Below are 72,089 nucleotides of genomic sequence, written 5' to 3'. Positions count from 1 at the left end.
AGCTTTTTAAAAGCTGGTTGCATCAAAATTTGTCATAGATCGCATTTTTACGTCACGCTAATATATTTCATTGTAGGAATATGAGGTGCAGTGGTGTAAATACCGGGGTAGCAGCAGTAACCGCTGCCACAGGGCCCAGGACATTAGGGGGCCCAGGGGGCCCCTGATGCTTTTTTTCTTTTTTTTTTTTAATAGGCCATTATCTGCTGGAGTAACCCCAGCAGGTAACAGTGTCTATTTATTTACTGATCCCCGCTCCTGCTCACAAACGCCTCCACTTCCCGTGGATTGGTAAGTGAGGCTGTGGCCTGTTAACCCCAACAAACACTGCTATCATTATACTCCGGGGTCTTTTCAGAGGCCCAAGGGAGGTGAGGGAACATAAAAAACACTGTAATTTAACTTTCCTACGTTCCGGCAGGCTTTGGGCCTATTTAGTGTAGTCCCAGACGTCACGTGGGCCAGGCCAGCTTCATTATGTGTCGCAACGCTGTCATGGCTCACGTGACGTCTGGTCCAACATTGAAGAGGGCCAAAAACAGCAGGGAGTGTGCCAGAGCCCGGGAGAGGTAAGTACCATTGTTGTTCATGTCACTTCCCCAATTTCCAATCATTATACTCTGGGGTCTGAAAAGAATTATAATTGATCATGGGTGGTCCACTATGGGCATAATACCTTGTGCAGAGGCCACTATGGAGCATTTAGTAGGATGGAGAGTGTCTTTGAACAGCAATTTTCCTATCTTGACACAGATGCTCAATGGGATTTAGGTCTGGACATTGAATATAACACATGAATATTCTTTGATCTCATCCATTCCATTAAAGATCTGGCTGTATGTTTAGAGTCATTGTCTTGCTGGAAGATGAATTTCCTTCCCAGTCTCAAGTCTTTTTCAGCCTCCAACGGGTTTTCTTCCACGATTGCCCTGAATTTAGCTCCATCCATCTTCCTATCAACTCTGACCAGTTTCCCTGTCTCTGCTGAAGAACAGCATCCCCACAGCATGATACTTGCACCACCATGTTTCACAGTGGGGATAGTGTGTTCAGGGTGATGAGCAGTGTTACTTTTGGACCACACATAGCACTTTGCATTTATGCCAAAAAGTTCTGCTTTGGTCTCATCTGACCAGAGCACCTTCTTCCACATGTTTGCTTTGTCCCCTAGATGGCTTGTAGCAAACTGCAAACAGTACTTCTTATGTCTGTCTTTCAACAATAGTCTTCTTCTTGCCACTCTTCCATAAAAGCCAGATTTCTCCAATCTGAGCTGAGGATTTTTGCAGCTCCTCCAGAGTGACCATGGGCCTCTTGGCTGCTTCTCTGACAGGTGCTCTCCTTGCTCGATCTGTCAATTTAGATGGATGACCATGTCTTGGTAGGTTTGTAATTGTAGAACACTTTTTCCATTTTTGGATAATGCATTGAACAGTAGTCTTTGGGATGCTCAAAGCTTGGGATATGTTTTTATAACCTAACCCTGCTTTATAAACATCTCCATAACTTTATCTCTGACCTGTCTGGTGACTTCTTTGGTCTTCATGATGCTGTTTGTTCACTAGTGTTCTCTAACAAACCACTGAGGCCTTCACACAACAGGTGTATTTATACTGAGACTAAATTGCACACAGATGAACTCTATTAACTAATTATGTGACTTCTGAAGGCAATGGATTTCACTGGGTTGTATTTAGGGGTATCAGAGTACAGGGGACTGAATACTTTTGCATGTCACACTGTTCAGGTTTTTATTTGATTAAAAACTTGAAAACCATGTATCATTTTTCTTCCACTTCACAATTATCTGCTACTTTGTGTTGGTCCATCACCTGAAATCTCAATAAAATACATTTAAGTTTGAGGATGTAAGGTGACAAAATGTGAAAAAGTTCAAGGGGTATGAATACTTTTGCAAGCCCCTGTACATAAAATTTCAAGCTCTATGTCCTAATATCAAATACCCATTAGAGGTTCCATTGATCATGTAAGGTACCTAAGGACTTGAGCCGTGCCTTTATAGTTATGATTTTTTAGCAGCGACTGCCAAATTCAGAAACCAGAGGGAAGTATTGTGGACTGGGGTGAAATATACAAGCTCTAACTCAGTACCTAGCGTGGCAAGGGCTAGATTAAGCTGGATCTATTGCTTTATCTTAACAACACTATACTATGTTTGAACATCTGGCAGGCCAAATTTCCCAATTTTCTTTTTCTTCATGACTAACCTGTCATGGGCTAATCTAGATTTGTTCCCTTTCCACAGGGAAGCGCCAAAGAGTGAGCATATTTGAGTAAAAATGCTCTTTGGAAGGGCTTGTGGACCATTTGAAGTAGGTAGAGTATTTCAGGCATGATAAATGATTTCAGGAGGTTCTTCCTATCCATCCATGAAACACATGGCATAGCAAGCATATTTAATTATATGATTTGGATTAGAATGGGCATATCATTCGTCCAGAATGGTAGTTTAGGATCATATGTAAACTGGATTCTAAGACTGATAAATTGTGTAGTTCTCCATTTGAAGGGAGAAGATCTCATAATTGAGTTAACTATTTCAGCCTGAGGAGCCGAGATGTTAGCATAATTTATTTTAAAATTTGAAAGCACAGCAAATCTATCAAAAACTACATGGGGAAATGTCTGCAAGGGATTTGTGATTAGTATTAAGAAGTCATCCGTAAATGCTGCACTGTCACAGACTCTATCACCAATTTTCAAGCCTTACACATGTGGATGCTCTGTAACTGCCTGGGGCAGCATCTCTATCACTAGGATGAAAGGGAATGGGGAGAAGGGCATCCCTATTTGGTACCATACCCATACCTGTTTTGGGACGGGGTCTGTTGTATAATGAGTGTATTGTTTTTGTAAATAGACTTTGAATGCAAAATCTTTCTAATACGCTATTTTGGTGTAAGTACACAAAGTAAGACAAGAGACTTGACAAGAGTCAAGAGACAAGAGTTAAATCTACTTGTAACCCATTTAGGATAATGCAAAATCTGGTTGAGGCTGTGTTCACAAGTTGAAGTCACACAATTGATCCAATGATGTAGCTGTTCCGACATATAGATATGCGAGAGTCTTGAACTGACTGCAGGTAACATAATTTTCAATGTAAATGGCAGAAAGGTAAACTGCTGTGTAGCTGCAGAACAATGCTACCATAAACAACAAAACTGCTTTTAGCTGCTGTCAATTTCTAAAAGCAATGTGGTGTAGCTACAACATGTCAGCCTCAGGGGCTTATACACTAATATGAAATGATATTAAAACCACTAAAAAGTGCATGAAAACATTGATTATATCTTGACAATGGCAACTGTCAAGGAATGTGATATATTAGGCAAGTGAACAGTCTCTGTTATTGAAGTTGATGGCTGTAAAAAAAGGTAAAATGGGCAAGCATAAAGATGTGAATGATTTTATTAAGGGTCATACTGTAATGGATAAATTAATGTATCTGAGTATCTCCAAAACAGAATGTATCATTTGGAGTTAAAAACTTTCAAAGGTGTGGTCCAAATACAGACAACTGCCAACAACAGGGTCATGGACACCCATGATTTATTGCTGTGTAGGAAGTGAAGGCCTGCTTGTGTCACAAATTGCAAAAAAGTTAAATAGTCACTAACCTTTCAACAAACTTTGCATAAATCAATAAAGTGAATATAAAAAGATTAGTAATTTGTCTTACCAGAGAAAGATACTTTTCTCTACTCAGACTCATTTTCCTCCTACTTTCTGAACAGATTTTAAAGCTAAGGCCCCAAGTAGCAGGCTGCAGCAAAAAGGTGCTGCAGGAAAAAACACACTTTTCACAAAAAGTCCGTAGAGGTTTCCTACTAGGTTCACAATCTACATTATAAAAAAAATAGTCACTAACTTTTCAGACAACTTAATCTCATTTCATCAAGCGTGTAATTGTGGACCAAAATGTAATGAACTTTAACCTCTTAATGACGTCATTGACCACGAGCTGAGCCCTCTCCATAAATGGTGGATGCTGGTTGTATAATATAGCCAGCAGCCATCGCTAACAACTGCAATCAGTGCTGACACTGAAGTTAAGCAAGGTCCATCCATAGAGACATTAGATAAGCGAGATGTCTTTTCAGTTAGAGATGGGTTGGTTCTGTTCTGTCTCTGCACAGAAAATGAAGAGGGGTGGGGTTCAGAGGAGACAATGGAGGAGGAGATTTCTAAGATAAATATTAAAACACATGATAGACAGAGGCAGACAACTTGCTAGTGCGAATCTCATCAGGCTCAGACTGGCTCATAGGTGAATCCTTTGGTGAGACCCTGCATCAGGGTGGGTCTCAAGCTTACCCTGGCATGACACTGTACTTCATACAGATATTCATTGTACAGCAAACTATCTGGTTAATTTTCATACACTGTAGACACATTGGGCAGCTGAGACGACATCTAGGTAAAGAGTCAGGCAAACCAGTAACCTTCCTCCCTGAGCTCCATCTTCCCAATTCATACTCATGCATTGTTTAGGCATTGCGATACCAGATCACTATACTTTCTCTTTTCTGAATCTTGTTCCTCTCACATTTATAACTGTGCTGAACATATGGTAATGAAGGCAAAATGTGCCTAGTTAGCGGCTAAGTCCAAATGTTTCTCAAGAGTGCATGTGTGAAGGTATGCGTAGTAAAGTAACCCGCTTCAGGTGTGCGCATGCCTGCAGTTGGGAGCATGCACACTCTTTGACTGATGTTTTGGGACTAAGGCCCGATTCACATCAGCATTCAGGTTTCCTTTCGGGGCGTCCGCTTGTGGCACGCTGGGCAACTTTCTGCTGGTAAACTCTCTCAGCACAATACTGTACCTTACCACACTGCAAAATTGTACAGCAATATGACAAAGAGTTCAAGGTACAGCGATGGCCTCCGAATTTGTCTGATCTCAAACCAATAAATCAGGCAGTTTGATCCTTGAAGGCTCCATCCTACAGCTTATAGCTTCCAGCATTAGGATACGTTTTAGATGTTGTAGAGTCTATGCTGTTTTGGTGGCATGAGTGGGGCCTACACAATATTAAACAGGTTGTTTTAATGTAACAGCAGATCAGTGTGTATATATAGCTATATCAGGTCAAGTTAACATTTGCTTCATCTGTACATTCAATTGAATTTCTCAACCAGAATAAAAAGTGAAAGGTAATTTTTAGATTTGTGATTATGTTGCGGTCTTAAATTTCATTAATCCTAAGTACAAATAATATCTAAAACGCAATGAATGGTTACTGTTTGATTATATTTAGATCCAGTTAGTACAAAGTGAGTAAAATGTAACATTTCCAAATGTTTAACCAAGCACAGCTGGTCCACTGACTTTGAGCATGTAAAATATATGAAAGTGAGACTTATTTAACTAGGTGCAAGGTTTATTTTTCTTTCTGAATTCTTTCTCTTCAGGCGGAAAGGAATAATAATTAAGCTGCACTTGACAAAGACCACTGTCACAGCACGAAGATTGTTTATCTTAGGGCTGAAAAATCTAATGTTCTAATCAAGCTCCAGCTCGGCATTCATCTGAGCAAGACTAGTTGGTAATTAGCTCGGGTGATTACTAAAAACACCGGCAGATTTTAGGACTAACACTCAAGCATGTTTGACTAATCAATGTCAGTAACCTAAAAAGCTGAATCCTAATGTAGGCCACACATGCTGTAATACTATGAATGGCTGAATGGTATAAGATGACTGGTCTGATGGCAAACCATGTGTGGTCACTAAAGAAATAATATACACAAATATATATTGTTCTCTGTGTACAGTCATTTAAAGTGTAAAGTCAACCATCTGGTACCAAATGTCAAAATCTCAACTAGAACATAGCCAAACTATATACAATAATGTCTTCAGATACGTAAATTGGCTAAATGTCTAGTCGGCATTTGAGAGAGTTTGGAAGTTTCATTATACCGTTCGGTGATGTATAGCCAGAGCTTTACAAGATTCGGTCAGCATTATAAATTGCGCTAAATGTAAGTCCTCAAATTTTAGATTCTCATCCATATACAGTATGCAATTCCTCAACGTTAGATATGTGGAATTAGTGGAGTTGGCAGGGAACATAATTTGTTATGTGAATGTTTTTCAAATAGAAAAGAAAGAAATATCAATAGCATTAGTATATTATATTGATAGAATGGAGGTTTGATTATAAAAACTACAGAAATTTACTGACTTTAGACACCCCCCCCCCCCACTCCAACCAGAAGGGAGTATACTACTCTGCTTTGTGCCAGAGATGTGTTTGAAATGGATTGTCTGCCTGATGCAATTGCTAAACTAGGCCACAGCTCTATCATAGCTGATAAAGAGGCAGAGAAGAGGCTTAGCTTAAAAACTGAGGCAGATACACAGAGAGAAGGAACATGTTCTCTACCTGTGTCAGAACCTGAAAGTGAAGGTTCAAGGACCAGGAGAAAGGACCTTAAATTGTGACATCGGTGAAGATTTCATAAATTTGAGTTGAGGTACAACTATTTAAACCTGCCAGGTTGTTCTCCTACCCTAAACTGGTTCTAGAATGAAGTAACAATGTTTTCTATGCTGCCAGTCACTAACCTTTTTGCTGCCAGAAGGTATAGTTATAAGATTTTAACCCCTTCCTGCTGGAGGAATTTTAAATTTTTTGTTTTTGACTCCCTACCTTCCAAACCCCATAACTTTTAAAATGTCACACCTAGCGCTGACACTGCTCTCTCCATTGTGCCAATGCAAACACTATGAAGCAGTTAAGAATGGCTACTGAAACAGCGGTATGCATTTTTAAATGCCTAAGAATACTCAACAGACAAATTGAAAAATGACTTATTAATATTTTTATTACAGATCCTCTTTAAATAAAAAGAGCAGCTATATTTAAAATGCTATTGAATAGCTATTCACCTCCACAGCTCTGCGTTTCTACAGGAAGGCTTAGCAAATAATGTTAATGAATCATGCTAAACATATGCCACTTTTTACAAATTAAAAAGTGCAATAGTTCTAAATTAATTTTGAAACCTAATTTTAAGCTTGTAATGTGCTTTCTTTGGTTTTAGTACAATTTCATGTCATTTTTGGTGGCACTTGTTGAATAATTTATTTGACTGAACCTAATTAATTCAATAGCCTGTGCTTAATAATCTTGCCTTATAAATGTCTGATATCAGAAATTCTCCTCTACTAAAAGTGGGTTTTAGGCTTAGTTTGTAAATTGTGCCAGTCGTAAATTTACTAGGTGAACCAATTATTTTCCCTTTACAATTTATTTATGCAGATCAAAAGGTGTAAATAATTAATGATGAATTAAATGTCACTTAGTCCTAGAGGAATATTGAATAGCTGGAAATTTATAGGAAAAAATATTATTTCGTCTTTTTATTTGCCATACAGTATGTAATTTCTTTGGATGGAGAACTGACACTACCACATCGTTTCTTGTATTTTTATTACTAAAATCTGAGCAAGGGATTGGATGGTCATTCTTAATAGTCACATGGATGTCATATGAATCAAGATAAAGAGCCATTTTAGTGGCCACAGCCTATCCATACTTTACACAAATTGCCATTCCTTTGATTGATTGCTTTGCAATGCTGCAGCTGAAATAAAAGGCCAGACGCAGTGGTTCCCAGGTAACCACAAAATATTCTTAAATTACATAAATAACAAGAAGTATTACAAGTGAAACTAGAAGCTCTCTCAAAAATAATTTGGGAGTAATGGTGGAGAAGGATGAGGACAAGGCTCATCTAATTCATGCATTCTATATTGCATTTACACTGGAAAAAGCAATGACAGGTGACATAACTAGAACTAATGTAAATTCTCTATTAAATATCACCTGCTTAAAAGGGTTGCCCAGGATAACTATTTTTTTGTTAGGAATCTGGGGACGTTAAAAGAAAAACAAAAAAAAAAACCCAAAACACTCAACTAGCCCCTGGTGTCTCCCACCGCAGTCCAGTACAGATGCTCCAGGTCTTGTTTTGGTGGAAGTGACCACTGAGGTCAATTAAAGGCCTGAGTAAAGGAACCGGGCTGTTATGTTCTGTCTTCTTTCCTTGGGCCACTGATTGGAGATACAGGTGAATATGGACTTTTTTTTCCCCTTCCCAGGTCTTCTTGAAAAAATATGGCTATCCTAGACCTATTTAACACAAGAGGAAGTGCAGAGGCATCTTAAAAACACTATAATAGGCAAATCTCTGGGTCCTGATGGTGTTATCCCCCGGGTTCTGAAGTAATTAAACACAGTGAAAGGCAGACTTGTATATCTAATATTTAAAGGGATTCTACCATTAAACTACCTTTTTTTCTAATGAACACGTCGGAATAGCCTTAAGAAAGGCTATTCGTCTCCTACCTTTAGACGTGGTCTCCGCCACGCTGTTCCGTAGAAATACCGGTTTTAACCGGTATGCAAATGAGCTCTCCGCAGCAATGAGGGCAGGCTCCAGCGCTGAAACACCGATGAGCGCGTCCCCATTGCTGCCTAGAGCTCTTTCCTGCGCCGCCTCCTTCTTCTGCAGCAACTCCGCCTCTTCTGGCTTCTCTTGCTCTTGTAGTTCTATACAGGAGCATAGAGAGGCCACCCCAAAATGGTGGCCATTTTTGGGTAGCCGCTCTTGCAGTTCAATACAGGAGCCGGCGGCCATTTTGGGGTGGCCTCTCTATGGTCCCTGGCATACGCCACAGATGCATTTTCTTCAGGTCTAGGTGTGCTGAACATGAGCAGACTTCTTCCACTTCAAATTTATGCTTAAAACCTATGATTCTGCCCTTCACCTTGCCAAACAAGCCTATTTCACTGCTCTCATCTCTTCTTTCTCATGTAACCCTAAAAGGCTCTTTGAAACTTTTCACTCCTTACTTACTCCCAAGGTGCAGGCTCCATTTACAGACCTTAGTGCAAAAGACCTGGCCACTTACTTCCATTACAAAATTGACAAGATCCGTCAGGAAATAACTGCCCAATCCCCAGGTGGCATTGATCCCCTCACTTACCTGACTTTAGACTGTTCATTCTCATCATTTGAACCTGCTACAGAAGAGGAAGTATCCCAGCTACTTTCTTCTTCTTGCCTTATGACCCTTTCCCCTCACACCTTCTCCAGTCTCTCTTGCCTACTGTCACGACTTACCTTACTAAAATATTTAACCACTCTCTCTCTTCTGGAATTTTTCCATCCTCTATCAAACATGCTGTCATAACCCCGCTACTGAAAAAATTCTTCCCTGACCCATCTTGTGCTGCTAACCATCAACCAGTCTCTAACCTCCCCTTCATCTCCAAAATCTTGGAATGCTTGGCCTACTCTCGTTTGCTCCTCTCTCTTTCTGCTAACTCTCTTCTTGACCCCTTACAATCTGGCTTCTGCACTCTGCAGAAACGGCCCTCACAAAAGTCTCCAAAGATCTCCTGACAGCTAAATCCAATGGTGACTTCTCTCTTCTTATTCTTCTGGATTTCTCAGCAGCATTTGAAACTGTTGACCATCAAATCCTCCTCACTATACTTTGCTCAGTCAGCCTCAAGAACACCACGCTCTCCTGGTTCTCCTCTTATCTCTCAGATCGTATTTTCAGTGTCTCATTTGCAGGCTGTTTCTTTTCCTTACTGCTGGGTTCCTTAGGGCTCGGTCCTAGGCTCTTCTCTCTCTAGACAGCCCCATTGGACAAGCCAATACCAGAATTGGCTTCCTTTACCATCTTTATGCTGATGACACCTAATTATATACATCTTCCCATGTCATCACCCCTGCACTAATACAGAACACCAATGGTTGACTCTCTGTTGTCTCAAATGTCTTCGCTCTATCTGAAACTGAATCTCTCAAAGACTGAACAGCAGTTTTCACCATCTAATAGACCTGTCACTGATATTTCTGTTGCAGTCTTCAGCCTTACTATAATTCCTAGGCAGCTATCTCCGTTGTAGTCTTTGACCTTACTATAATTCCTAGGAAGCATGCCCGCTGCTTAGGCATATTCAATCACTCGCACACTCATGCCATCTCCACCTCAAAAACATCCCCAGAATTCACCCTTTCCTTACCACAAATATATTAAAGACACTTATTGTTGCCCTGATTCAATCTCGCCTTGACTACTGTAACTCCTTACTAATTGGTCTTCCCATTACTAAACTCTCCCCTCTACAATGTATTATGAATGCAGCAGCAAGGCTCAGAGCCGACTGCACATACCCACCTGGTGTAAGCGGCCATTTTCTTGTGGCGGGCATGCGCAGTCAGCTCTGCCCAAGGCCTGACGGCAGAGCCAACTTGCGCATGCGTAGAAGTTTCAAGCCAATGCCGGAAGAAGACGCGTGAAGAGGCCGTTCCAGATGAAGATGGAGATGTCGCTGGAGAGTTCTCTTGCAGCAGATTATTACTACATGTTAGTCACAAAAAATTGCATTTTAATGATAGAATCCCTTTAAAGCAAACTTGTCACACTGACAATGCACTGCAATCTGCAGGCAGTATAAAGCAGAAGAAGCTGAACAAAAATGACAGTTTTATGGGAAACTATTCATTTTAACATAATTTTTTTGGGGGGGCTTGGGATTTTACAGTTTTATCTTTATGCATAGAGGAAAGGCTGTCAGTCACAGATAGTACCACCTATATAACTACTACAACCAGAACTGGCTGGCAGAAATAAAGTTAAATAAATGGAATTTATATTGAATCTGCACCATAACAGTGGAAGGATAAACTTTTACTGCTACCGATTGGCCATAGTGGTCACGTGCGGTGAGGACTTCTGCCAGAATAATCCCCCGAATGCCACTAGCCCAGACAGCGTCAGAGTACACAAGTTTTTACTTACCCAGGTCTCCTGGCAGAAATCTGTACTTCCTGGACAACCCCTTTAACCCCTTCCTGCTGGAGACATTTTACGATTTTGACTCCCCGCCATCAAAAGCCAATGTTTTTTTTAGTTTTCTGTTCTCAGCATCATATGAGGACTTAATGTTTTCGGGATGAATTGTTCTTCAAAATGGTACCATTTATTGGTTGGCACCATGTACTGGGAAGTTGAAAAAAAAATTCTGAATTGAGTGGAATTGGAGAAAAACTACATTTGTGTGATTATTCTTATGGGATTCATTTTTACCGTGTTCACTCTGCAGTCAAAATGACATATCACCAGTATTCAAAGTTTCGACAATTCCAGGCATACCAAATTTGTACAGTTTTATCTACATTTTAACCGCTTAACAAAAATATAAAATTTTGCAAAAAAAAAATAAAAAATTTTCACTAAAAGTCGCTACATTCTGCCACGCACAACTTTTTTATGTTGCAATTACGGTTATGCATGGGGCTTCTTTTTTATTGGGTATAATATTTAGTGATACCATTTTGGGGAATGTCTATTGCTTTGATCACTTTTATCAAGAGGCAAAACAGGAAAGAAAAAACGGCGGTTGGGACCTTTCAATTTTTTTTCCCCTCTACAGCGTTCACCAGACAGGAAAAATATTTTTATCAGTTTGTAGACTGGGCATTTATGGACACAGGGATACCAAATGTGTATTTTTCACAGTATTTTTAAAGAGTATCTTTCATGTCCTCTTGCATATATGGTTTTATATACCGCTAGAAAGCTGACAGTGCGCTGAATTCAGTTAGCTTGGGCAACGATCTCCCCACTGTCAAAAGGGCATTCCTGACATTCTAGCTGGCCTGGGGGGCATTCTTCACAATTCAGCAAGGAACGCCCCCTCTCAATACAGGGCTACGGATGAGCTAGACTGTGAGGAATGCTCATCTGATAGTGGGCAGAGATCGGTGCCAAAACCGATATCTCCAGCCCTGGAGCACAAAGTGAGAAAGTCAACAGTGTGCTGAATTCAGTGCACTATTGGTTTTCTAACTGTATATAAATCTGCATGTGCTTGATGACAAGAAAAGTCCTCTTTAACTTTTATTTGTATTGTAGAGAAAGGGGGGTGATTTGACTTTTTAGCTCTTTTTATATTGCAGTTATTAGACCCCCTAGGGGTCTTGAACACCAAGGGGTCTGATCAAGCAGTCTGTCATACAAACTAATGTCAGATAAAGAGGATACGTATCCACAGCCCGGCTTCCTTAAAATTTAACTTTTATTGCATAACAAAAACTTTAAAAATACAGGCAGTGTACAAAAGGTAGAAAAACACGCATAGTGAAAAAAAGTGATTAAAAAGACGCAACTGACGCCTTTCGGGATACTTGATGAGCATTATTTAAACCATGGTATGTGTGGAATAGCCTTTCTAAAGGCTGTGCAAGTATGTGCTTAGATAAAAATGTGTTTTCCCAATGATAGAGCCCCTTTAAATACCCGACATCCACAGTACTATTACAGCAAATGTTGGGAAGGGGTTAGTGTCCATTACTATCATTCATGATACGATGACAGCATTAAAAGGAGTCTCTCAGCAGTATACTAAGCAGTATCAGATTAATGACAGTGTCTTCTTGTGCGGCTTCTACATGTTCCAAAGATGTCTTTCTTATGCTAGGTTCACACCTGCGCCTAGTATCAGCATGCTTGCAAATTGTTAAATAAAAAAAAAAGTTTAGTACAAAAAGGATTCCAAACGGATCCACAGCGGATACTCGAATCAGTCTTTTTAGACGTATTAGTAAATGAGTGTTTGTTAAAAAGAAACAAAAACTGCTAGTTTGTGTCCATTTGCGATCTGGTTTTGGCCAATCTGTTTTTTTGTGCCCCCCCTCTTCATTCTGAGTATGTGCAGAGAGAAAAACAGATTGCAGAACAGACACAAACTGATCACTTTGCACTGTGCTTTCCATAGTCCTCAATGTGTAAAAAAAAAAAAAAAAAAAGGATTGTTTGTTGTCAGTCTGGTATCCTGCAAGTCCAACTTTTTCTCTGCACAAAACAGTGGATACAAGACGGAAATGCTCCAAACGCACTCCTGCAGATGGTTTTTGCAACCCATTGAAATTAATGGGTTTTAAAAAGAACCATTTGAAATCAGTTTTTGAGGATTTTGAAAGTTTTTCCAAAACTGCATTTTGCACGGAGAGCCAAAATTTTCATGAAAATCAGCAACGGAGCCTCAGCCTTAAACCACTTCTCAGAGGGAGAATAAATCCCATCCCATGTATGAGACCTTGACAGCACTGTAAGTGACCGACTGCTTCACCCCAAGTATGAGAAGGAACACTATTGGAGGTCCTTCCTCCCAACCGCAATCAGGCTACATAATGTACATCAGACCAAGTGAAGATCACTCCGCACAGAGAACTAAATGATCCTGAAGTCTTCTTTCTTTTGTCTCTTCCATAGCTGCTGTGGACTCCATAGTATATCTTTTTTTCTCAGCATATGTGTGTCTACTTCTGTATTATATTACTGTGTATTATCCTGTATCTGTATTACTATGCTGCTGTAACATACTGAAATTTCCCCACTGTGGGACTATTAAAGGATTATCTTTTCTAAATTTGCATAATAAAATGCTGATAAAAATGGAGTTGCATGGCAGAATAAGAAAGGTCCCACAAGGTACTCTCCATTAGTCTGATACTGCATTTCCTGCTGACAGACTCCTTTCACCTGCAGAAGAGTAAGGCTGAGTGGACACCAGCGCTTGGATTTGGTTTGGTGCACGGCTTTTCTCTCCACATTTTTCAGGTGGAAATCGCGCAGACCCCATAGTCCAAGAACGGAAAACCAAGCGCAGGTGTGAACCTAGAGAACAGAACTGATGAAGCCCTTGCTGTCTGTGTCCGTTCCCATTGACTTATGTAAACAATATGATGGTGATGTCTTCTGTCAGATTTGTTCACCTTTATTTAAAAAAAAAAAAAGTGAACTTTTTGAAAAACATGATGGAAGAAAGTTCTGTCATATTTTTATTTTTTACAATGAGGACATGCAAGCGGACAACAGGGGGAACAAGGTCCAGGAAAGCCCACCCGCCCACACACACCACCAGGAAGCCTGTGGTAATGTTTCACTTCAGGGCCAGCTTCACCAAATAGTAGATCACTGTTGACACTGCATTGTGTAGATGATCTAGCTGCTGGTTGTCTGGAGCGCCCCCCTGTACATACCCAGTAAATCGGGCACTACAGGGAAGTCTTCTGGAAAGTCCATGATGGTGTAACACTTTATACGTATGTTTATGAGGTGTAACACTTTATACGTATATCTGCAAAAGACAATATATATATATATATATATATATATATATATATATATATATATATATATATTTTTACATCGTTCAAAGACACACAAAGCAGCACAGAGAGGCAGTCTGGCATGTCCTCAAACAGAAGGGTCACAAAATGAGCTCACATATCTCCCTGACTGATTCATATACTGCCTCGTCACCCTCAGAGTCTGCCTGCAGATGACTCTCTACAGACTGTCCTCATATCTTCACACTCACATACTTCTTTATGGCAGAGTGACTGCTTTCCCTCCTCAGTCTACATCTTACATTCCTCCATAGTGACAGACCGCGTACTACTCGCAGCAGTGTCTTCCCGTATCTCCTCCCCGTCCGGTCATGTGACGTCCATGAGCTTCCATCCTCCAGCATGGCCGCTGTGTGCCTTAGACCGGGGCTGGCTGTGGTGCTGCGAGCGGGGACAGCGAGTCCCTGGAAGCCCGTAGTGATATCTGCAGCAAGCAGTGAGGTAGGTAATGCGGCAACACCTGCACTGTACTAACTCACTAAGCAGTGAAAGACATCGAGCTGCGGCCTATTGCCTAATGAGCTGCCCCCTTCAAGTGTCATTCATCTGACCTGGCATGTACCGGCAGGTGTGTAAGTGGGGGGATGAGCAAACCTCTGGCTGTTGTAGTGCAATGACTGTTCTGCACCACATGACGCATATAGTCAGTATAATAGCACATGGTAATATGGGGTGAGACTTCTGGCTGCTTATGTCTCATTTTACCTGCACACTTTCCAGTTCTCTTTTCTTATATCTTATCTATCTATATAAATGAGTTTCTGGCTGTCCTTTTTGCATGACCAAATGGCTGGACTGATATTCGCCAAATTTGGCACACACCTCAGGTGTCCGGGAAAGTTTTAGACCGGGCCTCAACTCTCTTGGACATACTGTTCCTGAGATATAGTATTCCCAAAATAATGACCTGTATTAGCCAATACAAACCTGCAAGTCTTTCACTCATATTCCAACTGCCTTACACACAGTCACTCCACATGCACACTGCATAACTCCAGGTGTATCCAACATTGATATCCAAACTGAGATACACACATCAGAGGATTAGATACATAGCTCAGGACAATTATCAAACATCAGAGGATTAGATACACAGCATCGGCATTCCGTCGCGGCTAGCCACGCGGTATGTTCACACGCACAATCCATTTTCTGCCATGTGTACATACCTTAAGGGCTAGTTTGCATGTATTTTTCTGGTCTGGATTTTGACGCGGAATCCGAGTCAAAAGACCGCCTCCCATTGAATTCAGTGGGAGCCGGTCATTTCCTTTTTCCACAAGCGGTATTTTACCGCTTGCGGAAAAAAGAAGCAACCTGCCTTATCTTGCTGCAGATTCCGCGGCAAGACAATCCCTCCGGACTATGCTCATTCATTTGGGCCTAATCCGGATCAGAAAGGCGCGACTGTCGGAAGCCGTGACAGATGTGGCTAGCCACGACAGGTGCATTTTGTTCCGGGTTGTGACGTGGCTTCCCAGATAAATATCCGCAAGAAAAAACTAATGTAAACGAACCCTTAGGCCGGGGCCCCATGGGACGTAAACTCCGCGATTAGCCCATGCCCACTTTGCGGAAGAAATCGCACCGCGGACACACTGCGATTTGCAAAGCTGTTGCGGCTTTGCAAATCGCAGCATGTCAATTATATCTACGGAAACGCCGGCGTCTTTCCCAGAGATATAATGTTAAGAGAAAGTCCGCAGAGGAAAACTCTGTGAACTTTCTCTTAAAAGTACTGCGGAAAGAACCGCAATACGCTCACGCCGCGGTTCTTTCCGCAGTGCTTTAGTGCTGCGATTACGGCCCGTGGGGCTTTAGCCTCAGATGGTTAGAGAAAATCTTTAAAACTGCAATTTTTTAAATTTTTTAATTACTTTCCTCTCCATATATTTTAAGTGGAATGGGGGATAGACTCTGCAAACGCTAGTGTGAACTTAGTGTTCCGTATAGTTGCAAAAATGTTTAACTATTAGTTCTCTACAAATGTAAATATGGTTATGTTCATAGGAAACCCCTTCTCAGGTTGAGGCTGCACTTTGCAGAACAGCTGCTTTTTTGTGGTGCTGTTGTTGCAAACTCCTTTTATTTGAGCCAAAGCCAAGAGTGGCTTCAGAGGGAATGGGAACTTGTTATACTTATCCTCTCTGCTCAATCCATTCCTGGCTTTAGCACAAAAACGTCAGCAAAATCTGCAACAAAGAAACTTTAACGCAAAGTGTGTTTTCATACTAAAGAGGGTTTCCAACCAAATACGGTTATCTTTCACAGGATAAGTGGCAAATGTAGGGTCATTGGGGGCGCTTTACTGTTTTACATGTGTTTACGTATATGTATCTAATCTCAATTCCAGACACACTGCATACCACCATTGGTGAAGAACAGGTACAGGTCCACCGTTCTAGTGATTGTGGGGACCACAGCAAAAAATGGATCCCATATGAGAAAACTTAGAAATATCGACATTTACTTTACTCACCCTCACCTACTGTCTCTGTCTGCCTTTCCTCAGCCAGGGCACTCCATCCCACTGTACCAGTTGGTCACTTTTAGAGTCACCGCTGGTGACCGTCAACAGTGTCCATTGCTGTTGTCTGTTACAAAATTTTAGCAACTGACACTAGCAGAACCATCACACATCTGTTAAAATTTCCATTAAGGGCTGGTTCACACCAGCGCCCGATCTCCATTTTCAGGTTTCCGTCTTCTGCCGACAGAAGACGGAAACCTGTTAAACAGTGTCCAGCCGTGAGCATTTTGTGCTCTCCGCGGTGAAACCGTTTTTTTTTAACCGGACACAAAGTCCCGCATGTCCGACTTTGTGCCAGGTTAAAAAAAAAAAAAACGGTTTCGCTGTGGAGAGCACTAAACGCTCACAGGCGCTCACGGCCAGACACTTTACAAACCCATTCAAATGAAAGGTTTGAAAAATGACTGCAGGTTTCCGTCTCCTGTCCAGTTTCTCGGGCAGGAAACGGAAACCTGCAAAACGGAGATGCTGGTGTGAACCCGCCCTAATTTCAATGGGATTTGATCTAGTGTCCATTTTACACCAAACCCATCACATGTCCGTTATTTTTCGCAGAAAAATAATCTGACATGCAGAACTTTTGTGTCCACGGAAAAAAACGATTTCATGACAGACGTCAAGTGTCTGTTATTTTTTTTTAAGATTAAAGTGTATGGGTAATGGACACGTGTCCGTTATACTGTCCATTATTACTGTACATTTTTTTTCTGCACATGCTCACGAAGCAGAAACAAAAAAACAGATGGCATAAAACCAGACTCTTACGGACAATAGTTGATGCTAATGTATCTGTTTTTTTAACTGTATGGATCAGTTAAAAAAAAACGAACACGTTAACACTAGAGATGAGCGAGTTGTGAAATATTGGAGATTCAATATTCGTTTCGAGTAGAGCCTCAATATTCGACTACTCGATCGAATATCGAATCCCATTATAGTCTATGGGAAAAAATGCTTGTTTCAGGGGAAACCACTATTAGGGTGAATTCACACTGAGTAAACGCTAGCTTATTCTGAACGTAAAACACGTTCAGAATAAGCGGCGTCTAAAGCAGCTCCATTCATTTCTATGGGAGCGGGGATACGAGCGCTCCCCATAGAAATGAATGGGCTGCTTCTTTCACTCCGTGCAGTCCCATTGAAGTGAATGGGGAGTGCCGGCGTATACGGCAAGCTCTGCTCATGCCGGAGCGTACACGCCGGCACTCCCCATTCACTTCAATGGGACTGCACGGAGTGAAAGAAGCAGCCCATTCATTTCTATGGGGAGCGCTCGTATCCCCGCTCCCATAGAAATGAATGGAGCTGCTTTAGACGCCGCTTATTCTGAACGTGTTTTACGTTCAGAATAAGCTAGCGTTTACTCAGTGTGAATGCACCCTTAGACTAAAGGAGAGTCACCAAGTCCACGAGTAGCAGGATGAGAGTGTTTAGGAGGAGCACTGTGCAGTTAAAGCGCACGGACCCCATTATAGTCTTTGGGGTCCATGCGCTTTAACTGCACAGTGCTTGCAGTTGCGCTGATAAAAAGTAATCTCCCTCGTAACCGCAAGCTGCCAGCTATCCCGACTAGCAAAGACGAGCCTGTGGCAAATCAACACTGTGGCCGCATTGTGGCCTTTTTATGTGGATTCTGGTGCTAGAAAAGCACCAAGAAAAAAAAAAGGCAAACAATTCAGTGTGAACAAACTTTAAAAGGACCTTTAGGAGACATTGATGTTCTGGCCAGGGGATTTGGCCAGCTTGTAGCTGAACTATTTGTTGATTTGGAAAGCTTCAGGTGACATGGATGCTGGATTACCAGAATTTGCTCACTGGCAGAGGTAGAATTCCTTTCAGTAGACTCCTGCTGGGCGCACCTTGTGGGGCTGATCACAGCATTACACACCATTACACACACAGAGGGAGATTTCTGGATGAACTGCTTATTATTTCATTGGAATCCTTTTCAGGTGAAGAAATGGTTGTGAATTCTTAAGGTTGTAATTTTTCTCTTGCTTATAAATGGTATGAAGTAGGAAAGAGTGTTTCTTGCTACGTGGCTCTTTGAATGGCTTCCTGGATTGTTACCAATGACAGAACCAGGTATAAGTCAGACATTGGGATTCTGTTAATTTCTGTGTTGTCATGGTCTTGTTGTTGTCGCAGCCTGAGAAACTGCCATGAAGCAGGATTTGGTACCTAATAATTCACCTGGCTTTTTTTTGTTTTGTATCACCAGAGTTTATTTCCCTCCCCTATGTCATGTTTGCTAAATTGGTTTTCTGGAGCTAGTCAAAATGATGTCTTATATGTGTATATAGAGCAGATGCACATGAAGTGACAGTATAGCAGTGAGTGTTAGTGGTGTTGTTACGTTTCAGAATGTTTATCTTGCACACAATATACTATAATATATGAGCTATAATGTGTTTATATTCCAGCTGAATTGTGCGTGGAAGTGCAGTGTAAGAGGGATCCAGTTCGTATGGATTACATAATGGATGATGTTTTGATTTTTAATTAGGGAGCTTTCACACTTACGCTTGTTCTCCGGTTTGTGCATTCCGACAGGTTTCTTTTTCAGCACTGGCGAAACTGGACAGGAGATGGAAACCCGGCGGTCAGCTTTAAAACCCATTCATCGCATCAGTATAATTGACATGTTGCGATTTCTAAAACCGCAACAGTTTTGGAAATTGCAGCGTTACCACTACAGAAATTTTCAGTGACTGTAAAACGCCACAGCCAAACGTGACATGTATGCCACGTGGGGCCCCAACCTAATACTTACATAGAGTAAACTTACATCAGGCAGTCTAAAAATGTACCAAATAAAATGCAGTGTGGGAATTAATGGAGCCAGGAGCAGATAGCTTAGTTCTTTGCGTAGTTGCCAAGACGGGTCACTGCAGGTCAGTTCCTATTCAAGTGCATAAGGATAGGTTTGCAGTAACCTGGTCTGGCAACTACGAAAACCGTTCTAATCTTCTTGGTTGTATCTGTGAATCATAAAGGACCACTTTCACTGAGTTCTACTTTAATGTGTACGTTTGTATAAAGAAGTATAAAAAAAAGCAATACCTGTTTCTGTCTCACTAGCAGCACTTCAAAGACAAAGGGTTATCTGCCATGTGGAGGAAAAAGCATTTATTACTCCAGTAGGGTCAATGGAAAGCACATGCTCCCTGCACAGTAAATCCAGGCATCTTGAATGCTGCCCTCCTAGCCAATAGCTGCATAATGAGAAGAGGCTCGTGGGTCACTACCTGGTTACTGTCCTAGGGTCTTTGCTGCTTTAATTACATTGGGCATAATATTACCAATTACTATCCCTGGAAATGGTTATAAGGGTTATATGTGTGTATTTTATAAATATATATAGACATGGGCTGCATTGCTTTTAAAAACGCCTCAAGAATGAATCTGTTTTTACGCTTGTTTAGCAGTATTGGTCAGGCTACAACTACTTCATAGTGTTGCCTACATTTACTAAGACCATGTAAGCCTGAGCTGGCAGACTGAAACTGCACCAGATTTATCACAGTGGCTGGTGCAAAATGATGAATTTGAAGCATCTCTAGACTGTCTAGTCTAAATCTACACCACTTGTTATTGGTTAACTTTGGGATAGGATTTCAGGCCCAAAATTCTGTTGTATTTTGTAATCAGGACTTTTCTATTCTATCCAGGGGTCTCCACAGGTGATCGGGTTTTAAGTGGATAGTTTTTCCAATTTTCAGGTCCCCAAGCAGACCTGAAAGGTTGGAAATTTGAATGCTAGTGTGAATTTATGGTTAGCGAGACCGAAAAAGTTAAATCTCCAACTGGATGTGCCATATTTTTTAAAATTTCACGTAGAACTGGGCAGTCAGTCACAAAATACCCTAAACTTAAGGACAACCGAATTAATCGCTGTGAACTTTCATTGGATTTTGCACCAAAGCCATCCTGTTTCACACTGCCATTGACTAAAAGATTGCCAATATGTGAATAACAGAAACCAAAATTCAGTGGCATGGCTTAAGAATAGGGGGCCTGGCATATGAAAAGAGGAGTGTCATAAAATAATTGTTCATTAAGCATAATCCTACGCAAAATGTAGGCCCATGTAATATAAGATGAAGATTGCCCAGGTGCAGAATACTGACGATGCAACCACTCACACTCCCACAATCCATGAGATGATTGGACGCCAGCATTTGAAATGCACGGATAAAGCTTGTATATAAGGTGCCAGTCACATGATAATATAAAGTGTACAGTGCCAAAAAACAGCCAATTAATGACACTCATACATCCATATCTATACCCAACTTGTACCAACACCTAAACCTATCAGGGCATGGCTTTATCATACAAAAATGTCAATAACCATGAGGTATTAGTTAATATTCCAGCCAAAATACACAAGCTTGCAAACCATCATCAAGGTTCCCTATATCTTGTGAGTCCCTATATAATATACATCAGTGTCACGGAAAAATCTGGAGGCGCTGGACAGCCCGCCTAATCTAACAGTATGGGTTTGATCAGTAGGTTGTTTCTTGATGCTGTGCACCACATATTGCCATGTGACTGGCACCTTATACAAGCCTTATCTTTGTGTATTTGAAATGCCAGCATTTATCCCCCATTGTACTGTAATGTGTGAGTGGCATCATACTCCTGTGCTGTCTTCATTAGATGGGCCTGCCTGTATCCTGCACAGGACCATGGTTTCATCTGGCACCAGGTAAAGGTGGCCTCTCAGTGATAGGTTTTTAGATGAGGTCCATTTTCAGTGATGTGCAGAGTAGAGGCTCAACCACAACGGTTAATTGTTTCCTATGTGTCTCCTTTGTGCCTGGTAATGGCTCAGAAAAACAACTTTATGCTAAAGCTGGCTTTACATAGTCAGCTGTCACGCTGTGTGACCCCAGTTCTGCATTCAGGTTGCAGGATCCTTTCGAGAATTTTAATGATTCTCAATGGACAAATGTCCCTGCTATTGCAAATCGTATGTGCGTTTCTGACCACATATTTTCTCGTGGAGACTTCCAGTTGATATTGTGGGCCTTATAGCCAGGCAAGAGATTTATCAGTAATGACAAAAAAAAAAAAAGTAGTTAAAGGGAGTCTGTCTACTGTGACCATCACCTGCTGGATTTTGGAGAGTGCAATGCTCCTTTCATTCCTTATAACAGCTGACAAGTACTGTAATTGCCATGTTTTGTTATTACAGTCACTGTACTGCAGATACTGTCAGCAGAATACAGGACAGTGCTTCTCTCTTTATTTTATGGAGCATTTGCTTATGTGGTGGATTGCATGTGACAATATTACTATTTGCCACTAATGCATTATTTCTGTAATTGGTTAATATTTAAATTTGTATTATAATATTTGTATTTTTTTATATTTTCGTTATGTTTCACCTTTTGAGTTACTATTTCCTATCAATCTCCACAGGGAAGCACTGATGCTATGTAGTGAACATCACATTACAGAACACTGCCTTACCTGTGTTTTATGCATTCTACTATATCATTTATTTAGTGTTTAGTGATCTTTGATTAAATTGTTTTTTTTCCCCCTCCTTTCCCCCTCTTGTTTTGGCTCAGGCTTCTCGACTAATACATACCAGTTCTGCAGCTCAGAGGAAAAATGTTGCAGCCTCGGGACCTGAAAAGTACACAGAGGCTTTTATTAAAAAACAGATTGAAGAGTTCAACATTGGAAAGAGACATTTAGCCAACATGATGGGAGAGGATCCAGAGACGTTTACCCAAGAGGATATTGATGTAAGTAGAGTTGCTCAGTTGGAGAAGTAATTTAGTGCAGAGTTTCATATTGAAAACTCTTTAAGTCTGGTGAAAGTGTCCCAACTCCCTGTGAATTTTAATCAAACTGTCTGGATAATGCTGGGTGCATTTCTGGAGAAAGCCTGGGTGTTTGTTCTGCTGTCTTGTGCCGGAATAGTCACATCAAATAATACACTACAGTGCTTTCATAGTTCTGCTGTGGCGTCCTTGTGTTGTAAAGAATTGTTACTGCTGCTGTGGGGTCATGTTGTCGCTGTATAACACAGGAGGCTGCTGGTGTGATTTCCATTGTGCTGTAATTCTGCCATTTACCCAGGAAATTCTTCATCTCCTAGAATTGTTGTATGTTCAGCGCTTTAAGTATGGTTTACCTGTGTTGGAATAGTTACCATGAGAACACTAGGCATTAAATAGTTTGACATTTAGTCCATTCATCCAGGTCACTAGAATGTATGACTATAGAACCTAATGCCGCATTGAAGTATTCCACTCAAGCCATTATAGTGGCAATTCTATATTGTATCAGTCTGGTCCACACTACAAATCCCTGTTTTTCTAGCAATCTCTATTTTGCAAAAGTAAGTAACAAGTTAGAAGTGTAACTTATGAGGATACGTCCGTACAGTAGATATAGAGTGATGATTTTTCACCACAGCTTCGGTAGGAAAATCTCCATTTACAGTAGGAGCAATGTAGATAAAAATCCGCAAAATATTTGCATCGCTAAGTTGGCCTGTGGGAAATCAATAAAATGACCAATCTGGTGTGTGTATATATATATATATATATATATATATATATATATATATATATATATATATATATTTAGTTGCTGTAGCTATGGTTCAGATTTCCCATGCCAGAAAATGCACTTATGGGTTCTATGTGGATACACTTTAAGGTAGGGCTGCATAATTAATCAGATTATTTCACACAATGGGGGGAGCTGACAGATCTGCTTTTTAACAGAATTGTTAAATTTATATTTTTAATACCTCAAAATGGCAGCCTCGTGTGAAAATATAAGGTGAAGACGTCCCTGCAGTCCATGAAGGCCGATGGGTCTGCCCTGTCAGCATAGTGACACTACTTCAAGCATCCTCCCTAGAAGCAGTGGTGTAGTGTTAAGTCAGGCTTCCACACCCTTATTGATTCCACCTTCCTGACTACCATGATATTCACCACCACATCTCGTAGGTGTCCACCTCTCTGAACTGTGACTCATCTAATATTGTAGGCCACAGCAAGGTGCTGTCCATAGAGGGCAGCTGCAACCCGGGCTCAGTAGCTATACATTAAAGTGCAGAAAGGCAGTGAGAAGTTCAGGGGATATCTCCCGGTCCTTGATCGTCGCTCCTAGGAGTAGAGCTGTAGTTACAGTTCCGTCCCCTAATTTCCTGCAATTGCCCCATAGTTCACTGAATTTAGGAATGCACATTGCTTGGTTTTAAAACAGTCCGTCGGTTAGTCACAGTGCAGGACAGCTGATTATTTGTAGTGGCAGGTACAGTCTGTAGGGGCACAGGGGTCTGGAGGCAATGACAACTATCTGTAGTATATTCTCTATGTGACATACATTTCCATCAATCTATCTAGTTGCATGAAAATAGTTTTCTCATATGTGTTCTAAAGTATCCTCCTGCCCTTATAAATCACAGCAGAATGTGACCTTATGTCAGCTTTATCTTAAAGCAAACCTAGTTTTTCCACCATAAACTGCCCACATATGCATCTATTGATGTCCTCTGTAATCTTTCTGCTGCAGTGAAATGAAGTTAAAAATGTTTGAAAGCATTAAAATTCAGATGTAAATGTGGGGGCAGCTTCAACCTAGTCAAATTGTTCACACCGCTTGGGAATGATTAGTATACCCTTCCCAGTTGACTCCCTCGCTGATGTCACAAGGGAGGTGTCAATCATGTCCAGGAGGCATAATTAGCAAGGGAACAGTATGACTAGGCTGAAGTTGAGCCCTGTCCTGCTCCCTGTTTTAACTTTAAGTTGAATTGCTCTGTTTGCTGTGGCTTCATAGTGTAAACACAGGCCCAAAGGGTTAAAGGTCAGAGAAGACCCAGCATTTATGGCGTCTGCTGAGTTTCTGAGCTGTTCCAAAAGTGCTAAGTGCCCTAATGAGCATGAGACATTTTTCAAGGCGCGATGATGCTTTTATACGTGTCTCTGATTCCTATACAGGCGTTAATATGACCTCTGTTTATAAGGATAAATAGTATCTCATATATAGGAAACCCCAAATCTTAGTGGAGATACAATCCATTTCCAAATGCCAGTGCATCATTCTAACAACTGCAATGCAAGCAGATTGATAAATAATGCTGCCAAGTCCTCTTCAATTGCTTTTTAATTGTTATCTCATCTCTCGCTCGGAAACCTGCATGTTCTCCTCCTGCTAGGAGAGAAAATTCTGCAGGAAATTTCTCTAATTGATTTGCTGTGTCCATTCTATTTGCCGTATCATTTTTCACAATATTTCATAATTTGTGCTCATTTCTAATGAACAGAGTCATTAGAAGAGGCATGACTAAGTACAACTGACAGCTAACATTAGGTGCCAGATGCAGTTTCTAATGCTACGTACAAGTGAAGAGAACGGCTTAAATAAATTAGCACCTGTACATTAGTCTCACTTGCTGGTAATTTATAAGCGAATCAGTTGAGATGACATTTAGGTAAGTCATTGATCACGTTAACAGCTGCCTACCCACTGCCCAGCTGGGATGGCTAATTAATAGAGATAGCAGGCCTGACCTCGCGCTTCTCCCAGACCATGCAACGCTCTTCTTCTTTCTGATTGAAGCTCATCTCAACGCTTTCTGCTTGCAAAGCCTGTAGCAATGTGTTGTAATACCTTACCTTAGACTAGGTAAAGCCTCGTTCATACTAGGCACTTGGTGCAGGGGTGGACACACACAACAGAGGGCCCCCTCATAAGAGCACTGTATGGTCCCCTTGTGCTCCATTAGCATATTATGTCTCTTTCACAATCTGATTTTCCCCAGATAGCAACTTGGTGAAGCTTGTACGCTACATTCAAATACCGTAGTGCTATGGAAGATAACCAAGTGCTGTACATGGCTTTCTTTGTTAGTCCCATAGACTTTGAGCAGAAGTGTGCATGCTCATCTGCTGCTCCATTTAAAGGGCATTATATTCCTGTTTTTGTCCAGGGCCTGGACTCCCACCGCTCATCACTTAACTTGTGGAACACAGTATTGATAGGTCAGCAGACCTAATAATTTGTATCTTTTATATAGACAACTATCATGTATGTATAACTCTGTCAGGAACGTCCTTCTGCCCAGCAGCGCTATCACGCTGCACAGTGTGAGCGGGGAGGAACACCCCCTCCCTCTGCTCACAGTGCTCGTCCATAGACGAGTATTATCAGGAGGAGAGGGAGCGTTCCTCCCCGCTCACACTGTGCAGCGCGATAGGCGCTGCTGGGCAGAAGGACGTTCCTGACAGAGTGTCAGGAACGCCCTTCTGACTGTAAAGCGCTACGGTACCGGGACCGATAACGCTTTACCCAGGGCACAGATCGGGAAAGCCGATAGTGCGCTGAATTCAGCGCACTGTCAGCTTTCCAGAAGTATATGGAACTGCCTGTGCCCAATCTGATGAAAGGTCCTCTATAAATGAAGCACAAAGTATACCAGTGCAGACTCCCAAACAGTCTCCTGGTAATTTTTTTGTTTAGCCATGATTTGTTTTCTTGGGCTAAACCTGACAACTAAGGGCTCGTTCACATCTGCGCCCGGCACTCCGTTATGTAGGTTTCTGTTTCCTGCATAAAAGAGAGCAGGAGACGGAAACCTGCAGGAGTCTCTCTCACCCATTCATTTGAATGAGTGAGAAAGCTGTCCGGCCGTGAGCGGCGGTGAGCGTTTTACGCTCTCTGCCGCGAAACCGGGTTTTTTAATCCGGACACAGAGTCGAACATGCAGTACTCTGTGTCCGGATTTTTTAAAAAAACGGTTTCGCGGCGGGGAGCATAAAACGCTCACCGCCGCTCACGGCCGGACCCGGTCTGTGCTTTCCGTCTTCTTGCATGTAGAAGATGGAACGCACAGAACGGAAGGCTGAAAGCAGGTGTGATCCTAGCGTAAATAAGGTGCAAGCTAAGGGTCAAATAAATGAGAATTTTATTTTCTCTCTTTAACAAATCTGAGGCATCTGGAGAAGTACAGTAACACTATATAGATGGCTATATGGACCTATACCATATATACTCGAGCATAGGCCAAATTTTTCAGCACAGTTTTTATGCTGAAAAAGCCCCCCTCAGCTTATACTCAAGTCAGAAAAAAAACAAAAAACAAACAAACATTTTTTTTAGGAGGTGGGGGGGGGGAAGGGGTCTATGACCAGCCGCAATATCAATGTATAGAATCTCCCATAAAATAGTGGGGGAAAGGAAGAAGCTTTAAAAAAAAGTTGTAAATCACTCCTTTCCCTGGAATACATACAAAAGTGGAAAATGACTGTGAAACACAAACACATTAGGTATCCCTGTGTCTGAAAGTGCCCAGTCTACTGAATATAGGGTATCTGCAGTGCTTCTCTTCTGTCGGGAAGGGGTTAATAGGAGCACTGCAGATACCCTATATACAGCCAGACTGAATTCAATGTGGGGGGAAAAAAAACAGTCCTCAAACTCAGGGAAGGAGCAGACAGACAACCAAAACACCCCCTCCCCTTCCCCAGCACCCAGCAACTACTGCACCCAAAAACTCCGACCATTTTAATTTTTGAAATTTTCCATTAGCTGCTGCATTTCCCCCCCTCGGCTTATACTCGAGTCAATAAGTTTTCCCGTTTTTCTGTGGTAAAATTAGGGGCCTCGGCTCATATTCTGTTCGGCTTATACTCGAGTATATACAGTAACATAGTTTTTATATGTTTGCAATATGTTCATGTGTATGGGGATGTATAATATGTGCTGTAGAAACAAGAAGACCTTCTTACATTATAAGGAACACTGCTATTTGATACCATAGACAATGTAGATTTGATGTTTTCAATATCTGCATTTTGCAGTATGAACATGTATGTATGACTGGTTACAACCACGTCACTGTTCACATGGACTGTGATTAAATGTATAGAACTGTAAGTAATGTTTATTATTTTATTTATATTACTTTTATAGCACCAACATATTCCACAGTGCTTCACAAGCACTTTCATATAGGACTCACTATCTACATTCCCTATCAGTATGTCTTTAGGGTGTGGAAGAAAGACAGAGTACCCGGAGGAAACCCATGCAAACACGGGGAGAACATAACAAATCCATGTATATGTTGTGCTTGGTTGTATATGAACCATGCTGTTGGTTTGACAGGGCTCATGTAGCACACAGTAATGTTACACTCTATATATTTTTATGCTTTTGTACTACTTGATATGAGTTTTATGAAGCCAGTTTACAGATTTGGTTCAGTGGTGTTTATACATGTATACCATAGGGGCCTTGTTAGCATCTATTCAGGTTGCCAGTCTAAAACAAGTGGAATAATCTTTCATTATGTGACAATGACAAATTACTTTTGTCAAACCTACTGGGTATGCCATAAAAGTTAAATCCCTGGGGGGTGCCAACCATTTGCTGGAACAGGGGTGTTTGGTGACCGTGCAAGTGCTTTTATAGTCTGTAGGAAATATTCTTATTTGCGAACCCCCATTGTCTGGATTTAGTTGAAGTAGTCTGTTTAGTGGCTTTGTCATGAAAGAAATTATTCAGAAAACCCCTTTAAATTATGTTACATAACCAAAATCTTACAAATGTAAACTTTGTTAAAACAAGGATGAAAATGTTCAGTGCATAAAGCTTTTTATGTTACAATCCCATTAAATACCAAATGTATGAGGTAAAAACATAATGAAAATGCATTCAGTCTGTTCCTGAAAAACAAGAGAAATCTGAGGCATAAGGTTATGTTTTATTCATGGCACTAGTCTTACTCAGCTGGAACACATAAGGGGCAGGGGAAGAGGAGGAGGTTTCTAGACAGCTTTGGTCTTGGTAAGGGTGGTAATGCCATTTACTTATCCTTTTATTTGGCATGTGCACAGATTGGAGTGTGTTTTTACTATTGAGACCATCTTTATTATTTATTTAATCCAAATGTAGCTTGCTCAATTTATTCTAATACAGTATGACTGGCATTGAGCAATAAATGGTTAATGTTTTTACTTTGCCTTCAACATTGGCATTGACTTAGTCCACATATGTAAAATCTAGTGAAATACCATAATTGCCTAATATCGCTGCTTCTATTTTTTTTCTTTTTTTTTTCTTTTTTTTTTATTTCTAGTTTTCAGGGCCCTGTGAAATGAATGTATTAGGCCGTGTATCAGCTGTATTTCCCGATTGTGGCTCCCGTGAACTGAACTTAAAACAAAATGTGGTGTATGATGTCCTGAGCTTTAGACCTATTGCAGATCTGTAGTCCAGTGTTCACGTAGCGCCTCGGTAGTTATAAAGCCGGTATAATTCTGAAATGTCAGTTCTCAGGGCCTGGAAATACATCCAACAGACTATATTTCTTGGCCCATATTTATTTGTCTGAAAGGGACCTAACTCTTTACGATATACTGTATGTAAAAAATAACTTTGACAATGACTTCTATGTAACAGTTTGACAAATTTGAGGTATATTTTTATTCGTTATGATTTGAGTTAAGAGGACTAATTTATGAATTATAAATGTAATTAAAGGGAAGACATGAGAGGTGTCAGTTATCATTGGTAACGCCATCATTCTGCGCACACTGGCATACCTCCTTTCTTAGAAAGCACAGCCACCAAGTTACTTTCATGACACACTGTCCGTTCCTTACACGTCCATGCTGCCATGAACCTGCACGTCTTGATGCTGCTGCTGCTGCTTGGTGGTCGCGTCCTTTTTGCTACACAACGGGTCCGCTTAGTAAATCTTTCCCAGTCTATCTTTGATAGTCTGCAAATATAAAAGTCTGCTTCACGTGTCACACACTGCTTGAGTAATTTTGTCCCTAGCTTGCTAGTAGCCTGATGAGGTTCCCCTTTCCTGTCTGCATACTCAGTGATTGACCCTGGCTTGCTCCTGATCTCATCATAGTCTTCTGAGTTATTCTCTGTTGCATAAGTTTGAACTCTGCTTGTTCTGTGACTTTCTCCCTGCATGCTGCCATTATTTTCTGATCGTTTGATACTGATTATAGCCTGTTCCTGACAACCATATGTGCTGCTCATCCTGACTATACTCTTGACCACTGAACATGAGCTGCTACCCTTGAACTTGCCCTGCTTCTATTGGCACTGCACTATAGTCCATGACCTGTATGGTCATAAATAACATACACCCCAAGGCCCATCTATGAGGTACTGGCCTGATGGTCTCCCTGCAATGAATGCCACATGCCTGTATAGGTGTTATAAGAAGAATGATAAGATTGGTTGCTTAGACAATACCCTTAGGAATGGTCCTAAACCAGGCTGGTTTGTTGATACACTGGGTCTGTATGTTCTTAGGCCTCCAGGATATAGGGTTCCAAAACTGGTCTTTTCATTAGTCTTTAAATGTTGTAATATACTTTAACAGATTTTGGTTTCCGGCTCTGAAATCCTTTTTTGTCTCTTCTGTATTATTTCCATTGTTTCTCTAATGCTGACTGGTAACTCTACTCTTCTTACTTTAAGTACTAAAGGTTGAATTCTTTTATAATGCAGGGAAGCTGAGGCTCGAGGGATCACTTCAAACTGTTATATATTTTTGGCATTACATAGCATCTGGTATGATGAGATGAGATCTCTTCCTTCATATGACACCAAAATCAAATATCACTGTGTTATTACCATAGATATTACTAATTAGAAAAACAATTGGGATTGTGAGCAGCTGTATGTATAAACATGCCAAACCCAGTTGTGTCTTCAACTGGTGATAACTCTGGAAACATCCGGTCCCTGGTTCTTTGTTGTCACTCTGCCCAAACATGAAATTTTTAGCCAGTTGGAATATTGTTACGGCTCAGCAACTGATTGGCCGCATTACTCATGTGTAGGCCGCAAGTTACTAAGCTCAGGGACCCAAAAGGATCCCCAGCCAAATGGACAGGTGAACATACAGTGTAAGGAAGGGTTAAAGATATGAACTGGAACAACCATCTTAAGCAAGCACACAATGTATAGTATACAACAACTCTAGTATGTATTTATAAAGTTTATTTTATATATATATATATATATATATATATATATATATATATATATATATTATAATATAACCTTTTGTTTTTTGCCACCTTATCTTGCCTTTAAGTTCCAGGATAAAGGCTCGAAATCTAGGCAATGCAAAACAGGTGTTTTCCAGGAAAATCTTGTGTTGTGAGTCAGTCATATAACCTTATTTAATCAGTAGTCTGGTTGGGGAGAGTCTTTAAACCTTGATTAAGAAAAGACATGCTAAGTAATAGATTAATACAGCACAGATGCCTCCGGTGTGCCAGCTCCGCTTCCAGAGTCCATTTAGTGAAGGCTCCAGAGGAAGATTCTAATGGATAAAAGAATTACTGGAAGCTCAACAAAATGAACTTTTCTTTAGCGCTATAGCTTTCAATAAAATCGAAGTTACAAGTCGCACATTCCTAGTTAACAGATGCATTTTATTTTTTAACCTCTGGGAATTTTTGACACATGCACTGACTTGGTTTGTTGCCAAGAACGCATCAAAGTCCCTTTATCTTTGGGATTTAAGCATCTGGTTGGGAACCCGTTCAGCATTTATGGTTTGTGCTGCCCATTTTTGTTTGTCTGACCAAAATGATAATACCAGCATAAAATGTTATCTTACATAGTAATACCATTCTGTGTGGCATTAAAAAATAAAAAAAAACTAAAATAAACAATTAGTAATAGCCTTTTACATACATATATATATATATATATATATATATATATATATATATATATATATATATATATATATATAATCTGGAATGTATACAACTTGCACAAAGTAAGAATCTGGACAATTCTCCTTTTGTAGCAGTTGCATTTTGACCAGAAAAGAAGATAAGCTAGTTACAGATAATTTAAATATAATAAAAATAATAAATTGTAAAAAAAAATTGGATGGGATTCTAGCATTTTTGGAAATAGTAGCATGTTATAACTGAGGAAATGCTGGGGGCTTCACTTTAGGTATAATTGAAGCAGAAAGTCTGCAGAGAAAAGCTGTGCGGGAAAAACCCCAATGCGTTTCCACCGTGGTTTTTTTTTTGCAATGCTTTTTTCCGCTGCGGCCCACTATATGTCCTTAGCCTAAAGGTGGCTTCACAAACATTTTTCTTTTTTTTTTCTATTTTTGTTATTGATAGATGCCACATAATCCAGAAGTGGATTCAAAAGGAGTAAGAAATATATATAGATAATGTAAGCTTTTAATAGTAACTCTGTCATGTAAAGAGTGAATGCAGGAGACTGACAGAGCAAAAAGCCTATGAGATGCCAGTGTCAGTGATGTCCAAGAAGGGAATGTCAACTTCTGCCGTTCAGCCCAGTAACTTGCACAACTAATTATTGCCTATGATACCAAGAATTGATAGTATAGATAGCAAAGCCTAAAAAATGGTGTTACTATTCTAATACAATTCTGTATAAAAGATTTGCCTACATCATAAAGTAATAATATTGCTAATCAGAGCAAAATATGCTGGAATTTCTCCTATTACACATGGCTCAGAGTGTCTTCAGATCAGTGTTGCTAGCGCTGAGAGCGTCTTCCTAGAGCCCTTTTTTTGTCTTCACTTTGACACGCTGCAACATAAGTTATTTATTGCACATTTCTCTAATGATGAGGGCATGGAAAAACAAATGCACTGCAGACGTTGATGTATTTCTTTACCCAGACTTGGTAAGTAGATAATCACAAATTTGTAATTGTCAACTTTTTACTGCTGTGTAATTAATCCATAATTTCCTTTTGGGTATGATTGAATTATACTTGCCACATATCTGTCAATGCCAAATTCTTTATTCTAAGAGTCATTATCATAAATCAGAGTATTCTATATCCGAGTATGAGGACCTCATTCAATTACAAAAAAAATTAAATAAAAAAATTCCACAGCTCAAGAACATAGCCTTTTTCATGGTGACAATCTTAAAGGACAAGCTTTTATAGAATAATACATCTTGAGCTGCCTTGTTTGAACCATTTATGGCTACATACAAATGTGCCTAATCTTACCTTAGATGAAATTTAGTTAAAGAGAATCTATCACTGCACCAACTACTTTAAAACGCTCCTATAGTCCTATATATACTGTTAGCAGAATAAAAAACATACCTTTCTTAATTTTCAAAGCCCCATTGATGCAGAGAAAAAGCACTTTTATTCCTTATTCAAATCAGGATCTTGGAGCACAGGTGGGGTTTCTTCCATCACCAAGCACTGCTTCATCATCACTAAATACCCCCATCCTGCATTTTGCTCCTTCCTCTGGGTAGTATGATTTGATCCTCCCGCACTATGGGAGCGATTTAAAGTGTGTAGGAAAGTGGGGAGCAGTGATAGGACTCCCTTTAAAGGTCTCTATCAGCACCAAAAACATTATTAAACCAGCCCCTGTTCTTTGTAGTGCTCAGAGCTATGAGTACAGTTCTATCATTTGTTAATGTAGTAGCTCTTTAATTTTGGTGAAAATCTGCTTTTTATTTTTATGTAAATGAACTATGAGTGCATTGGGAGTGTGTTCTGGGGAGGCTGAGCATTGCAGCAAGATATTCCTCTTGCTCAGAAGAAGGCGGGGGTAGTTCAGATTACCTTAGTGTTACTGGAAGAGGTATTAAGTGAGAGGACGATATTCGCTTATTTGCATAGGACTGAGAAAACAATTTTCTGTTAGTCATTCTACAAATTTATAGCCCTGTGCTCATGGCTTTAATCAATATAAGGTACTACATTTGGTTTCTAAAAATTTTGTTATTGACAGACTCCCTTTTAACCTCTTTCTACTGCAGGCATTTCTCAATTTTTGTTTTTGGGCCCCCCGTCTTCCAAACCCTGTAATTTTATTTTTCCATTCACAGAGCCATATCGAGGCTTAATGCTTGAGGGACAAATTGTACTTTGTAATGGTACTATTTAATATTCCATGCGATGTCCTGGGAAAAAGAAAAAAAAAATACAATGGGGTGGAGCTGAAGAAAATTCCTTACAGCTTTGTTTCTCCAGGGTTCACTGTGCAGCCAAAAATGACATGTAATGTGTAGTCTATAGGATTCTAGGGATACCAGATTTATATGGTTTGCTGTATGGGAATATTTTTATATGTTTGAAGACCAGGCATTTTCAGATCTGTGGATGTTTGTTTTATTTTTTACAACTGTATTGTAGTCTTTGGAAGGTTCACTACATAACGGTTGAGGATGGTCATAGACTGGGGCCCTACATAAGGTAAACGCTGCGATTTTTGCTGCGACGTTTTACAGCCTATGCAAAGTTGATGTGATTGTGGGTAATCCCATCCACACATTGAAGAAAAAGGAAAACTCTACAGTCTTTCTGTGAAATGCTCTGCTGGAAAATCAGTGATATGTTTCTACATTTTTCCTTTTTTTTCGGGCAGAAACCTGGCGGACCCATTATAGTTTGTGGAGTCTATGGGTAACCGCTTTTTTAAGTGGATTAGCTTTCGGTTCCTGGGGTCCGTTGAACAGAAACTTGAATGCAGGTGTGAACATAACGTAATACTGCCCATACACATGCAAGATAACTTTGATAATGGGGCAAAATACTGCTATGTTGCTTAAACAAATTTATTTCTTAAGATAAAGGACCAGTATCTAAATGCAATTTTTTGCTGTTTATTTCCTTGCACCACCTTTTTTCTCAATAATCTAATTGGTGCTAATTATATTTCTAGGTCTAATAAGTCTAATCACAATTTATCGGTATCTCTACGGTTCATTTCATTTTGTTGTGGGGTTTATCAGGAAAATTAAAGGTCACTTATATATATGTATCACTACATGAAAGGTCACATGAGTACATTTCTGCTTTTATTATAGCTGTAACCTTTATCCTATTTCTGTACTCCACTGTATGTCACGTTTAAAGGGATCCTATCATTAAAACACAATTTTTTTGTGACTAATACGTAGCAATATCCTTAACAAAGGCTATTCTTCTCCTACCTTTAGATGTCTTCTCCGCGCCACTGTTCGGTATAAATTCCGGTTTTCGCCGGGATGCAAATGAGTTCTCTCGCAGCACTGGGGGCGGGCCCCAGCGCTCAAACAGCACTGGGGGGGTCCCCAATGCTGCAAAAGAACTCTCCAGCGCCGCCTCCATCTTCTTCAGGAACAGCCTCTTCACGCGTCTTCTTCTGGTGGTGAAACTTCTAGGCCTCGGGCAGAGGCGACTGCGCATGCCCACAGGCCACAAGAAAATGGCCGCTTACTTACTGGTCCAGACTAAATGAAAGGAGGTGCTAGGTTTTGGGGCTTTGTTGATCCAATTATGAAAATCCAGGAGGAAGGAGAAGCATAGGGTTTTCCACAAGGGACAACAATAGCAGATGGGCAAGGAGCTCATTGTGCTGTATTTTTTTACATCTTTAGCCTGAGGCCTCATGTTGCTGAAACACTGCTTTTTTTTGTTGCAGATTTTGTTACTTTTTTGAGCCATGTGAAAATAGTCTTATTTTTCTTTTTTCTTTACAGTCATGTCTTTTTTGACTAGGCAGAAAAGTGCTGGTAAAAGATGGTTATGAAATTAATACAAGATTATTTTTTCGGCATTCTATTTATGCTATTGGATATCTAACTCTTTTTTTCTCTTATTTCAGAAAGCCATTGCCTATCTCTTTCCCTCTGGATTATTTGAGAAGAGAGCTCGACCACTTATGAAGGTACTGTGGCATCATATATATGTATTTCACACCGCACAAGTGTAAGTACACAAGTGCATATACACACACGGTACATGCAGAATGCACAGACACATTATAACACAACTCTGCTGCAGGCATAAGAGATACTATATCTCCTTAAAAGAAAAACTAGGCATTGATCTATAAGGAGCTACTTTCCAAAACATGGCACTAAGGCAAGTTCCCTTTCTTCCTCTCAGCCCTGTCACTTACTCACATATAGATGTGCGTCAACTTGTCATCTCCTGCACAGATTGGTATTGAATAGGAAAGGAAAGAGGTATATTCACACAGCTCTCTATAGGGTCAGGTAAAGCTCTTTATCAGTGCTTTTCCCCATCATTACAAAAGCAGTCAAGGTTTTTTTTCTTGCCAAACGTGTCTTCTAGTCTTAAAGGTTATAATTTCATGTTTCAGTGGCTGGAGGGGAGTTATCCTCAGATTCCAGTATGCATAGGTCTGTAGTATCTAGAACCATGGTTCTAGTGTAGCAGATAAGAGACTCTGGATTGTGCTTCTTTTTGCAGAGATGGAGACAGTTTTATAGGGGTTCTCTTGGAATAGAATAAAAACTAGAAAAAAAAACCTCAAGGTACCTGCTCTTGGTAAGATGCGTCATTAGGCATTAGAAAGTGCAAAACATGCGATTTATCATCCATTTATAAAACACTGAGCCTTCATAAGCAAAAAGTCTTGCTGATCTTTTTGGCCCAGGGCTTCAGTTTACTGTTCTGATAAATATTTCCTTTGTTTTTTTGTTTAATATTACAGCACCCTGATGAGATTTTTCCAAAGCAACTGGGTGAGTTACTTGTATATTTTATGCAGCTTTTTTTCTCTTCTTCTTGAGCATCCTGTGTTGCCAGGAGTGGTGGTTTCCCCAGTCACTATGGAGGTTCCAAGTTCCCTATTCCTCCTTATTAAAGGGGCTCTATCATTGGGAAAAGTTATTTTTAGCTAAGCACATCCTTGCATAGCCTTTAGAAAGGCTATTCCACACCTACCTTTTGTATATAAATTGCCTTAGTAGTTTTTGAATAAGTCAGTTTTTATTCACATGCTAATTAGCCTCTAGCGTACACCCCAAAGTGTCTGTGTGCACTGTCTGCTGTATGTATATGAGAGCAGAGAGGCTGCTGTGCTGATGACTCCTCTCCCTGCTCTCCCTACTTGCTTTCTAAAGGCTATGCAAGTATGTGTTTAGCTAAAAATGACTTTTCTCAATGATAAAGTCTCTTTAACAAATAAGTGCTGAGGAGTAGCTTGTTTTGAGCATGCACACTTGTGCTTCATATAACACTATAGCAGGAGGAAGTGCTTGGGGACATCCTATCCTAGTAATCTCTAATGACCCTTGCCGAACATGTGGTTAGGTGATAAATATTTGTGGGAAAACCCATGCAAGACTAAGGCCGCACGTCGTGTAAAAGCAGCAGAAGTGTCAAAAAAGCTGAATTTCCACATCATATGGCCTTAGCTTCGGACTAGCACTTTAATTGTGTGATGTGATGATGGCGTATTGTTAGTTGCAAGCCAAAGTCACCAAACTAAAGTTAAATTGCACCAATTTTTAGGTGTGCAACTTGCCTCAGCCTTGATTATACTATGGAGCCTTAGCTTAAAGGGGTTATCTATGGTGAAAAAGAGGCATTCACAAAGGAGCATCATATCTCATATTTTACCTCCCCTATGCTGCCATCTGTATTGATTATTGCATAGATGGAGTTCAAAGTCAGATTAATCCATAAATGGGGCTATAAATTGTGGACTTCTGTGCCCATACATCTTCAGCAGCCTAGTAATATGAGATGTGAAGGAACTTGTATCTCCTGGTGCTTCACTTACAGCACAGCACTTCAACAGATTAAGGCTCTATAAACTGCCTTTTTGGTATCCTTTTGATGTATATACTGAGAAATGCTTTCAATTAATGCCTCTGATGATGCAGTTAAATTACTAATAGAACACCATTGTCAAATATGTATTCTACACACTATATGTATTTTTGTGATGCTAGTCTTTATGGAAAATCGCAGCAATGAGTGCGACAAAAGGTATTATAATACATATATCCCTATCAGATGCCAAAATGGCACTCTTGAAATCAGTCATATACCACTTTGGGTGGAAAATTGATGAAGTGTAAAAATTTGGAGGCAAATAAACATACAATAGTTCTAATAAAGGTTTACCGTAATCCCATTTCAGGCCTTCATGATTGTGATAATATTTATCTGTATGTCACAGCTAGAAGTCAGCAGAATTACGGAAAGAGTCGAGCTGGCTACTCTAATCCCATAGACGTGATTGGGAGTTGTGAAAAGAGTGCAGCATGGCTGTTAACTTCTGACCGCAGCACTTCAATGGGTATTCCCATTTCAGCCATAAAGGGCAGAGATGGGAATACCTCTTTAAGTTACATATAATGTAATTTCTTTCAGTCTGTATTAAACAGCTATGGTCTTCCTAATCATTCAGTTTTTAACCAGCACTAAAGATAAGTAAAGAGCTCTATCAATAAGTTAAATTTGGGGCCCCTTTAGGGCTAGTTCACACGGGGTTCTACGTGAACACATCCCATTGCGGCTTTCCACTTCGGATTGGGCCTAGTCCGGAGGGTGGTGTCGCGAGGTGGGTGGCGGTAGGATTTTGACGCAGATTCCAAGCAAAATCTTGACCATTTTGCCCTGTGTGAACTAGCCCTTATACTGTATAATGCATTATATGTAATTGTTGTAGAATAGTAAGTTATGGTTTTGATGTATAATGTAGACCTAAACATGGTACATGACTTCTGTAAAAATCTGGCTAATATCTCAGTTTAGTAAATGTGTTAAAGTGCCTTTTTCTCCAACAGCAATTCAGTGGGGAGAAGACAAGCGTCCATTCCACTTTCTATTTTACACTGGCAAGCAGGCGTTTTACTCATTACTGCATGTAAGTATCTTATGTTGTCTGATATCTTGTGTGAATGGCAAGCTAAAGTATTAAATAACACAAGGGACCTCAACAAATAGACTGGGCCTCTATGTGAGATGATTCAGTGAACTAGGCTCCATGGGTTACCTGTGTGTATGAGCTAATGTCAGATGGGTCTGGCAAAGGTCTGCCTTTGTTATTACTAGAGATGAGCAAACACTAAAGTGTCCGAGGTTCGAAATCCGATTCGAACAGCCGCACACTGTTCAACTGTTTGAACGGATTTCGAACCCCATTATAGTCTATGGGGGGAAATGCTCGTTTCAGGGGTAGGCAACATTCGATAAAATCATACTTACCAAGTCCACGAGTGACGGTCGTGCTGGATTCTGCTTGAAGTCTTCTCCCGGCGCAGGGTCCCCACGTCCTCTTCCGGGTGGAATTCACTCTGCCTAGGCATCCGGCCTAGGCAGAGCCGACTGCGCATGCGCGTGCGGCTCTGCCCAGGCCAGACGCCTGAGCAGAGCCGACTACTCATGCGCGTGCAGATGCCTAGGCAGAGTGAATTCCACCCAGAGGAAGAAGCGGGGACGCAGCGTGGAGAAGACTTCGGAAAGGTAAGAGAAGAACCAGCGTTGATTGGCAGAATGTATAGCATTCTGCCAATCAACACTGGTTCTGCATCGAACCTTAAACTTCGAACAGCTAGTAGTGTTCAATCGAGTACGAGTATTTCTAATACCGTAGTATTCGATCGAACACCTACTCGATCGAACATTACTCGCTCATCTCTAGTTATTACATGAGATTTAACAGGGTGTTGGTGAATGTCCTGTCAATGAATGCGGTGCATGCTGCATGGGGAAGATAATGCATGTTGGAGTATCCTAGTACTAAGAAATGTTCAACCTTGTTTGAATTTGAGGTTTTGTTCTGTTTTTGGCGAATTCTGCCAGTTTGGAAATGGGTTTTATATAGGGGTTGCTTTAAGGATATGTATGTAAATTATTGTCTTATTTTATGCAGCCCATATGGATGAACTATTAACACTCCCAATCCTACATCTGTTAATAGTGGATGAGAGCGGAACAAAGCATGCATTCATTATTTATATCGCAAATACAGTACGCAATGTAAAGTTAGACATACCTAAACAATGCCATCAGAAAACTTTCCATAATGAGCCAATGCACTGGTTCTCATAGAGAAAAGTTGTAGCACATGGCGTGCTTACTGTATGTCTATAAAATGGCTCCTGAGAGTTTCTTTGTGCCTCCATACACCCTTTGTACACACTTTAATATTCAATCTGTGTAGTGAGTCTTAAAAGATATATTTAGGCCTCATGCCCATGACCATGGGCATTATGAGTGTGCTAGCCATTAGGGTTGAGGGATCGGAAAAGATCGGATTCCGATCGGCGATCGAGTAAATTTCGCGATTGGAATTCCGATCCCAATCTTTTTAGGCGAGATCGAGTTCTGAGGTTATTTCCCACAATGCTTTGCTACTGGCCAAGCATTGTGGGAAAAGCTAACAATGTTAGCTAGGTCCCATAGGAATGAATGGATGCCGCTTAACCCACTGCGCGCCGGCTGCTTCCATTCATTCTAATGGGAGACTAGCTAACATCTCTAGTAGCTAACACTCCTCGCCCTGTACCCGCCCACACTCTCCTAAGCCACAAGCCCCACCTTCTTCCTTGGTCTGTAACACTAACCTGGGAGGCCAGGGCAGCGAGGCGAGAAGAGGAGTGAGTAGGATGCTGTGTAGTGAATAGGATCGTTTTTAAAATCTGATCTTCGATTATTTAAAATATCCCATTGACTTGCATTGGGATCAGGTTCGAATGGAAAATTGAGAATTCGGGTTCGAAATCTCAAGATCGGCTCAACCCTACTAGCCATATTTTATACAGCCATTAATTTCTATGGCAGAGATAATAACTTTTCTATGGATATACAAATCAACGACTAGTACACCAGGGGCAGGGCCACGTTTGCCTACAACACAAGTGATCTGAATGTCCTCTAAAATTGCTGTCCAACAGTGAATGACATTTTGAGCCTCTGCCTACATTACCACTGTCTGTAGGCAATTCTTGCAAATCAGAACTTGTCCTTGATGCATTTGAGGCTGATTTGCATATCCATAAAAAGTTGATTATCTTTGCATTGCCTCATTAGTTTGTGGTTACAGAATACAGTACAGGCTCTGCTGTATCCTCTGCAAAAGATGCAGGAATATAATTTGAAATGGACATTGACTATCCCCTCGTTCTCAAAGAGAAGCCCAACGTGGGCAGCAGCATTTTAAATGGTAGACCTCCAGATACCGACTCCCTGCAGTCTGGCCTAGATACTGTCCATGCTTATTTCATTGAAGATGCAGCAAAAACTGGTTTGTTTGTTTTTTTGCTTCTCATTCATTTCAAAGTGGTTTGCAAGGCTGAATCTGCCTGAAGATAGGTCATGACTCATGACACTTCTTTTTTTTCTTTAGCTGAAAAATCATCTAGAGATAAAAAGAAGTGTCATGACACCCATTGAAATGAATGGGACAGCTGGGAGGCGTTTTTTTGAGGTGGATTTTGAAGCGAACCTAGTTGGACCAAAGCTGAACATAAGGGTTTATTTTCCTTGTGTGGAGGCATTTTATTATGCTTTAGTCTGTGCTTGGCTCTAAAAATGCCCCTCTAGATTTTAAGTGAACTACTATCTACTATGGTGGGTTGTAGGCCACACTGGGAGTATTCCAAACATACTTTCCTAAAAAAAAAACAAGGAAAACCCATAGGGTCCATTCGCAAAGAGGAAAATGGTGCTGAATTTTGAAATTCTGAAAATGGTGCTAGCAGAAAAAGGAACCCATTGTAGGCAATGGGAGACTTTTTTTTCAGCGCTGAAATTCAGCACCAAATTCAGCGCCATTTCCTCCGTGTGAATGGACCCATACATGTCCAAACACGGTCTCTTTCTCCTCTGCGGCTGGCTCCAGTATTTTAGCAATATTGGAATACCCTTGCCTGTGGCTCCCTGAGGTGGTCTGGATTATGACAGCTGAGAAAGCTGTGCTACTCTCTTTCTGCATGCTTTTCACAGGAATTTGTTCTTGCAACTTTAAGCTTTGTACATTGTTTCTGCACACAGCATGGGGTTCAAGTCCATTCCAGATTTGGAACCTTAGACAGATGTTACCACAGATTACAAACATGTCAGTTACTGATTTTGCTGCAATTTCACAAATCACAGAATTCATTATTCAAGCTGCGTTAGGGCACAAATATATACAAGCAGTAAATTATTATATAAAGTAGTCCATGCTTTAAAAAAAAAAAAAAAAAAAGCTTTGTTGCCCCACTGCCATGTAAATTTCAGTTTGTCCATATGCAGATAGGGGAAAAGTGCATTAGGGCATGTATTATCTTGCTTTGGTCTTTGTTTTAGATTCCAAAGATATATTTGGAAAGTGTAGAACCCTCTACAAGGTACTGTGATTAGGTTTCTAACCAATGTACTGCTAACAAATTCACTTTAAAGCCAGAACAGACAGTATATGCACAAGATAAAATGCTTGGCAAATATTTGGCCGGCAAAATAATTATCAGTACTCAACTATTTGGAAGTGTGCTGCTTCGAAAGATGAGAAACCTTGAGGCCTCATGCACACAACACAGTGTACAGGTCAAATGGGATCCAATTTTTTTTCATGGAATTCCCTTGGATGATATCTCCTCCGTTGATTTCAGTGGTGGTGGGGGGAGAAGACTCCGTTCTGATTCATTTTCATGGAGCATAATAGGACCTGCTCTATAAATATCACTATGAAGCATGGGAACCCCCTTCGGAAGAGCATACTCATTATGTTATGCATCCAACTTGGTCACTGCTTAATCCCCTATCTGATGTAGCAAGGGGAGCAGTTCAACTGTAATTTTGTAAAAACAAAACATGGGATCCAATTTTCAACTTGTGGACCAGTCTTACATACAGATACTACTATTTGCAGGCATTCTGTGTTAACTTCCTGTAAAACAAAGTATCTTATTGTGGGAAGTAAGTCATAGTGAGAATACAGATGAAGAGTATTATATTTTTCTCTATTAAAATATCCTGTGCAAACGTTTAAGTCATTTGAAGCTGTGTCCCAGCTCCCTGTATCTAGTGTTACTGACACTGTCTGTTATTCTAGATGACTTTATATATTTTCATTTCTTGGCTACACAGTACTGCCGCTTTTTGGCTTTATTTTTAGAGAATACTATAGAAAGGAAATGGTTAAACAAGCGTCATGCAGCATCCTTTAGCACATGAGTATGATCCTTTACTTAAGTCACCTCTGCTGAATAGTGTGTTTTTGCCATGTCATACATGGAAAATAATTTGTCTTGGGCATTTTACATATAATTATGTACTTATGAGAATAGCTGTGTGGTATATTGGAGCTTGTGTAAGGTCTGTACCTTTTCCCTTACTAGACATATAAATGTGTATATAATATGTTTTTTAATGTAAGTTCTGTTGTTATCGTTGACCTTGAGCAAATGAGTTTTTGTGCCCTGGCAGAAATGAAAGGGGTGATAAATGCAGAGTGTGCCTTTGCTGAGTAATGGAGCCGCAGCACACTTTCCACAGAGGTTTTCTCTCCTGCTCAGCCTCCGGCAGCCGCAGGACCCCTGCTGTTCATTTAAATAGGTATGTCAAATCTGCCTGGAGATGCCGCCGGTTTGATCTGTGGTAATATTTGTGAAGGTTCCATATGGACTTGAGCCCCCCGCAGTGCTAAGAAATAATGTACAACGCTTCATGGTGCAGACGCAAATTTCCTCTGAAAAAGGATGCAGTGCTGCGTTTTAGCTGTCGGAGTGGATGATGGAGAGGACGCGCTAGGCCTGTCAACTCGTTACACGGATGGGTTGCACGCAGCGAGGCTGTGGAAAATCTGTGCCTTTTAACTTTTCTACTTAATCACGGTTGTAGCATTGCCTTTAGACTGTATGCTACATTAATTCTCTTCCTGCCTTCCGCCTCTCATCCCAAGTTTCATAAGGAAAAAAATAGAAAAAGTCTAGCATGCAGGTCTTGTCGAGGCCTTATCAAACAGCTGTCATCCCACAAGCCATTTGCATTTGTTTTGGCTGAAACAGAGCAACCCAAGGGCAAGATGTGTTTGTTGCATTCCATCATAATAAAGAAATTACACATTTTGGAAGGAATAAAGCTTTTATTTGTAGTGCTTGTGCTTCACAGCCATTTAACCCTAACACCTCTAAGTATAATGTCATAGACAATACTGAAAGCTTTAAAGTACCTCTGGCATTTAACCTGCCGGGGATTAGTGATATCAGATCAAAGCTGTACTTCAAGGCCCCTTTTCTTTCTTTTTTTTTTTTCTCATCTGTTTTTTTAGTTTATTATGCTTATCTGTGTATATGAATAATATTTGGATGTTAAAATATATATTTGTGTTTTCATATATTAAGCCAAATAGATATTTAGATAGGAAGCTTCTACCTTTCTGGAAATAAAACGTATGAAACTTCAAGCATGAATTTAGTTAAAGGGATTGTGTCTTGATGAAATTAAAGCTGTCTGGGTTTCTTTCACCTGTGGTAAAATTGCAGCTGCAAAATTGAGACATTATGTAGTGGCTTTTCACATGCATTACTGTCTATTTTAGGCCTGGCAGAATCACACCGAGGCTACAGTCATATCTTGGTTTTGCCCCATGTTAAACTTGGATGTCAGGACAGGAAAGTCTTTATTGAACATAAAATAAGGTAGAAAAAAGTCTAGTAAATGTATATGCTAAATACACACACACACACACACATACACAGTATATATATATATATATATATATATATATATATATATATATACAGTGTATATATATATATATATATATATATATATATATATATACATATACATATATATATATATATATATATATATTAGCTATACCCGCGACTTCGTCCGCGGCCCCTGACTGTCTGCGTGCCCCACCTGCAGTGCCGCCCCGGACCCCCACATTTGCCATGTGGGCACAGCAGGCCCGTGCAACAGCAGTGCGACGATGGACCTTGACCTTGCGCCCCACCGGCCCACTACCGCTCCTCTCGTCCCTGGACTCTCCACTTGCTTCCCTACCCGCTCTCCCATTCGCTTGCTCCCGCCTTCCTCCCAAACCTGCGACTCCGGGCCCCTTCCTACACCACCTCTGCCACCCTGTTCCTACGTGTACACACCCTCCCCACCCTTCTGTCTAACTCTGCCGACCCCCGGGGCCCCAGCAAACTCGCCAGTCCACGCCGCGCACGGGGCTCCAGCGATGCCAGCATGTGCGGCTCTCAGGTGCCGTCATGCACAACGCCATGTTGTTCATGTCAGTGTGCGGTCAGCTTGTGGCTGTATAGCTCCGCCCCCACAGTGACCTGGTCCAATCGGAGCCCCGCGCCTGACGTGGTGACGTCATGTGAGGTCCTTCAGCCTACACGGACCGTGAATTTAGTGCCTGCGGTTGGCAAACACGGCGATATACGTGGATTCTGAGGCGCATATGTTCTTTTCCGGGTGACAGTCTAGGTATGTGCGAAATTTCATTGAAATTCAGCCTTTGCGGCGTGATAGTGGAATAAACATACAAACATCCAAACACACAGGATTTCATACAGTATTTATGTGATTTTCTGTGTTTTTTTTGTTGTTGTTTTTTTAGGGGAACATCAGGTGATATATGCCACATCATGTATCTCCAAATTAGGTGTGACGCTAATATAGCATATGGATAGTACTTTAATTCCAGTTTACCTATACAAATTCATATTTTTATGTTAACAGGAAGGCATCTGTGCCCGTGTGTCTGTTGTTCTGATCCATCAGGGGCCAGATCAACGGCGACTCAGACCGCCAAAATAACAGACACCAACAATGGCTGATGGACTCCATTAATTATAATGGGTTTGCTGGATGTCTTTTTTCTTTAAGGGGGCATTCACACTGAGTAACGCCGGCGTGTATCACAGCCGTACACGCCAGCATTACGGCAGACTGCCGAACACTTCCCATTCACTTCAATGGGAGCGCTCGTAACAGTGGTGTTTACGAGCGCTCCCATTGAAGTGAATGGGAAGTGTTCGCCAGTCTGCCGTAACGCCGGCGTGTACGGCTGTGATACACGCCGGCGTTACTCAGTGTGAATGCCCCCTTAAACTGAAACTGCCAGCGACATTTGTCCATCACTACAATGGATGTGAATTCGGCTTTGTTAGGGGTTTGCACTTTTGTGTAAGTTTGTTATATAATAAGGTTCTAATATACTTTGTGTATGAGTACTTTACCATTTTCAGGATCATGCCCAACTAATATAGGTTATGGCTTATTCACTAAAAAGCTCTAAGATTTGGTCATTTCATTACCCCTATTTCTTTGCATCATTTAATAGACGCTGCTCCAAGGAATTTGACAGGTTTTTGTTTTTTTTCAGCTCACACTGTCACACAGTTTTTGTACCAGATATGCTAGGTTTTCTACTATGAAGTGGATGGGCTTGAGCCAGAAGAGACAAGGGGGGGGGGGGGGTGCTTCTGAGCTGTGATGCTGTCTGCCGCTGATTGGACAATCACTCCCCTTTGCCTGCTTCTCCCTAAAACCACTCCCTTGACACTACAGAACAATTGCTCTAGAATAGTGGAGGCTAGAGAAAAACTACTACAATCGGCAGCAACTATTAAAGGAGGCAAAGAACTGGAATTGGTGGAGGATGTGAAATGTCCACATGTAAGCATGATTGTCAGATATGAATGGTTCTCAGCCTGGTGGTAGTGAATTTTATACAATAGATGAAACCATTGCCCACAGGCAGGGTCCATAGAGCACTTAGCTTCTAATCCTCTGCTACTGCAGCATCTCTCCTATTTCCCATTGGTGTTTGATGGGATAGCTGTGGTGATGTTACATTGACAGCATGTGACTATTGCAACCTGCATGTGCCTCCAGCTGATTTTTATTTTATTTTTGCTCAAAGCATGACAACCCGATTAAAGGGAGTCTTGTCACCATAGTAAAGTTTATTAAACCAGTAAGGGTAGGTACACACTAATGTTAGGTAATGTCCGTTGCTCTCATTCATCACACAGTGAGACCTGCGGACATTAAATAAAAAATGTTGTCAGGGCACACTCCATCAGATATTCGTGATGTAAGGAAAAGTCCTGCATGTAGGACTTTTTCTTTCATTAGAAAAGTGAACAAACATGATGGACGACAGAGTCTGTCATGTTGTTTACATTAGAGTCAATGGGAATGAACACAGATGGAGGAGGCTTCACCTCTGTCCATTACCCAGTTACTATTAATGTCCGTTGCTGTCATCTTTTGACAAAAGGCAGCAACGGACAACATTAGGCTTACATGTTGCCATGATATTTATTTCCCATTATACAAATGAGAAGTCTGGAGCACCATTGCTCCAAACTGCTATGCTTAACACTGCTTTAATAAGCTCTCCTTCTCCCTACCTTCTTTGAGTGACAGGGCCAGGGAGGGAAGCTGAAATTTCACCTGGCCCTGTTACTTAAAGAAGGACAGGAGAAACAAGGAAGTATTAGAGCGGTGTGAGGTGTAGCAGTTTGGACCAACAGAGCCACACTTGGTGCTCCAGATTGCTCATTTGCATATTCTGAAATAATGAATATCATTGCAATGGAGACTCAAATTTTCCACTCTGAAAAACTCAACCATATGCAATATACCGTAATCATCCTTTCAAAAGCCAAGTATGATACTAGATTTATCCCTACAGAGAACATTTGTCTGCTTATAACTTTCTTTGGTGATCACACCTGATTATAAAGTATTTTTGTTTTTTGGACCAGCAACAATGCACTTTAACCCCCTTAACATATATGTGAGTGTGGCTTGGGAGTCATTTATAACAGTTAGACATTTTGTATTATACTTTATGAACAAATTTTGGCTTCGTTCGTGAAATCCTGTACTTATTGTTATTTTCCTTGTACATTGCAGTGAAGCTGAGACTGCAGTTTACATCAAGCAGACATATTCGGAATTATTATTTGAATAGGTTTGCAAAGTGTCCGCCCATGAGCATCTTCTGCCTCTCTGCGGCAAAACCGTTTTTTTTTTTTTTTTTTTTTAAATGGACACAAAGTCGGAAATGCAAGACTTTGTGTCTGGTTAAAAAAAAAACCAAAACAAAACTGTTTCGCCGTGGAGAACAGAAGACGCTCACGGGCGGACAATGACTGCCAGGTTTTCGTGAGAAGACAGAGACCCACAAATCGGAGACCGGGCGCAGATGTGAACCCGCCCTTATTACTGAAATGTTTTGGGGTTTTTTTGGTCTTTATTTTATGTAGATATACATAATGGGAAGTAATTTTAAAAAAATGCAGTGGGTGCAATGCATGACGGGGTATAATATTATATGTTTTAAATGTCTATTCAATGTCTTTTTAAGTATGGAATTCATATAAAGCAACATCAGTAGACCATAACAGTAAGATACATAACAAAGTGTGTGAAGTGACACCAAGTGGTGTTTCAGCAATTACCAGTACCGTTCTGCCAGCCACCCAGCATTTATTCTGCAGTTCTGTCCATTTGCACAGACCTTTCTGCTCACCCTTGACTTTATAAATAAATGTGATCATTTATTTAGTTGTGTTTTACAATATGTCTTTTATGCTCCAGTGACTTGGGGAGTTTAGTCTGAAAGCAGTGGTAACACAGCTGTGAATTGGCAGTGTTTATAAATGGCACACGGTGTTCTGGGTAATGTGGTCCTGTAGTCTTGTGCTTGCTCCCTTGCCTCAGCTGGTGTTTCGTGTAGTGACAGCCTCATTGCTCTTGTCTGTCCTCTGCTCAGTGGAGGGTTCGGCTGTGAATAGCAAAGCGCTTCTGAGTACTAAGTCTGGGAAATATCACTGCTATTAGTATTCATTTCCATACAGTTTAAATCCCATTTCTGGTCATTAGAGAATAACTAGAATGGATAACAATGTGTAAACCTGCTTGCCCTTTCCAGAGCATGGCATAGTCAATACCTGTACTCACAGCTGTTTCTTCTCTCTGCTTTCAATTCTGATTTTTTTTTTTTTTTGTAATAAATAAATAAATAAATTCTGCTTGGCCTATAACGACATATATATCATGAGCCAAGTCCTTGGCATTGCTTGTATTTTAGGTGAGCGCTCTTTAACAAGAGTACAATAACCGCAAATCCAATCTTGACTGTGGGTCCAATGACTCTGACCCACGAAGTGCCTCATAGGGATCTGTAGCCTGTCTTGGTTCATTAAACCGCAGTCTATACTATAAACCACATAGTACAGATTCATTGTGGCCTTATAGTGCCTGTAGAATTGCTATGCTGTTTGTTTGGGTTTTTTTGTTTTTTTTTGGGGGGGGGGGGTTGCATAGAGATCGATATATACTGTGATTTTTTTATTCTGTTTTTTGGGGTTTTGTTTTTTTCCCATCCACTAGAGGGATATACTAATCTGTTGTAAAACACGTGTGATGTGAATGGAGCCTAAAACTGTTCACATGGCCAAGCAGTCTCTTGACATGTTTTTCATAGATCCATGTGTGAGCAATTTATTTTAAGGATCCCTCTACCATCCATAGGTGAATAAGGCATGCAAAAAAATAAAGCAGGTTTCCAAAACACTGTCTGTGTCCTATGGGCTGGCAAAGCTCCAGTGAATTTCTTACCATATACCCCTATTCACCAAAAGGCATCTATTTTGTATGACCGGAGTTATGTATCCATGTGAAAGCATTCTGTTGTTTTTTTTTTCTTTTTGTTAAATAACAATTTTTAGTTCTAGTCGATTAAAAAAAAATCACAGAACCTGATTTACAGGATTCATTTTCAAGGAACTTCTCTCTTATTCTTTGCGGATGATCAGTAAGAATAAAGCCAAAAACTGACAAATATTTGTGTTACATGTAGCTTAAGCTGCAAATTCCCTGTAATTTTCAATGCTATGCAGTACAAGGGTGTTGAAACTACTACTAGAATTTGCAGTTTTGTAGCTACATAAGGAGGAGTATGTCTTAAATTTTAAGAATCCACTGCATGCTTGTAGAATTGTAGAATTTTTCCACTATATACATGGATGATATCTTTAATATATATCTAATATATATATATATATATATATATATATATATATATATATATATATATATTTTACACATGTATTTTACTGAAATTTGCTGCAAATTTTCAGGGTTTAGTGCAAATCTGTGGTAACACTCTAAACTGTTCCTAATAATGTCCATTTTAGGAAACCATGCAGATATTATGTCAGTTTAGGAGTATATATCTTGTACGTGTGTTCAAACACATATAGTAAATGTTTTTGCATGGTTTACCTTTACTATTTTTCTGTATTTTTTCTCTAATCTAAGGCTTAGGCTACATCTACACGACAGTCTACATTGGAGACTCTGTCTCAATGTCAGTCTGAAATTGTCAGATGAAAAAGTCCTACAAAGAGGACTTTTTTGTCTACTGGTTTCGATTTTAAAACAACAGACACCTGAATGACCCCATAATACTCATAGGGGTCTGCTGGGTTCCTGTATATCTGCTGATATAGTGGTACACCTGCCCATTGGTCTGGTCCTCAGAAGGACCAGAACAAGGGACAGGCCAGTGCTACTGTGAACCTAGCGTAAGCTATACCATTATGTTTCTTTAAACATTTTGTTTGGTAGTACATATGTTAGCTATCATTTATACACTATTTTGTTAGGAAAAATAATTATTTACTAGGAACATCCATGTAGTCAGGTGGATGAAACGAATAGTTTCAAATTCCTGAATGAAAAGAGAAAATAGAACAGTTTTTGTTTATCCACATGATTGTAAATATGCTGGTGACCAATGAGTCTGGTTAGAATGTTGAATATGAATCTACACTATTTGTGTGTGGCATGTTGACCGGTGATAAAGTAACATGGGAAGAATATGCTAATCTGTCTCCCAAGATGTAAACAGGGAGACAGTGCCTCTGTTTGCTGCCCTCTATAGCAAGCAACCCTGAACAACATGCCCGACTTCCCAGAAGCCTTTGCTGCATGATGCGAGGTTATAACCAAATCAGTTTCTCAGCTACGGACGGCACCGTTTCTGTCTCTTTGGACGTCATCAGCGCAGCCTAGAGAGAACTGATTTGGTTTAAGTGAGAGGCTGTGAGACCAGATTGTGGGGATAATGTCACTCCTTAGGGAGAGACCACCTTCTCAGGTGTGTGGAGACTTATAGCCATAGTTGCTCCACTGCAAAGGAACATGGGAAGAATATGCAAATCTGTCTCCCAAGATTTAATCAGGGAGACAGTGCCTCTGTTTTCTGCCCTCTATAGCAGTGATAGTGATAAAGTATGTATTCATACCCATGCACATCCCTAATTCTCGTTATTTTTTGTTTTTTAGGATGCACATGCAAAGTTTTTGTCAATTCGATCATATGGAGAAGAAGTTAAGAGAAAAGGCTTAAGTGCAGAAAATGAAAAACCAAGGATGTAGGTTTTTAGGGAAAAAAAATATACTATTCAAAAAAAGATTTGAAATAAGTCACTGGTGTACCAAAAAACTGTCTTTCATCTTACACCACAACTTGCTTGTGTTATTATCTCTTTTTTTCTGTGGGGAAAGGGGCAAGCTTTAAGATGCAGCACTGTGTGCCAAAAAACTGTACCAAAATGTTGGCATAATTTAGTTTTGTTTGGAAAATGAGGCAACTAATAGGTGATGTAACCTTAGAGGAAACAGTCTAAAGATTAGCCAGATTTATCATCCAGCATCAGCTACTGTGATAAATCTGTTAGTATTAGTAGGTTTGCCCCATTATTCTTATTTGGCCAAAAGCAGTTCAAGGAGTAGTCAAAGACTCATAGGTAATAGATACTGATGACCTATCTACTGATGATAGGTAATCTTTATCAATATATCATCAGCAGTGGGATCCGACATCCAGACCTCACTCAATTTGTCTAATTTGGCTGCCTGAAGCTGTATACAAGGTATATGGATGGAAGCGGCTTTGTTCATATTAATCTCCAGCACCACTACTACATCTGTACACTGTGTACAGCTTTCAACGATGTACACCATTCTGCAGAAAAGTGAGGAGTCTAGAGGTGGAATACAGTCGTAAAGTGTTTGGACCAAGTTATCACTGATTCACAGGGTTTTCTGTGCATCAATCCCATTGATGACATCTGTCATGTCCCAGTTACAAGTCAGAAGCTGTTTTTAGGTGGACGAAGAGTCATCTATGTGAAGTGGGATGTGATAATTTGTGTGGTCCACCTATCTCATTCCTGGAATACGCTCTCGTTATTGCTTTGTTTGGATCTTTACGTAGTGTTAAACATTTACTCTAAATCAATTTCTACTTCATAAAGTAAAATATTTCTTTACTGTTATGTATTAATTTACACCTTTCCTTTTAGATCTCTGTCTTTTACCACTCTGCCGCCTCTTTATGTCCTGATATCACCGATGCAGAACTGCTGTTCTCATAGAAAGGTGCTATTTATAGGCAGCAGTAGAAATTGTGATTTTCTACAGTGTTTTGGTTTCTCATCAAGCTACGGATGCCAATATTAGTGATGTCAGGTGATGCGTCTCTAATTGGCTGAATAATTAGTGGATGCGTAATGCTGTGTGTTTGTTTTGCACAGAGACCTCTCTGGCAGAAGATGGTTGATTAAGGAAGAATTGGAGAACCTGCTAGTAGAAAAACTGACTGACCAAGACGTAAGTAATGCTTTATTGCAGTTACATTTCTATCTGCTGTCTATGGAAGCATTATTAGATATTAATGTAAATTATTGTGAGATATGCAAAGTTTACCTTCACAATCCTTAACCGCTCTGCAATATTTGCTTTACAGTGTGTTATTTCAATATGGCATGGGTGCAGGATCTTAGTATGTGCTGTATACAGTGGGTGCTAGCTGGGTTAGCTAGCATCTAACTGTAGCTTCCAGGATTGGAGAGAGAATATTATTCTCAGAATTTCACCCCTCATATACTATAGTCAATAGCAACTGCAGCATCTGTAAAGTTAGATGAGCGGCTTACGGCAGCCAGCATCCTTGTGAAATCTCCCAGACCTGTTATTGTAGTGATAACAGTAATTCAATGAAAAAATCTTGTTACTGCAAAATAAAAAAAAATAGATATTACAAAGAGCTCTCCATCAAAATAATAAGTTGTTTCTAATGTAATTTTTATAGGTTTTTAATTTTTGAACTGTAGTACAATGTAAGAAAAAAAAAAAAACTATGTTTAGTATTATATGTTGTCATACTAACCTGAGGAATAACTTTAACATTGTCTTTGAGGACATTTTTACAAGTTTCACTGGCCAGTAAAGTGAATCTGGCAGAATTGTGTGTTATTTTTTTTTTTTTTTTTGTCATTTCACCCTACAAATATGTTTTTACAGTTTCTCAATACATCACTTGAAACTAATGCCATTAAAAAGTATAGTTCAGCCCACAAAAGAAATTCCCTCAAATGGCTATATTGACTGGAAAATAAAACAGTTATGTCTTTTGGAGGGCGGGACAGAAAATAAGAAATTTAAATTGGCTTTGTCCTTACCCCTAAGAGGTTAAAGATATTGGCCACTTTCCATTATAATATAAATGTCATATGTTACATTATATCACTTATTACTCATAGGATGTCTTTACAAATATTGTATGTCCCTTTCCAGGCCTTGCGATGTGGAACGCGGTAGAGATGGATTTGGTCACATTATGTTGGTCACATGATGTTGGTCACATGATTTCCTGCTCACAATGCTGCTTAGGAGGTAGCTAGCAGAACATCTGCGTTCGGTAATCCATTCGGGGCGTCCGGATGGGGACCTCCCAAACTGACTATTGAACGCATTGGCAAGCGGTGAGCTTATGAAAGCACACGGACCCCATAGACTATAATAGGGTCCATGTGCTTTCCGCGCGGTGTCCGCCATGTGAACTCTCTGCATGGATAGCTGCAATGGGATGTCGAGGCAGTGCAATCCATGGCAAGATAGGGCATGTCGCTTCTTTTTTCTGCTAGCTAGTGGGGGAAAAAAGCGAGCAGCTCCCATTCAAGTAAATGGGAGCCTTTTTTGCAGGTTGATTTTGAGACTGATTCTGCGTCAAAATGCAGCTGCAAAAAACTCCGTGTGAACAGACCCTTGGAATTCCATTGCGAATATATAGACTCCTCCAGTCTATCCATATTCACTATGATTAAGGAACCACACCTTACCAAGATGATTCATCCACATAATAATTCCAGAGGCATTAAAATATTGAAGGTCAATCTTCTTTTTGGTAGTCTTGCTGTAAAGCCAAGTCTAAAAATCTTTAACAACCTTCCAAGAGAGGATATATAGGATTTATAGATAATCACTTTTTATTTTTTACTGAGCTTTCATACTGGCAAAAAAATGTGAAAAGCGCATGTAGTTTTCCTTTTATTTTTACTATATGTTAACTGCGTTTTGGCAACAAAAGTTCCAATAATAACAACCGCATCCCCATAAACAAAGAAAGTTAATTGTGCAAGGAGATTAAAGTCTAATAAGGTCTTAAAGGTGGCAAAATTTCATAAACGCCATTTGTAGAAAGTGCCAAAAGAAAATGCAAATCAGCTGGCAAGTGGAGAGAAATTCTTGAAGGCTCATATAATTTGCAGAGGTTTGTGACAAGATTCCTTCAATTACAAATGAGTAGCTTAAAACTGCTTTGATTCATTGTTGTCTGCAAAACAGGTCCCGGGGATTTTGTGGAGCATAGAAATGTATTGTCTCACACTGTTTGAAAATGAACATCCATATGCCAAAGTGTCAATCTGACAGGGAATGTCAATGAGAGTCCTGCTTTGCCAAGCTTCAGCCTAGAACTATAGCACAGGCAATTACACTGACACCTCCTAATGAGTTTTTGTTTGCATGCAGTACCTGTATTTTTTACAAACGATGGAACGCTTGGTGAGCCTGCCACACAGCAGCATTGAAGAGGACTATATAGTGAGCTACTGCAAGAATCTTGAAATCCAGTCCAAAAAGCAGACTATTAATCCTCTGCAGTATGATGAGCATGGAGTAGCATTCAGCACAGGGGAAGGTAATTACATTATTTAAAATATTCAAGTTTATTTTTGTGGTTTATAATAATATATAATATTTTGTGTTTTTCTTGTGACTATTAGGCCTCATGCACTTGACCATGTGCAGTTTGAGGGTCAGTGAAAACTGCACCAATGACATGTGGATTGGTATCAGTGTGTTATTGTAATTTTTCACTGACCTATACATTGAAAGGAATTGACAGAGCCGCACTTATGGTCAGGTATAGGACCTTCTCTATAATTTGGAGCTCTTCAGTTTGGCTCAGACACACAACTGCATATATGGCCGATTGACATATATGTCCCTACTTTTATCCACGTATGCATGAGGTCTTAGGCAGGGTTGCCCACTTTCAGACCAATATTGACTCACCAATGTTATTGTTTGTATAATAAAACATTGGTCAATTTTCCAATATCCTTTCTGTATCAATTCCACACGTTTCTAGATTTCTGCTTGCTTTTATTCATTCTACTTACTTCCAGTGGATAAAAATCAGTCCATGGTCATGTGATATATAGTCCATGGTCATGTGATGAATACACATGTGCCCAGCTCCTTACCAGGCAGATGTCTGATTACTGTGCTCTGTGTGTCTTAGATTCAGTTTGGAGCTTCTGTCTTAGAATCAATAAATGGAACTTGTAATGCAAGTGTGAACATGGATTAAATGTGATAGGAACTCACTAGAGGGCACAAGTTACAAGGACAGTTCGATTATAAAGCTACTGCACACACAGGCCAAATGTGCCATTATTTTGAATGTGAATTAAAGAAGAAAAAAAAGTAACTTTGAATTTTACATAAAACTGCATGTTTTATGCCCTACAAGTTTCAGTTTTAAAATATGGCGTAATGCTAAAAATATTTTGAGCAGCGAGCAGAGGTCCTACTGCCGAATGAGCAGACAAGTGCAACACGGTCTATTCAAGTGAAGGAACTGCTGTGAATCAAGAAGAACCAGATAACCCCTTTAAATTTAATACAAAGATGTCCCACTGCTGGGACACCATGGTTAGGGTCCATTCACACGGAGTAACGTGAGGCGTTTTTTGTGCTTATTTTGTGTTTATTTTTACAGCCGTAAAAAGACGTTTTCATTGAGTTCTATAGTAAAATACGCCTGTATTTTTACGTCCGTAAAATAACGGACGTAAAATTACGGACGTAAAAATACAGGCGTATTTTACTATAGAACTCAATGGAAACGTCTTTTTACAGCCGTAAAAATAAGCACAAAAAACGCCTTGTGTTACTCCATGTGAATTAGATTGCAAATCGGGGACGGAACTGGTAGCACAAGTACTAAGAGGCATTACACAGGGCCCGTGTCTATATATCCCTCTCTCTGTGGCTAAAGAAATCATGACATCTTTTTAAGTGAGGTAGACAACTCCTTCAACACAGAACTGTAGTTTTATTTTGCCAAAACCATTTTATGCTATTTTAGTGTTAGTTTGGACAAAAGGTTGTTGCAGGAAAAATAACACCACAAAATTGCCAATCGACATAACCTAGGACAGGTCAGTACCACAATAATACTATATAAAATGGTGATTAATACATTGCAGAAAATAACAATGGTGTTCATTTCTCTCTCATGCCCTATCTATCTATCTATCTGTCTGTCTGTCTGTCTGTCTGTCTGTCTGTCTGTCTGTCTGTCTGTCTGTCTGTCTGTCTGTCTGTCTATCTATCTATCTATCCATCCATCCACCCACCTATATATAACTATTTCCTTTGGAAAAATTTGAAACTGCTTTGAATAACCTTTCTTTTATAAACTTCTTTTTACAATAGAGATCACCAAACCATAAATTAAGATTGTGCTTATTGTTTATCATAAGTTACAAGGATAATGGAAGTGTTGTATTTCTGTTGGCATACTTATTAAATTTCAGACTAAATAACACACCAGATCACAATGTACAGCAATAATTAAAAGCTTTAAAGAGGTTTTCCAACGAAACAAGTTATCCCCTATTTACTTCTGAATGGAGCAGTGGTTGGGCAGCACACACACCACTCCATTAATTTCAGCAAACGTGCCATAGATAGCCAAGTACTGTGCCTGACCACTGCTCCACTCAGAACCAGTAATAAAAGTTTCCTGTCTGTATAATCGGACGCCAGCTGATCACATTATCCCCAATTCTACGGATGGCTTGAATTTTTTTTTTTTTGCACGGACATAAAGTCCTGCATGTCCAACTTTGTGACCGTGCAAAAAAACCCCAAAAAAACGGTTTCACGTAGGAGAGGCTGCATACAGACAACGGCAGTTCACTTTAAAAACCCATTGAAATGAATGGGTTTTTCAACGGACTGACGGCAAGCCATCCCCAAGCTGTTTTTCTGGAATTTTGGCAGAATCACAGCGGGTGGACAGCGGCGCAAGTGTGAACACCGCATTACTTAATAATGTCATGTGTGGGCATAAACTGCTGTTTGGGCACACAGCCATGCTATTCGTTCTTAGACGGCTTGATTTGTGGATGCCATGCCACTTTTGCAGAGCCCTGAAATGCCAGTAAAGTGAAATCCATGACACGTGACCACATTTTGGAAACTAAATCCCTGCAGGATTTTATTCAGGGGTACGGTGCAGTGAACATTTTCAACTCCCAAGTGTTGCATTAATTTATTTTGCAGAATTCAGCTAGCATCTGATGAGCGAAAATGGCAATTTTTCAAGACATACGTCATTTCACTTTGCAATATGTGTCAACGTAACAGTTTTTGGAACATGTTTCTCTGCATAAACATGCTGAGAATAACATATTGGGCACTGAAATGGATCAGATGGACATTCATTTCTAGAAACTAAAATAATGCAACACTCAAGGGTTAATAATGTTCACTACACTCCTTGATAAACACCTTGAGGCGAGTTTCAAAGATGGGGTCACATATCTGCAAATTCCACTTTAATGGCAATTCAGGGACTCTTCCAAAGTGCCATGACATGCCTTCCCTTCTGTGCCTGGCTGTGTGCTCAAACAGCAGTTCTCGCCCAGATATGCAACTTTTTTTGTACCCGGGATAACCCACTTTAAGTTGTAGTCTCTGTTGACATAAAGTGGGCACAGAAATGGCATATTTCTTTAAAAATTAAATTTTCACTAACTTTTGTGAAGCATTTCTGGCCACAAACTGATAATATACCTTGAGACATTTGTTCAGGGGTGTACTGTCTAAAATGGGGTCATATTATGGAGTGAATTATTTTATCTCATGGAAATGCTCACTGAAGCAGTGTAAAAAAGCCCTAAGACCAAAATGCGATGGGCGCGTCCCCACTTCTGCTCGAAAACACGCTCCAGCGACGCCTCTATCTTCGGCTGGATCCTCCCCTTCTTTCGTCGTCTTCCTTTGCGTCACCTCCGACGCCTGCGCAGTTGGCTCTGCCAGTGAGACACCAGCAGAGCCGAGTGCGCATGCCGGCCGGTGGCCATTTTTGGGAGGCCGCTCTTGCTCTTGTAGTTCAATTAAGTAAAATTTTCGCCAAATGTCCTATTTTTTTCATAAATAAATGCAAAAAATATTGATCAGTATTTACCACTAACATAAAGGGCAATGTGTCAAGAAAAAAAACTGTCTTAAAAACACTTGGATGATTTAAAGCAGTTATTGCCAGTGACTCTTGTCAATTTTGAAAGGGGAGCAGTGTCCATTAAGACGTTTTTGAATGTGTTCATTAAAGGTTAAATGGCAAAAAATTTTACAAGATTTTTAATTCTGTTTGCTAAATGTGTTGCATTATTGGACTTTGTAGCCTTTTGCATACCTTAAACTAACTTGCAACATAATGGCGATTTCTTAGATCTGTATGTTATAATTTTAGGCAAAAGGAAAACGGCAGAGGCAACAGCTATAGTACGTGACCAAGGAAAAGGAAAAATGACCATAAATGGACAAGAGTATTTGGATTATTTTACAGTACTTCAAGACAGGTAGAGACACTATACATAAGCCAACATGTATGTAAATGTAATGTACGTGAACAAGAGGCATTAAAATGATGTGAATTTAAGTACCGTATATACTCGAGTATAAGCCGACCCGAATATAAGCCGACCCCCCTAATTTTACCTCAGAAAACTGGGAAAACTTATTGACTCGAGTATAAGCCGAGGGGGGGTGGAATGCAGCAGCTACTGGAAATTTTCAAAAATTAAAATGGCTGGTGTTTTTGGGTGAAGTAGTTGCTGGGGAAGTGGAGGGGGTGTTTTGGTTGTCTGTCTGCCCCTTCCCTGAGCTTGAGGACTGAGTTTTTTCTTCCCCCACTTGGAATTCAGCCTGGTTGAATATAGGGTATCTGCAGTGCTCCTATTAACCCCTTCCCGACAGAACAAGAGCACTGCAGATACCCTATATTCAGTAGACCAGGCACTTTCAGACACAGGGATACCTAATGTGTACATGTTTCACAGTCATTTTCTTTTTTTGTATGTATTCTAGGGAAAGGAGGGATTAAGAACTTTTATTTTTTGTAAATTTTGTAATTTTTTTTTTGCACTATTTTATGGGAGATTCTATACATTGATATTGTGGCTGGTCATAGACCCCCTCACCCTCCTAAAAAAATAAAAATAATAATAATTATTTTTTTATTTTTTTTTGCTGACTCGAGTATAAGCCGAGGGAGGCTTATTCAGCACAAAAACTGGGCTGAAAAATTCAGCTTATACTCGAGTATATACGGTAGTTAATGTTTCATATTTTCAATTTTAGTTCAATTTACAGTCCAGGAGTAAACTATTGATGACCTATCCTTAGAATCACTAGCAGATCAGCGGGGCTCTGACTAGCACAGCTCCGTAAACTGTAAGGGTTTGGGAAGTTACTGAAAGCTCAGTGTTGTTCAAGCCAATGGGACTAAGATTGCAGTGCTTTTCTTGACCATACATATCGTAGTTGTACAGAGCTGTGCTTATTCTGGTACTAATTTTTTTTTTTTTTTTTTAAGTGAAATTCCAGGCTAAATTTCCTATTTAGTCAAATGGAATTATTAGGCTCAAAATATACCAGGACAGTTAACTTTTTCACTCCAGACCATCTCTACAGTATAGGTCCTTTCAGGCTTTGGCTCTTCAGCATAACTAAAATACATGCACGTTTTTGTGACTGTATTATATAGGAATGAGACTAAGATTGCCACAGATAGTTATGATAAACTGCAGGCGGCCTAAATGTTGCAGCCATATTACGCATCCAGCAGTGTACTCATGTTACAACTACAATAAAGCAGTTTATAAAACAGTCCATTGATTTATATGATGCTTGTATTTTATTGTTTAGGGTTTAACTGCTTGACAACCACATGTTAAGTGTGGTTTTTGGACAGTCAGAATTTAACTCTGCAAATTCTGGTACGTAGCTCAATGATTGCCAGGCGCTGAATTCTAGAGGACCTATATCATCTCTGTAGTGAGTCTGTATTCCTCCTGTTACTGGGGTTAGTAGGTCAGCCCATGTTACAGAGAAAATCAGCAAGAATAAATAATATGTTCCCCCAAATGTCATCTTAGTATCTTATGAGTGAACACAGTGGGTCAGATTTATGAAGACTAATATATTTAAAGCCTCCTCATAAACCAGACACACCTTCCACTGAGGCATGTGCTGCTACACCAGCTTGTCGGTGACGTAGATTTCAGGGTTCATTTATGAGAGTAAACAGGAGCAAATGATCATGGATCTGGCAGGGCTGGTGGGCCCCACTCATGCTTTGCCCTTCACCATGCCACCTCCCTAGAAAGTGATGATGGCAGTGAAAAAGTTCTGCAAAAAATTTGCGACTTTTTCATGCCATGTACGGCAATAAACCAGTTTACAATAAATATCCCCATGTATAAAAAAATAAACAAATGTAAAATAGATCTAGACAAAAAAGTAAACATTTTTCGTCTTATTAAAGAAGAAAATAATATGAAATAAAGCCCTCTATGTCCCAGACAAAATATGGAAGAATCATTTCTGTAATCCAAACAAAAAAAAAATAAAATAGTTTTGAAAAGCGTATGAGCTAAAAACGCTGAAAATTTGTCCGGTGATGAATCAGGGAAAATGGTCTGGTCATAAAGCGGTTAAAAACATCTCTAGTTTCAATAAAAGTATGTTTTCTGCTTCAATGTGTGTCTTTGTAGCATCCCCTATTGGATAAAAGAGAGAATACTACTTAATTTGAGCGGCAAAGGCCAGCATAATTTTACAGTGATACAGAAGTCTGATGTAAAAGCTCCTATTTCTTTTTTTTCTTTTTTATATAAAAAAAAAGGCAAAATCATGATGAGCAATGAATGATTTACTTGTCTTATTTTCCACATAAAGACATGACAATCTGTTAAGAGAGCGCAGTTTTACAGATTGTAAGTATTGACTGTTTCAGATCTCAGTCTTAGCTCATCCATAATCTTTTTAGTCAAGTGATAGATCCTTATTGTGAGTCATTAAAGAGGTTGTACAGAAATTTTATTTTTTATTTTTTTTTTTAATAGGCTGGTGGAGGTAAAAAACAAACAAAAAAAAAACCATACTCTCCCCAGTGCTCCGGTGTCCTCCCTACATGGTTCGATCCTACTGCTCCGCTGTCTTCGTGAAGTTAAATTCTTCACTGGCTATGATGTCCCAGGTCGCTTCTGTTGATTGGCCTCAGCGGTCATGTGACTGCTAAGGCCATCCAATCAGGGGCATGGGACATCACAGGTAGTTGCGGTCACATGCAGTGGGAATTTCTGGTGGAAATCAGCAACAGATCTTGCTGGGAGGCATTTGAGTGTCAGGTACAGGAGAGTGGTTATTTTGATTTATTTGTTTTTCACCTTCCCCAGCCTATATAAAAAAAAAAATACATTTTTTCCAGACCACCCCTTTAAGCCAATTCAAAATACTTGTTGTAGTTGTCACTAGCTTTAGCAGAGTCACGATAGGTTCACACTAGTGTCAGGCTCTCCAATGTTCAGGTCGATCAGGGGACCCAAATGATGGAGAGGTGGTCCGTTACAACAGTGGCTACACACAGACACCAGCAGACCACATTGATTATAATTGTGTCTGATGATTCAATACTGAAAACAGCAGAGAAAAATGTCCTCCATTCAGGACATTTTTTCTTCACCAGTCTTCAGCTGCCTCAACAGAGACCTCGGACGTAGATGTGAATCCAGCCTTACTGGATGCCTTCTATGTACCGATGTGGAGCCGACATCCTGAAACAGTACTGAGCTAATTAGAATATTTTTTCCAAGAGAGTATTCCCAGAAAAATAAGTGTCAGGTCACTGCTTCAGTCAGAAACTGTACCCTGTATGTTTCTCTGGTTATCGCTTATAACTTTGATCTTTGACCCAAATCTGGTCTCTCTGGGGTAATTGTCTCAGCCTAAAAAGGAGGGTAAGCATAGATAGAGCACTCAGGTTTACATTATACATCCGATGTGCTAATGCCCCCCCTTCTGGTGATGGCTTTGGCCCTAAATCAGGGTTGAGGATCCACTACCAGTTTTATTTGGTTATTGAATTATATTACCCTCTGTTGAGCCCTAGGGTCATATGATGAGATTGTGTTCTCACATTCCTACCATTTGGATTCACTATGGCAGAAAGCTCTAGGTGCTTGTTCACACCTATGAGTGGCCAGCTTGCATTTTTTCAGGCAGCTATACTTCATTATAAATTATACTATTGATTTGTGTTCCTTAGTCTCCTGTACATCAGTGACCTTTTTATATATTATTTTCTCATTTATCTCTGTTCATTTACATTGTGTTTTAAAAACTTTCCATGAGATCTGATACTGCTCTATATTGCATATGATCTCTGAGGACATTTAAGATGGCGCCTCTAGACTCACAGTGGCTACTGCACACTGACACTGAATGCACTTTATTTTCATTCCATTCCCGCACATGTGCGGTGGTGATCACTACACACTATTGTGGACTTGTAGGCCTCTCTTACCCATGTCTGGATTTTTTCAGGTATCTAAACTAATGACACTTTTACACCTGTCTGTTGTTGGCTCATTAAGCTGTTTTGTAATGTATCTTCGTACACTTAGGAGATATGTCACTGATCTTTATATATTTATATATCTTATGTCACATCATTTTTATGTATTGTGTTTTTTTCACTTAGCTATTACTGACGTGACACATGGCTATGCTAAATAATTGATTGTTGATAAATTTTGTTCACACTATATATATATATATATATATATATATATATATATATACACACATACTATCACTATTGTAATGCTTGAAACAGGCTCTCGGAGCCGAAACGTCGCGGTAGGAGGCAATAAACCTCCTTCACTTTTTTCACATTTTTGGTGTGCCGCCTGCTTTTTTGGAGTTATATTTCCCATTGGTGAGCACCCTACGCCTAGACTGGTGCGGTTATATATATATATATATATATATATATATATATATATATATATATATATATATATATATATATATATATATATATATTTTTTTTATGTATATATAGACATAGATAGAAAATATATATATATATATATATATATATATATATATATATATATATAGTATCTGGGTTGTATTTTACCTTCAGCATTTATCTTTCTTTAGCCATATAGATAAATATATGAAACATATATTAAACTATTATATTTAAACTGTATTGTGCTTGCGTTGTCACAGTTTATATATGTAGTTTTGTTTTTCTTTTATAAAGGGAGCAGCTTATGTTCCCATTTCAATTTTTGGACCGATTGATGAAGCATGATACAGAATGCACAGTCACAGGAAGTGGAAGATCTGCACAAGCTGGAGCTGTCCGTTTGGCTATATCAAGGGCCCTGCTCAGTTTCATCTCTGAAAAAGAAATGGAGGCTATGAGACAAGGTAAAGGACTATTTCTATGGTACATTTATAGCATTACCAATATCCCCTTCAACCCCTTCCTGATATTCATCACTCATGTATGGTCAATATTTGAGCTCTGTATTTAAATGTTGTTGTTAGAACAAAACAGAATTTAAACAAGTAGGATGATACAAGCCCCTCTGTGGCATGGAATTAAAGTCAGTGACATACTGTAAATTACATATTCCATCTACAAAGTAAGCAATGCAGTCACAGTTAAGCAGGGATGTGTAGCGGAAAGAATACCATAATGGTTGGGCCAAAGCAAGTTGCCACCAAAATGATGTAGCCAGCCAAATCAGCCTGTGGCACATAGTTGAGATGCAAAATAAAGCAGCAATATGGTTTGACTGTCCTCATATATACACATATATAGTATATTGGGATGAGGGTAGGGAATAATAACCCATTGAGTAAAGAAAATAAAAACTTTTGTTTCCTCTCACTCTCCTCAGAAAGACTGTTGCATGATAAACATGGAACTCACAGCAGCAGAGCTAAAAATAATTTGGAGATTATCCATCCAGGAAGTTAATAGAAAACATATTCATGTTCATATAGTAACCTCTTTTGTAGACATTAAAGCAGTTTATCAATAAAACGTTTCCAGCAAAACATTTTCCCAACTGGGTTTCCTTTCCCCCAAACAGCTTTTCCCAACTGGGTTTCCTTCCTCCCTGCAGCTTCTACCCAATCCATCCTCATGATCAGCATGTTTTTTTTCAAAAACACTCTAAGGGTGCATGCACACTACGTAACGCCGGGCGTGTATGAGAGCCGTACACGCCGGCGTTACAGCAGGGCTGCCGAACACTTCCCATTCACTTGTGAATGGGAAGTGTTCGACAGTCTGCTGTAATGCCGGCGTGTACGGCTCTCATACACGCCCGGCGTTACGTAGTGTGCATGCACCCTAAGGCCGGGGTCCCACGGGACGTGAACGCCGCGATTTGCCCACAGCGGAGATGCTGCAGAAAAATCACGGCGTTGTACAGTGCAGGCAAAGTGGATGGGATTCATGCGAATCCCATTCCCACTTTGCGGAAGAAATCGCAGCATGGACACGCTGCGATTTGTAAAGTCTTTGCGGCTTTGCAATTCGCAGCATGTCAATTATATCTACGGAAATGCCGGCAGCTTTCCCATAGATATAATGTTAAGAGAAAGTCCGCAGAGGAAAACTGAACTTTCTCTTAAAAGCGCTGCGATTACGGCCTGTGGGGCCTTAGCCTAAGGGGAGGTGTGTAGATTTATCCACACATGCAAAATAGTCTTAAAGGGGTTTTCCAGTTTCAACAAATGTTATTGTTTGTATGCTGTCGATAGCGATTACAGCATCCTAAAGGGTTTTGGAGCGAGTGGCTCCCTCCTAGAGGCATCAGCACCCCTGTGAACAAAACCCTCCTAATGAAAGCCCCGGGGCTTTCTACCCCAAAATAGTGCCATTAAACACTACCACTTGTCCTATAAAAAGTGTCCTCAAGTTACATTAACGGAAAAATAAAAAATAAGTTATAGGACATAGAATGTGATGACAGAAAAACACAAAAAATGATTTGGTCACCAAGGCCTAAAATAGGTCAATCACCACTGAGTTAATCCCTGCATCTGCAACCACATGCAACAGTATCCTGCAATCCGAAGTGCATGGTGTACAGTAGTTTTTGTATCAGATGTTAAAACATAGTGGCCACACAGGAACTGAGCTGGCACCATATTAGGCAGGTGTCCGCTATTTTACACTGCAGAGACTTGCCGGCAGTGTCTATGATCGGAGACCGTTCCCATTACAGATGTTTAACCTGTCAGATGTCATGGTCAGATGACGATAGTTTTGTTTTTTTCTGCTGTTTTCTGTTCAATGCCTGTACTAATAAAATATAACAGTGTTTTATCTTGTATGGTGAACACCGTAAATGCCTGAATAGACGTTATTTTAGTTTCTCCTCCCCAAATGATTTTTGTGAAAAAACATTAATGCAAAAATAGAAAGTGGCTTAGTTGAGAGAGGGTTAGGGTCAGTTCACACGTGAACTGCCTGCGCGGGTTTTGACACCGAGAGAGACGCGGCCTTTCCCCTCCGCTGTCGGCTCAAATGAATGAGCCGACATAGGAGGGAACTGCCGGGGGCGGAAGCCGCGCGGCTGAGCCTGTGTGGCTTCCGCCTGAAGATAGGGCAGGTCGCTTCTTTAATCCGCTAGCGGCAGCCCGCCGCTAGCGGAAAAAAACAGCCCGGTGGTCTACATAGACCACCATTGTAAAGGGGCGGATTTTGAAGCGAAATCCACTGTCAAAATCCGCCCCTTTGCCCATGTGTGAACTAGCCCTTAAAGCCATGTAGTAAAATATAAACAAAACCCAAGACGCCACTAAGAATATTACACATTGTAAGTCTCATAGATGTTTGTTTTCCTTCAAATGCCTAAATGTGCAGAAAACAGAAAAGTTTCACCATTGTTTAAGCTTCATCTAGGGGGAAACTGGCATAAGAAAATCTTTTTTTTTTTTTTTTAAGTGTTTGGATCCCATAGGAAAAATGCTGAAACGCAGATGAAGAATATATTACCTAGTATTCACTTCACCAAACAATGTATGCTGATATATATTTTTTTATTTAGTGCACAAAGTGCCAAATACAAGAATTCGCATGGAGTCACTGTATAGTACAATCAGTATTGAGTTTTTCCCAGTCATTAATGTACTTCATAATTTACAGATGTATATATTTAAGCACAATCTCATCAGTTATATACTGTTTTATTTTATAGCAGCATTTGTATGCCATGCAGTGGATCCTGTGTCAAGCAGGCTAGATGTGCCCGACGAGAGTATAACTGGCATTACATGTTCAGCTATGCAAGTAATAGATTCCCCTCATCCACTGTGATCTTAGAATGTTACGTAATATTTTGGCTACACACTATAGATAATTATGGCAGTATTATATGAGGAAAATGCTGAAGTAAAGTCCTAGTGAGAGTTATTTGCTAACAGTCTAGGCTTCTTTTCCTCTTACAGTTGTAATATTTTATTTTTATTTTTTTAAAGCGGGATTACTCACTGTAGACCCACGCAGAAGGGAAAGAAAAAAACCTGGCCAGGAAGGTGCCCGCAGGAAATTCACATGGAAGAAGCGTTAACCTGCTGCACAAAGTGCAAGAAGTCTGGCTGTATTATAGCTTGTTTGTTTTCTAATAAAATGGTAATATATACTGTGACTAAATATTTCTTATTTGTTTCACCAAACACATTTATTGTACTCTGGGTTATCTGGTGTGAGTTTTTGAATAAACAGAAAGTGGCACATGACATTCGCCAGGACAAAAAGTTTATAGTGAACACACATACAACGTATATACACTCACCGGCCACTTTATTAGGTACACCTGTCCAACTGCTCGTTAACACTTAATTTCTAATCAGCCAATCACATGGCGGCAACTCAGTGCATTTAGGCATGTAGACATGGTCAAGACAATCTCCTGCAGTTCAAACCGAGCATCAGTATGGGGAAGAAAGGTGATTTGAGTGCCTTTGAACGTGGCATGGTTGTTGGTGCCAGAAGGGCTGGTCTGAGTATTTCAGAAACTGCTGATCTACTGGGATTTTCACGCACAACCATCTCTAGGGTTTACAGAGAATGGTCCGAAAAAGAAAAAACATCCAGTGAGCAGCAGTTCTGTGGGCGGAAATGCGTTGTTGATGCCAGAGGTCAGAGGAGAATGGCCAGACTGAGTCACTGTTGCCTTTCTATCAGCTCAAACCAAATAGCCACCCGTTACAACCAAGGTAGCCAGAAGAGCATCTCTGAACGCACAGTACGTCGAACTTTGAGGCAGATGGGCTACAGCAGCAGAAGACCACACCGGGTGCCACTCCTTTCAGCTAAGAACAGGAAACTGAGGCTACAATTTGCACAAGCTCATCGAAATTGGACAATTGAAGATTGGGAAAACATTGCCTGGTCTGATGAGTCTCGATTTCTGCTGCGACATTCGGATGGTAGGGTCAGAATTTGGCGTCAACAACATGAAAGCATGGATCCATCCTGCCTTGTATCAACGGTTCAGGCTGGTGGTGGTGGTGTCATGGTGTGGGGAATATTTTCTTGGCACTCTTTGGGCCCCTTGGTACCAATTGAGCATCGTTGCAACGCCAAAGCCTACCTGAGTATTGTTGCTGACCATGTCCATCCCTTTATGACCACAATGTACCCAACATCTGATGGCTACTTTCAGCAGGATAATGCGCCATGTCATAAAGCTGGAATCATCTCAGACTGGTTTCTTGAACATGACAATGAGTTCACTGTACTCCAAAGGCCTCCACAGTCACCAGATCTCAATCCAATATAGCATCTTTGGGATGTGGTGGAACGGGAGATTCGCATCATGGATGTGCAGCCGACAAATCTGCGGCAACTGTGTGATGCCATCATGTCAATATGGACCAAAATCTCTGAGGAATGCTTCCAGCACCTTGTTGAATCTATGCCACGAAGAATTGAGGCAGTTCTGAAGGCAAAAGGGGGTCCAACCCGTTACTAGCATGGTGTACCTAATAAAGTGGCCGGTGAGTGTATGTCATGTTTGTAGTCTCTTTCCTTTCTACATTTTTTTTTTTTTGGTTGGGGGGGGGGGAGATCTGGTCTGGAGTCAACTGACTTACAGATTTTCTATGCCTACCAAATATACTCGAGTATAAGCCAAGTTTTTCAGCACAGTTTGTATGCTGAAAAAGCCCCTCTCGGCTTATACTCGAGCCAGGGTCCATGGAGCACAGAGATTATGCAAGGACCTGCATAAATTAAACGAAAGGGGAGGTCCTTTAGTGCTACTGCTCTGTGACTGGCCTGTCATGTATGTCACGTGACTGTGATGTCATCAAAGGTCCTATAGAAACTGGAATGTAACATCTGCAGATAAGTCTGTGGCCATTATGTGCAGGATTCATTGTGTCTTATAGAAGATGTCTGTCGTATTGAGGAGAGGAAGGTACAGTAAAGTGAAAGTAAAACACAGGTACCTGCTGGGGTTACTATTCCTAGTAATGTCAGGCATTTGGGGTTATTAATTTAGTTTCAGTAACTCCATGTGGCTCACATTAATAGCAGTTAACACCATCATGTCCCTCATATTAACCCCTGTGTGCCCCTTATAAGGGTTACTAATATGTGAGACACATGGGGGTACCAATAAAGGACCTTAATTATGAAGATACCTAATTATTACCTCCATATGTCCCACATATCAGTAACTCTTACGTGAGGCACACAGGGGGTTAATGTGAGGGACATGATGGGGTTAACTGCTATTACTATGAGGCACATGGAGTTACTAAGCTGTAATGCACATGGCCAGACTTTATCTGCAATGGTGGATTTCCCCCCATGGCTTATACTCAAGTCAATAAGTTTTCACAGTTTTTTGTGCTAAAATTAGGGGCATCGGCTTATATTCAGGTCGGCTTATACTCGAGTATATACGGTACTTCTCTGATTTCTTTAGGCCTATCTATGAATGCTAACAGGGAGACTGGCTTTGTTGACCATAACACTCAATAATTAAAGTTAATAGAAGAGGGGTAGAGTACTGTGACAGGCCACTACACAGTGGCTTGAGCATTTCTATTTCTAGCACTGCCGCAGCCCTTTTCAATCATCTCATCTGTGGAGGTGCTGGCAGTCAGATATCCACTGATCTAGGGTTAGGTCATCAATATAAAAGTCCCAGGAAATGCCATTTTTATTTTTCACAGCAGATGTAGAAGTGGAAGCTGAGCTTCTGCTTACTACGGGCATCAAGGCCGATTTCTGATAAATGACAAAATACAGCCACTCCTAAAGTATGTTGTTCAATACTGGGGATTGAAGGAAATTGAAAGAACACCATAGCCTCATTAGATAGTTGATTGCCAGGAGTCTAAGGATAAGCCATTATTTTTAAATTACATCTTTTTACAGTTTCCCTGTCATGGACATTTCTCATACATGCTTGCAGGGTGGCAGTGGAGTGAGATACATTCTTGCTACCAACCATTCTCTCAGGCTATTTACCATCTAGAATTGTGATTCTGGGTAAAACTGGAGAGAGTGGGAGTGGAAGCTGTATAAGTAGTTCTAAGAGGTATACAGCCCAAAATGTATGGTTCAGGGGACACTTCCAAAAATTTCCATCACTCAGGAAACATGTTTTCACCCTCTGAATGTCACTATAAATGATCAGGCTGGTCCGCTGTTAATGTTTATGATGAGATTATTCAGGTAGCCTCATCACAACCATCCAAAATCTAATGTGTATGATCACCTTTACTCAACAAGTAGGCAAGCATTAGTGAAAAGTGGAGATGGCTTGAATTGCACAATTTTGCATCCCAACTTTAGGGTAAAATTTGGGCACAAAACAAGACATCCAACACAGGGCTCCAGATGGCCAGCAAAATGGTTGCCAATGTGACAAAAGTTTTGACACCATTTGCAAAATCTTATAGTCCTGCCACCTCAGACGCATATGAAGCACACACAGCTCCATGAAATTGACCTTGTGTCATTGTCAAATCCATCTTTTGCCCTAGACACACAGATCTGAAGACAATAAAACAGAAGACCTTCGGCTTCATGCTCAACCTTTCACAGTGCTAGTAATGTCTGCGGCTTGTTTTGGACTGCTGCATCAAGCCATAGACAAGTAGGGGAGAGCTTTATGGACACAGAACTTGGTAAGTGTATGGCATGAGTATTGTACTGCAGGAAATGGGCATGGGGGAGTATTATACTGTGTGTATTAATGAGGGGGCCACTGTGGAGTATTAGGGGGTGTTCCCACTACCGTCGCTGTCTGCCCAGGGGTTTCTGTCCTAAACTCTGGGTAAACTGGACAGGGGACGGCTTGCTGGCGTTCAACTTTAAACCCCATTCATTTGATTGGGTTTTAAAGCTAACCGCCGGTGTCTGTATGCAGCCTCTCTGCCTGGAAACCGTTTTTTTTTGGCACGTACACAAAGCCTGCATGACCGACTTTTAAAAGGGGGCGATAATGAATGCCCTGTTATATGATTTGGCAACAAAAAATGCTTTTGGCTTCTAAACTTCAGTTTAGAAACATATTGCTACTAGGTTTTTGTTTTTTTTAGACTGAAACATTTTCAGACTAATTTTACACTATAAATATTGGTGAAATTTCCAATGAAGATTCTCTTTTCTAGGGATCTATTCAGTTCTGAAGTGACTTTGAGAGGCCGATATAATAGAAAACACCCATAAATGATCCCATTTTAGAAATTTTACTCCTCAAATTATTCAAAACCGTGTATAGGAACTTTGTTAAACCTTTAGGTGTTCCACAGAAATTAAAAATGGAGGTGAAATTTCCAAATGTCATTTTTTTATGCACATTTTTCATTTCAAACCCGTTTTTCTTGTTACAAAGACAGGGTTAACAGCAAAACTTACCATAATTTTTATTACTCTGATTCTCCAGTTTGCAGTAATCTCCCATATGTGGCCTTACTGTGCAACTTGACTCGAACTCAGTCCTCTGAAATTAAAGGGCACCTAGAGGTACCACAACAGTGAAAAACCTCCAAAAGTGACCCTATTTTGGAAATTAGACCCTTCAAAAATTGATCGAGGGGTATAGTATGCATTCTGACCCAACAAGCTTTTCCAAATGGTTCTGTACAGCAGATGATATGTAATTTTCAAATTGTATATGCCATGTCAGTTCCTGATCTATTCTGCCCACTTTGTGTCATCATAGACACGCAGTCCTAAAACTATTAAGTTGGGGCCTGACGGGCCGTAAACGCCGCAAGTTGTCCACGGCAGAAACGCTGCGGGAAAAATCGCAGCGTTTCACAGTAGCTGTGAAGTTGATGGGATTCATGCGAATCCCATGCCCACTTTGCGTTTTAAACCGCAGCACGAACACGCTGCGATGTCCAAAACCGCAGCATGTCAATTATATCTACGGAAACTCTGGCAGTTTTCCTGTAGATATAATGGTAACAGAAAGTCCACAGAGGAAAACTCTGAACTTTCTGTTCAAAGCGCTGTGGAAAGAACCGCGATGCGTTCCCGGTGCGGTTGTTCCTGCAGTGCAATAGCGTGGCGTTTCCGACCCGTGGAGCTTTAGCCTTAAGTGGGTTATCCCAGTGCAAAAAAGTTGTATATGTGGGTGTAAATAGCTGTTTGGGCACACAGAAGGGAAGTAGCACTGCATTTTTTAGCTTTTGGAGTATAGACTTAGAGGGACTTTCTGGATGCCGTGTTGTTTTGCTGAGCCCTGGCGGTGCCAGTAAGTTGGAATTCTAGAAGAAATTACAGTTTTAGAGTTTTTGCAAATGTGACATGGTGTCCAAACACCAACTCCAAAAGCACATAGCGCTCTTTCACATCTGCACCCTGCTGTGTGCCCAAATAAGTTAATGCCCACAAGTATGACACTGTTGTATCCAGGATAACATACTTAATGTCATATGTGGGTATAAACTGCTGTTTAGGTACACAATGGAAGGAGTGCTATTTTGGTTTTTGAACCACAGTTTTGGATGGTTTTTGGATGTCATGTCACTTTTGCAGAGCCACTGAATTGCCAGTA

General features: G+C 40.3%; 1 protein-coding gene across 1 annotated transcript; it reads left to right on the top strand.

Moving 5' to 3' along the window:
- Positions 1-14,551: 14,551 nt before the first annotated feature.
- Positions 14,552-66,690, top strand: MRPS9 (mitochondrial ribosomal protein S9). Its single transcript, XM_075265088.1, has 11 exons — positions 14,552-14,689; positions 22,361-22,540; positions 35,417-35,479; positions 36,272-36,302; positions 38,358-38,437; positions 50,890-50,978; positions 52,143-52,218; positions 54,421-54,589; positions 58,439-58,547; positions 63,302-63,471; positions 66,541-66,690. Exons 1-11 carry the CDS (start codon positions 14,591-14,593, stop codon positions 66,630-66,632), a joined length of 1,158 nt encoding a protein of 385 aa, XP_075121189.1. The 5' UTR covers positions 14,552-14,590; the 3' UTR covers positions 66,633-66,690.
- The last annotated feature ends 5,399 nt before the right edge of the window (positions 66,691-72,089 follow it).

The sequence above is a fragment of the Leptodactylus fuscus genome, chromosome 2 (assembly GCF_031893055.1).
Source record: "Leptodactylus fuscus isolate aLepFus1 chromosome 2, aLepFus1.hap2, whole genome shotgun sequence".
Taxonomy (NCBI): Eukaryota; Metazoa; Chordata; class Amphibia; order Anura; family Leptodactylidae; genus Leptodactylus; species Leptodactylus fuscus.
This window is presented reverse-complemented; position numbering and strand designations above follow the sequence as displayed.

Bases quoted from the DNA above. Each gene is read 5' to 3' on its own strand.
- MRPS9 (XM_075265088.1), top strand. From the start codon at position 14,591: ATGGCCGCTGTGTGCCTTAGACCGGGGCTGGCTGTGGTGCTGCGAGCG. The intron at 14,690-22,360 runs GTAGGTAATGCG...GTTTTGGCTCAG, and splicing joins TATCTGCAGCAAGCAGTGAG to GCTTCTCGACTAATACATAC. The intron at 36,303-38,357 runs GTGAGTTACTTG...TTTCTCCAACAG, and splicing joins GATTTTTCCAAAGCAACTGG to CAATTCAGTGGGGAGAAGAC.